The sequence below is a fragment of the Strigops habroptila genome, chromosome 2 (genome assembly GCF_004027225.2).
Source record: "Strigops habroptila isolate Jane chromosome 2, bStrHab1.2.pri, whole genome shotgun sequence".
In the NCBI taxonomy this organism is placed as follows: domain Eukaryota; kingdom Metazoa; phylum Chordata; class Aves; order Psittaciformes; family Psittacidae; genus Strigops; species Strigops habroptila.
The window spans coordinates 97,374,473-97,429,040 of NC_044278.2; the positions used below are offsets into that span (position 1 = coordinate 97,374,473).

At 39.5% G+C, this 54,568-nt stretch overlaps 1 protein-coding gene across 3 annotated transcripts; it reads right to left on the bottom strand.

The window, feature by feature from the left end:
- Positions 1 to 552: 552 nt before the first annotated feature.
- LOC115603618 (complement C4-like) lies at positions 553 to 54,118 on the bottom strand. Of its 3 annotated transcripts, XM_030475611.1 has the most exons (43): positions 53,977 to 54,118; positions 49,929 to 50,028; positions 45,298 to 45,377; positions 44,210 to 44,402; positions 42,975 to 43,158; positions 42,221 to 42,291; positions 41,835 to 41,920; positions 40,140 to 40,222; positions 38,908 to 38,995; positions 35,506 to 35,611; positions 35,199 to 35,322; positions 34,258 to 34,373; positions 33,324 to 33,491; positions 32,384 to 32,581; positions 29,834 to 30,025; positions 28,653 to 28,802; positions 28,114 to 28,240; positions 27,676 to 27,747; positions 26,565 to 26,768; positions 25,547 to 25,658; positions 25,259 to 25,329; positions 24,498 to 24,637; positions 23,158 to 23,370; positions 21,743 to 21,794; positions 21,168 to 21,248; positions 19,921 to 20,124; positions 18,280 to 18,355; positions 17,734 to 17,890; positions 17,025 to 17,120; positions 16,535 to 16,703; positions 15,392 to 15,558; positions 14,499 to 14,657; positions 13,853 to 13,912; positions 13,299 to 13,392; positions 12,390 to 12,558; positions 10,659 to 10,746; positions 9,954 to 10,028; positions 9,175 to 9,283; positions 8,078 to 8,167; positions 7,398 to 7,490; positions 6,539 to 6,622; positions 3,029 to 3,161; positions 553 to 1,869 (listed from the first exon to the last, which is right to left on the bottom strand). In XM_030475611.1, the coding sequence occupies exons 3-43, from the start codon at positions 45,360 to 45,362 to the stop codon at positions 1,731 to 1,733; spliced, it is 5,058 nt and encodes a 1,685-aa protein (XP_030331471.1). In that variant the 5' UTR covers positions 45,363 to 45,377; positions 49,929 to 50,028; positions 53,977 to 54,118; the 3' UTR covers positions 553 to 1,730. The 3 variants fall into 3 exon arrangements, with proteins under 3 accessions (XP_030331471.1, XP_030331472.1, XP_030331473.1); XM_030475612.1 differs by lacking the exon at positions 49,929 to 50,028; XM_030475613.1 differs by lacking the exons at positions 42,975 to 43,158; positions 44,210 to 44,402; positions 45,298 to 45,377; positions 49,929 to 50,028; positions 53,977 to 54,118 and adding an exon at positions 42,471 to 42,831.
- Positions 54,119 to 54,568: the final 450 nt, after the last annotated feature.

Sequence of the window (54,568 nt, forward strand, 5' to 3'; positions counted from 1 at the left end):
CTGGATTTTGCTGTATCACTGACACTTCTATGAGCTCTGTAATAAAAGGAAGGGAATATATGTCCAGGCATTGCAGTCACATTTCCTAAATCTGAAAGCTGGGGCAAACCTCGAGGAAAACAGGTTGCCCTAAGTTGATCTAAGTGTCTGTCTTGCACCTTCAGGAGGTTTCTTATCCTCCTTTGCAGGTGTCATGAAGAGGAGGTTCAGGTTTTCATAAAATGAGCCTTCCTCACCCTCCATCCGTGCAACGCCTGGCAGCACAGTGGAGGACATCACTGATATCTGAGTTCAGCTGTCATTATACTTGAGTTTACAGCCTTCAGCTGCGCAGTTCACAGTGCTCGCACACAGTGATGAGCTGTCTGCTGTGAATTGGAAGGCTCTCATGGTGTAGCTGTTCTGGTAGGTGCTGCTGCCATATAGTGTCTTGTCCATCCATGCAAGGCTCACTGCTGCTGCTCCTATCCAGTAGGGTCATTTGACTCCAAATTAACCAGATCAGCATGGACTTAGTAATTATCATATTGTTGATATAGGCCCTTCTTGTTTTCACCACAGTGTAACACAAGCTGTCCAGGTGGCAAATTTTTGTGCTCAGTAGCTGCTGGCAGGAAGACAGTGCTATGAGCATCTGAGGATGGTGACCTGTTCAGGAAACACAGCTTTTCATTGCAGCTCTGCTCTGCTTTAGACATGACTGCCAAATGGCATACTGCTGGCAAACTAAAGAACTAAAATCCTGTATTTGCAAACCATCCATTTATAAGTGTTATCAAAACACTTTCTACAGGCTTTTTCTTATCCTAAGAAAAGAGAGGTTTTGAGTTTTGGGGAGCTGTTTTTCATTGTCAACATAGTTTGCCATTTGTGAAAGCCTTTATAACTGTGGCAGCAAAACCCTTCCCTTTCCCTAGCAAACATTGCATCTCTACTACAGAGCTGTTTGCATGGCCACAGTAGCAGCAATGCTTTAGAAATTACAACCCCAGATTGAATCAGGTTTTTTTTTTAAGTAATGCAAATTAATTAAACTCCAGAAAAAAGAAAAGCTTGAAAGATGTGACTACAGGGTGCAATTAAAAGGCAGTTCTGTGCCCTCAGTGAGCTACCAGCACTAATTAGCCCATGCAGGACTGCTGAGTCAGGCACTGGACACATCCAATCCAGTTGCCCATCCTTGGTACTGGGCCAGTTCCAGCTTCAGATGTGTGTATGAGATTTCTGCTGTGGTATGAGTGGGGTTGTTCATTCCATCACATGAGGACTCACAATTAAAATCAGAAATTAACTAACTGATGTGCTGAAGCATGAGTGTCAGTATCTCTTTCAGTAGCAGTGTAACAGAGGCTGTACTTGGTAAGCCCATGAATGCCTAGTCGTCTTTCTGACCTGTGCAAATTTCTTGGCCTCTTTTTCTGTCCAGTGACAATGACTGCAGGAATCAATAAGCTCCCCAAGCACAATAATTTTTTGTTTGATCCGCTGCAGAATGATTGCACTGTTGTATAATGCATCAGGGAGACAGAAATTCCTGCTCTCTCTTCACCAGCGTCAAGGACAAAACCCACAATAACTGTTAGAGTAACTGCAATCTTTCTTTTATTACACACCTCCCCCCCTACATCTACAAGAAACAGCCCAATCAGCAAAACAGAATCATCAAGAAAAATTCTGGAAGGAGCCACATTGCAGTCACACGGACAGGATGTGAGGAGCAGAGCAATGGCTCAGAAGGAGCACAGATTGTCAGACGTGTCCATGAAGTCATGCAGGTCAGCACAGGCTTGCCGGTGCAGGGTGGTGCGGCACTCACTGTCTTCTGGAATTTTCTCTACCCAGGTTTGTGAATCAAGGAGGTACTGCATCCTGAGTGCAAGTGGGACAGGGAAAGGAGGTGAGTCATTACTGCTGATGTGGAGCAATGGGAAAGCGTAAACCCCGTAACGTTGTGTCCCTCCACTGAAGCATCTCTGAGAGCAGAAGGAGTTATACCAGCCAAGAAACTTGCCTGAAACCAAGTTTCAGCAGCAAGTTAACTGTGCTTTGAATAAAGTTAGGGAAGTGTCAGTGCCAAGCTGGGACTAACTAACTAAAAAACTACTGGTGTTTTGAGTGACACCAGCTAAGCTTGGACAAAGTTTCTATTAGTTTTCTGGAGCGCACAAAAAGCCCCAGTGCACACCAGTGAAACACAGTGAAGGAGGGTTTAGTTTCAACAGGCTATCCCAAGATGTTTCCTAATTTTCTGTGGTGAAAATCTATGTAGTTTCTGGCACTTTATGGCTGGAGGCTACACCTCTTTGCAAGACTTCAGTTTTTAGCAGGCTTCTGTTGAAGCAGAACCCTGACTTAAGCACTCACTTTGTTGTCATATAGAGGTGGGGAAAGAGGACTTTTTAAGGTTTTAGGAAGTGGCAGTCACAATTTGATTGAGAAGGTCTCCATCCTAGACATTTTCAGAGGCACTACTTTTCTCAGTTTCCACACAGGAAAATGAAACTTTTAAGATGTTTTCCTCACCGAATCTTTGATAGTGTCAGACTAAATTCCTCCTCAAATGAATTCTTTTTTTCATTAAAGTGTGACGATGAGAAATGAGAAGAATATGCTATTTGCATGGATGATTGATATAACAGAAACTGAGAGTTGCTCTTAGCCATGGTCCCACCCATCTCTTTTGCAAGCACAGGAGTCGTGTAAGGCATTTGCTGTAGATGGAACTGTGTAGAGTTTCCCATTCTACTTATCTAGCTGTGAGTTTTTAACCCAGTGGAGTCAGAGACAGATTTTGACTTTGAGATGTGTGAGAATGAGGCTCTGTACAGATCCGTAAGCCAATAGATTTGGGTGTCTCAGCTGTTCCCTACAGCTACCCTTTTGCCTCTCTGCATATTAGTAAAGCCAGCGGTATCAGTCCCTAAGAAATTTGGTCCTCCCTTTGCCTTTCTTGAGGTATTTTAAAAGGCTGAGTATCCTGTGGATTCAGGGTCCATGATAGCTGCTGCTCAGAAAGCATTGCACTTACTTGTTGTTCAAATCAACTGTTTGCCCATCTCTCCCCATGATGAGGTACCGTTTGCCAGTGATCATGTTTAAGTTGCATGCGGAGCGCGTTAGGAACTGCCGGTGGACACTCACTTGGATGTTTTCATCTCTAGCTGTGGCACAAGAAGAGAAAACCCCATCAACTTCTCTAATATAGAACCGTAGCCCGTAGGACACAGCCCCTTGCGATCACTTACTCCACTGCTACGCCATGGAAATATTTCTCTTGTGAGTTGTGGCTTGATATGGGAATAAATGGCCATGCTATGGTAGCATATACCTTCCCTTAACATTATCTGAGAAAAAGTAAACCGTTTCTATCTTGGCTGGCTGTCTGAGTCTCCTCAGTAATTACTGAAGGAGCAGTTTTGCTATAAAGAACTTTCAGGCCCTATGGAGTCTGTTTAAATTTCAGAGATGATTAAAGGAAAAGCTAAAGGAAACATGCTATCTTATATTTCACATTGCTCAGGCTCATAGTGGTCTTAAAAGCTAGCAGACTAAATTCAAGCATCTTGAGGCTCAACAATGCAGCAGACAGTATTAAAAACTCACTCTCCTTAGTGCATCTGACCTGAACTTCACCTTAAATATAACTTAGAAGATCCTGGTCTAGATTCTGGCCCAGAAGATTATTTATTCGAGAGCTGCCCTGCCCATTACAGAAATCAGCATCCAAGGCACAAGAGGTGGCTATTCAGGCACTGCAATGACATGAGAGCTGGAAAGATGCTTATTCATCATTCATCAGACTAACCACAGGTCATGAGGATACTTTGTTGTTTGGATAGAACAACAGTTTTCAAAGTCCAATTGAAACAAAAAATGCAAATAACAGCAATATTCTAATTGCTTACTTTCTTTCTAACTGTAATGTGAAGTGTCATGCACAACTGTGGTGACAAATTCAACATTAAACCATCTTAAATTACAGATAAGACACCACAGTCTTCCTATCATTTAACAGAAGCTTGTGCAGCTTCTGCTCTCTAATGCATTTTATTGCAAGTATGGACAGTCTAGTGTTCAAACTGAAACACTAAAAGTAAAATAAAACCTCAAATATAGAATATTTTAACACTAATAAGATTTCAAAGAATTTGATGTAGAGTGCTAATCTGTGAAACCTAGCACTAAGAACCTTATCTGTTTCATAGTTTAAACTTGCATTAATTTTACCTGTGGTACTTATAGACCAGAAAAAAGTCAGTCTTTGCTATTGTGTGCTGTTCTACATCTACATTTTTCCAAAGAATAATACAATACTGTAGGTTTTCTCATATAATCCAAGACTTTTCTGTTGTTCCTATGCTATATGGTGTTCTGAATTTTCATTTTGTTCAGGGAATGCAAAGATGGATCAGAACTACTTGAGAAAATGATGATGTTGTGGTTCGGGTTCGTTTTACTTAAATTACCATGGGGTTTCTCAGTTCATATGCTTCACAAATGACCTAATAAAGTACATCTTTGGGTATCATAGCATTTGAGTTAGTTACTACTTTAACAAGTTATTATGCAATTTCAATTTCTAAATCTCCAATTAAAAAGAAAATAATTATAATGTTCCAAAGTGTCCAAGCATAATTTAAGAGAAACAATTACTTCAAGTTTTAGAATCTAAAATGGAAAATAAAAAAAAAAAAAGGAGAGAGGGAGGGAGGGGAATTCTGTGCTATTTTGCATGGGCCATACTGTTCCCCTATAGGACACATAGGACAGCATAAATGTTAGCCATCCAAAACACATACACTAGTTCTGTTGATAATTAAAGTAGTCTGAGCAGTGCACATCTGCAAAATTGTCTTTTGCTGACTCCCAAACACAAGGAAGTATTTCCATCTGTCTTCTGAACCAACCTTTTATTTGCAAGGATTGATACTGAAGTAATGCCAGGGCTCCAGACAATGAGAATTTACCCTACCAATTCTCACCTACACCACCCTGGTGATGGCAGCAGAGACCAACCTCACCCAAAACAGCCACAGAAAAGAACAAAAGAAAACAACTCTAGTTAGTCATGAGCTTATTTGGATGAAATGCCTTGCTTTTTCTTCGTGCCTCATGGCTTCATGCCTCTTCCCAGCTTTTCCCAAGCCTGTTGAACGCCTCTTGATTCTCATAAGCTGCATCATACAGCACAAACCAAGGGGGGTTTTAAGGGATAAAAAAAAAAAGGAGGTAGGAATGGGAGAAGTCATCTCTTCCCTTTAACTTCACAATCAAAGGATGTTTCTGTCAGCTGCCAAGAAACAAAATGTTTCCTGTGCTTGCCTATGAGTTGAGAGTACAAATGCACAGGGGCCCAGAGCTCTAAATCCTTTAGATCTGGAAGGTTTTCTGGAGGGATTAATAAAACTTTCCATTATGTTACTGTAATCTCCTGTATCCAGTGTTTTGATCACTAGGTACATTATCATTTCCCTGCATATGGAACACCCCTTGTATGACAGATGCTGTCTCTGAACTCACGAGGTGTGGACCTCATTTTCTGATAGGAACCAAACATTGGGCATAGATCATGAGTTGTGTGCAGCAAAGTACTTGGTGACATTGCTAGTGCTCTAGGCAAAGATCAAGGGAGAGGGTTAATTATTCTGCTCCAGACAGGGAAAGTTTCAGAATCTTTGAAGCTACTTTTTAAAGGCAATCTCTGGCTACCAAACTCAAATGTGACAACCATGTGATACCACAGCAGCTGAAGTCTGAGATGACAGACTGTCCAGAAATTACTTTGAAGAGTATCAGTGTTCACTGATGCTGCTGGTAAAGTTCACATGGGGACAGCTGAGATGGCAGGCTTGCAAAAGGACATTGTCTGAGAGCAGTGCAAATCTTTACACTGCACCTAAAAAAATAAAGAGGCTTCTTTGCTGTTATCACAACTATTAAATTGAAGTTCTTGAAGTTTTCCTGTGTTTACTGACTTCAGGCAAGTCATTATGGACAATTCAGCCTGTTCTGCAAGGGTTGCAAGTGATTGATTAACAATTTATTGGGTAAGAAGCACTTCAAATCTTCATCTAGTATCAAAACAGAGGCCAGTGGGCATGTCTACAATAGAAAAAAATGTGAATCAAGAGCAGCAGCCTATAAAGTGAATTAAATTGATGTAGAAGACCTAATATCCACACTATGCATGTTTTGGAGGGTTTATCTTAGACTTGCTCCAGTTTGGAGCCATGGACTGGATGCAGAGGGAATGTCTTTTGGTTTAGTTTCGTCTGAAAAGATTGAAGCTCTTGTGCGCTGGGATTGATGCACAATGTGAACTGAAGCAACCTGCTCCTGAGCTGAATGGAACAGGGAGGTAGCTGCACCAAACAAACCTTGCAAGGAATCAGTCCTTCTTGTAAACCTACTATAGAAGTATATCTGATCCTATTTCCTACAGCAAAAGAAGGGATCTGCATGGCTCATACTGGCTAACATTGAATCAACCTAGTTTTCCTACAAGTAAATGAAAGGAGCCAAAAATTTTAATACTTACTGGCTTTAAGGATTCGGTGGATTTTGGCCTCATAGTAATTAAAAACATTCTTCTGTGTACTATTGAGGAGCTCCACCTCGTACACTGAAACAGACAACAAATGTGTGAGGCCAGATGGAAACATGAAATTGCATCCAAAACCTGAAAAATAGGTATGCTTTTACAGCATGTCTATGCAGACCCCGGTGTACCATCTATTCACAAATCATGGGGGTATGAAAGACAATAGGATAGTAATTGTGAATACCTAGTATGCTTTTAGAAAGTCAGGTCATCAGTCAAAAAATCATCAATCTCGATGTTTGTGTTGCTTTTGTGTTTATTATATTTTTAAAGAAGCTCCTATATGATTATGTTTTCACTTTTTTCCTGTCAGCATCTAACTTACTGAAGCTGATGAACCAGCTTTCCTTCAATAGCTCTTCCAACTTTCCAACCAAAGAAAAGGCCAGAAATGTAAATTAACAAAGGAGAAAATATTTGTCTGGCTCTCAGAAGGAGTCGCTGAACTGTGGCATGCCATGCAAAGCCTACTCTTTATCTCCATCCTGCAACATTAAGGATGTAGGGGATGGTGTTGCTCACACCACAGGTCTTTTCTAAACTATGCAATGTAATGTTGCCCATGCTTTGTTCCCCCCGCATCCCACTGCATCTTTCTGAGGCTTTTACTTTTCCCTTTCACCCCCCTGATAACTATGATAATACATGGCTTTGTTTCATCAACTCAGCTTCTAGGCCAAATACAGAAATCCCACTCGTTTCAGGAGATGAAAAAAATAAAAATAAAACTAGAAATTTATCCTTATTGAGAAGAACAATGTTTAAACTAAATTGACAGATGTCTTTCATGCCTTACCATAATCTGCAATAGGGTAGTAGCAGACAAAACTAGAGCGTGCCATTTGTGTTACAGCTTTACTGAAAGTTGATTTTTGTCTTGGACAGGGACCTAAAGTGAAGAAAATAAATCATAGAATGGTTAATGTTGGAAAAATGTTGGAAAGGACCATAAGATCATCTAGTTCCAACCACCCTGCCACGGGCAAGGACACCTTCCACTAGATTGCTCAATTCCACAGGTTGCTCAAGGCCCCATCCAACCTGGCCTTGAATACCACCAGGGATGGGGCATCCATAGCTGCTCTGGGCAACCTGTTCCACTGCCTCAGCACTCTCACAGTAAAGAATTTCTTCCTTATATCTAACCTTATATCTTCCTTATACATAAATAAATTATACATCTGTCTCTGTAAGCATGGATATTTAGATGGATACAGTTTACACATACTCATTCACTCAACATTATAACAAAGAATAAAATAAAATGGCAGAACAACTTTCTTAGAGGTGTATTGGAGGGTTTTTACACATGTATGCACATGTATGTATACATTGCATTCAACTATCAAATCAATCCTGGATATCTCAACAAAAATTTTTCTGTTTGGTACCAAAAATATTAGAGGATGCTTTGACTCCTGTATTATGTAGAAGTAACTATCTTATTTTAGACTAGTATGTTTATCCATTCCTTACCTTCTGCACACTGGCAAACATTGACGTGGCACACCTTTGAAAGCATGGCACTGTTCTTGGGAGCACTGTAGAACACGCTGCACTTTCTGTCTATGGAGAAGAAACAAAATGGCTTTTCTCAGAGAGCTCCAGTGGAAATGCCTATGAATTAGAAACTACATTTGCAGGCCAACTATTCCCTGGTCCAGATAAATCAGGGCACTAAGGGGTTAGATGCACATCAGCAGTCCACAAAGACCTATAGCTTAGACACCTAGAGTTCAGGGATCACCTTGCCTTTCAGCTGGGCAGCAACCTGGGTTTTTGCTTCTGGGGTTTCTGTTGTTGTTGCTTTTGTTTGGTTGGTGGGGTGGTTTTTTTTTGTTTGTTTGTTTGGGGTTTTATTATTTTGGTTTTTGTTTGGTTGTTCGTTGGTTTTTTTTTTTTAAGTTATACTCTTCCTTCCTCTTTTTTTTCTTTTTTCCCTGTGAAAAGCATCCATCTTAAAAAGCCTCTTTAGATCATAGACCATAGTGAGGACTGCACTGTTTCAGGAGGAGGAGGAGATAGGATCATCAAGAGTTAGTGGGTAAAACATAGTATAAACTGTCTTGGATCCCTTACCTTCAGGCAAAGTAGAGATTTGGCCTAATTTTCAAACATTGTTTACATAACTCTGCCAAATGGGGATGATTTGCATTTAACCTTTGAGTGGGGAATGAAAATGATTCCCACAGCAAGCACAGTACATAAGCCAAACTTTTAAGGTTGCCAATCTTAGGGGCATAGAAAGACAGCCTAACCAAAAAGAAATGTGAACAGAACACACTTAAAAGCACCATGAGAAACAGGAGCTCGGGAAACCTGATTTAAAAACCAATGAGTGTAAAAGTTTGTATTTTCAGTTCATTTTTAATAAAGACTCTTCCTGAGAGGATCTCTATTTACATGATCTTAAGCCATGGCAGTAGAAGACAGGATTTGGGGCAGGTTATTTTAACACTCAACAAAATCATGTGGTTTCACACGCTAGATCAAAACCACCTTGCTATAAACTGAAATTTGTTCTTGAGGGTGTCTCTTTCAATCAGTTATGCATGATTTTTTTGTGCCCTTACCAGGGTTGTAAAAATCATAAAGGATAGCATTTGCTGGCTGAACCAAGCCCATGGGATTGATTTGCTTTGCCCCAAATGATATACAATCTGGGTCTGGTCCGCTTGTGATCTGGAGGAAAAAGGAACAACAGTTATGACAAGTAAATTAACTCTTTCTGCCCAGTCAGTTCCTTATTCATTTCTGCCTGTACTAGCTACTGAAGGCTTGTTTCCAATGGGACAGGTGAGTTAATCCTGATAGCTGCAACCTCAACTTGAAGAAGGCACTTCTTTCCATGATTTTATTGGGAGAATTTGTGGATGAGTTAAGCCTGGTAAAGGTAGTTTTGTGAGATGTGTGCAGGTTGTCTCTGCCTGAAACTGTCTGTTCCAGGCTCACGATCACTACTCTGGGGTTTACTTTCCAGCTTTTGCCTAAAGCCGCCTTGCATAGGAGAAATGAGTGTAATGTATGTTCACAGCCTATCCAGTACTGTTAACACTTTTTTAATCTTGGACAAAAAGCATCTTTTCTGGGTAGAGAGGACTTGTCTTTTTTGGGCCAAAACCCAAATTTCAAATATGGACTACATCTCCTGGAATACGGAAAGGCGGAGGATAAAGGTACATGTTTCACTTGTCCTCCCCCACCCTCTTTCAACTGAGGTGTTCAATAGTAATATATTACAAAAATTACAAGAAGGTAATGGAGTGTGAAAACTAATGATGATTAGGTTTAGAAGAAATTTATATACACTATCTGAAATGGCAGAGATTGGAAAATCATTGGGTTTGCTTACCTCACCAAAGTAGAGCAAAACCTTTCCTTCCTTGTACTCATAGTGCTGAATGTACTGGTCTGAAGACATCACCAACTGCAGGAAAACAAAGAAAAACAGAACAAAACCCTAGCATAACAGGAACACCTTTGCTACTACTCTTCATATTCTGGTTTGCTTCATTCAGCTGCGTGCTTTATTCTGCCCTCTTTCTTTCTCCCTAAAGGAGACAGTGCCTGAGAGCATGAACCTGGGCAAACCTCCCCCAAAAGAGCAGGCTTCAGAACCCAAAACTCTGTAGCCACCTTTGCAGAACACTGTACCTCATCTCCCTGTCACTGTGCCCTGCCAGCAGCCACTTCTAAAAGATGTGCTTGCCTTCTCCCCTGCAAGCACAGGACAAACTGTCCTGGCATTTTGTGGGACAACAGTGCAAGAGGGGAAGCAATATGTATTAAGGACAGGCATATATTTAAGTAAGTGCCCTGCTGTGCCTTGCCCTAATTTCTGTTAGAAGGGACTAAGAAGGCTGAACTCTGTTCACCAGAAGTTTTTAGTTTCTTGTCTATATTTAGCAAATATTTTATTAGAACAAGAATAATGAAAATACATCTATCCAAAAATTTGTTTTCCCTTCATTATTCTATGGACTTTGGGAATATTTCAAAAGACAAATTTTCTATAGAAATGGCTATAGAAGATTGCACATAAAAGTGTGTTTCTAACCTGATCGAGATCCTTTGTGTCAGGCTCCAAGCCACTCAGTAGAGAGAGATCAACCAGGGACATCTTTGGTGGATTAGAACCTGTGGACCTTTATAAAGGAGACCATTAGCAGCGAACATCTTCACTAAACAGCCACCTTGCTTTGAAGAGTTTGGCTCTTCAGGCCTGCTAATGGTGAAATAAGATATTTTGCTCCATATAATTTTCCTAAATGAATTTTAATTTGAAAATTATCTGCCTGTCTCATTAAGAGTCATGAGGCAAAATTGTCAAATGGTCATCCAAAACCCAGGTGTCTTGCCTGAGCTTGTCATCTAGGCTTTCTTTGTAGTTAATAGCCAGAAATAATCACCTTCAAACAACAGTTTATCCCACCATAAAAGCACTGTTGAAGGCAGGGAAGGTAAACAGCACTTACAACGTATCTGTTCTCCATTATGCAGAGTGGAGACATGAAATGAGTTTATCTGAATTCTTCAAATTTACATCACCTTTGCTGTCCAAAGCAAAAATCCTCAATGCTGTAACTATCTATTAGGTAAATATATTGGATTTACAATCTTTTCTACTTCTACCTTCTTGAAAATCAGGTAGTTGTGTCGTTGCTAAAAAATTAAGTTGTTCTGCATTCACACAGGGTGCATTGCTGTTAGATATTCTACATACACTTAGCAGTACTTCACAAACGTTTTTTTTGGCACTCCTTTCACCATAAGACGTACTACGGTGCAGGGAAGAAGTATGGTTATGTAGTCAGTGCCTTCAGTTTTTCTCCTATCTTAACTACAACAAAGGGAGCTTCACATTATTGTTTAAGCCTCACCCTAGCACTCAGCAAAGTCCTGCAGAACAGTGGACCTGATAGCTGATGAATTTTACATAGCAATTAATGGGGAAAATGATGCTTCAGCCAGCACACAATTCACTGAATACATGTTTAACTAGGGAGAGTGAAACTGAGGAATTAGGGTAACTCCACTCCTCCCTTCATTGTTAATGGTGCTGTCTGGGAGTGGGGACAAAAACCACTGTCTCTCAAGCTTTGTCAAAACTCAGTGGAAAAGCTAAATTCTATTGGGAAGCAAAACCAGCTTCTGTCACCCTTCATCTCTCTAGAAGGGGAACTCAGAACAGCCACCACTTTGTGCTTCTGTGACCTTTGTCAGATTGTGAAGGGAGCAAACACAAATGTTTCAGGGTTACTCTGCATGGGAGGATTTCTTTCTCACTAGCTCTGCCCTTGCCCACTTCTTGGTTGCCACAACAGGATATCCCTTCTACTTCCTTGTCTCTCAAATAACAGTAGACATATTTTCTTTTTTTATGAGGCCAGAGCGTGACCATGAAGGAAGGTTCCATGAAGGAACAGCATCTCTCCAGAAAGCCATGAAACTCTGTAAATGTGTTATTACTGTATTCCAGTCATATTTACTTTATTTAATAAAAGACTTCTAATGATTAGCCAGCCAGGTGCTTTAGAGTTTCCGCAGAGTTTGATGGGGCAGAACCTGCAATGGACTTTTGAGGTCTATGTAAACTGTGTAAACCTAATACTCCATATGAAAGCCTTTTCTTCTGCCATGGGAAAGAGGACTCGCTCACCATGTATGCATACTCACAGAAGATCACCAGGTTGGATGCTGAGCTTGCAGATGTGACAAGGGTAACCAAGAAGAATTACAAACAAAAATGAATGCATTTTATAATGAAGAGCTGATCTTGCAGCCCTACCTGATACAGACTTTGTACTTCAGCAGTTCTGATTTACTGGGAAAGATCACATCCCTTTTTCTTCTGCTGTGGATATCAAACCACTCTATTTCAGACTGTGGTTCAAACGCACGGTTTTCTCCATCAAATGAGTCCTCATAATCATTGTTTTCATCGTAGTATGTATTTTCTGGAGGTGACAGACATGATCAGCCATGCACAAATTTGACTGAGAACCTGGTAACTTGGCTTCTTCTTGTATAATGATAAATATCACGGACAGCCATGCCATCTCTGTGGGTTTTGTAAGTTTGCCGTACACCATCTCAGCATTTTTAATTAATTCAGAATTAAAATTTTAGGGCTAAGAATAACCAACAGATCTAGCTAATAATGGTGTCTAGGCTATGCATAAATATGTAAAAGACAATCACTGCCTCCAAAAGCTAGCTATTCAAACAGAAAAAAAAAGACATAAGCAGAGAGGATGATGAATACACACTTCAGGGGACGGAAAACACAGGCTTGCTCATATGAAAAAATCTATGACAGGTCTGCCCAAAAGAAGTTTAAGGCCACATGGTGGGTCCCTTATTATCCAGGGAACTGAGCTGGGCACTCCCCTCATGGCAGCCAGGAGCGCCATGAAAGGAGTTTAACTTGCTCTTTTCCTAACAAAAAAGAAGAGTTACTAATAGTACTTAGTGTATTTGTTAGGTACCTGCTGCACCTATAGTCACTCAGATAATTATTAAACTATTCAAAAATATTAATAAGCTGAAAGAAACAATATATAGGCAAAGTTCAGAAGCCTTTTTCTTTCCTTGTTTCATTCCTCTGTTTGCACTTTCCAAATTTGGAAAGCCACTATCAGCAGCAGGTGGCTGAATGTGTCACCTTTGAGACCCAACCACTTCCCTTTTCACTCACCAGAGTACTTAATGTTCCCTTCCATTTCCACCGTCAAGATCAGATCATTACATGTGTTGTTCTTCAGCTCAGAAGACCAGTACACTTTTAATATCTAAGATAAACACACAAACAGAAACCCACTAAAAATATTATGCAAATGGCAAGGGGTTTACTCATCCAGGACTTCAGCAAATGTTGATGGAACATGGGAGTGTGGAGAGAAATGCCAGTCTCCCAGATGCACAGACTAGTTGCAGATGACTGTCATGGGTATAAACAGGAGAGGTCTCATGTGCAAATCGCAGAAGGTGTGGGACCTTCGAGATAACTCTCCATTCCCAGTCACAAAAGGGTCTTTCAAACTCCAGCCACCTCTATCAGCATTGACATTTCATGGACTTAAAAGCAGTTAAAATTGACTGCCCTGACGGACAGTCTGTAAGCCCTGAATTTTAGAAATTTGGAGGTAGGAACAGGAAGGATAAAGCCATGGCAAGTAATTTCTTCTGCTATTTTCAAAAAGGGATTAAAAGAAGTCCAGCTGGACTCTGAAATTCTGATTTACAGCTTACACTCATTGTTCCATTTCCTCTGCCATGTACAGATACTTCAAGTTTTCTCCCAAGTTCAAACTGCAGACCAAGGCAAAAAGAAAAAAAAAAAAAAGGTTTAGTCTGTGCTCAGCATTTAATCTATTTTTTCCTGCAGTCTTGGTGCTCTTTTATGCCCTTAACTCTCAGAACTGGGGTAGGGAAAGCCTTTAGCTATGGAAGGAGTTATGAAACCTCGTAAGTGTCATAAGATTTTTAATGTACTGCACTGCTGTTCTGGGTCCCAGGAGACATATTTTCCCAACTTCACTCCCTCCTCTGTGGCCTGGATTTGACCTTTTCACACGTCCCTACATGCTGAATATCAGAATATTCCACTTCTTCCTCATTCCCTAGCAAGACTTGGGCTCCTGGCTGCTCTTCACTGCTGGGGAAGATTCACATCACCAAAATCCTCTAAGAGGTCTGAGAGAGCCTCTGAAGCATGCTGCTAAGCTTCTGTTGATTTTCTTATTCTTTAAAAAGATTTTGTTTTACAGATTAAATTATTAAAAATATTATAAACCAGCTACATCATAATTGCTTAACATGAGAAAACCTGGGCCAGATTATCCAGTGTTTCTCCTGGTTAAGGAAAAAAAGCTTGAAGCAATGGATGGTTGTTTACCTCTAGCTCCTTCTGAATTGTTTCATCAGTATCAGTCAGAGTAATACTGTAGTCTTTTTGTCTTCCAGGTGTTCCCAATTTTACAGTCAGGTTGGTGGAACCAGTGTTCAATGTCTGTATGCTGTATGCTGACAGAGCTTCTAGGGCCACCACTGTGTCCTAAGTGAGAAGGAAATGCAAAACAACTAACAATTATGCCAGGTTATTTCAGCAGTATGTAAGATGACATGATCAGTAACGTGGAGCTATTCTTCAGTTTTATGGTTTTTGCTGCTTTGGAGGTTTCCTGTATCTCTCTATTTCTACGTGCGCAGACTATTCATCTCATTTTCCTGCTTCTTCTTTTATCATTTAAATTCTAAAACCACTGGAGTTCTGACCTTTGTTTATCATAAGTCTCCATAATGACAAAGAATCTTTGCTGGCTTATATCCATTTTATTTTGGCCCATTTTTATTAATGAGCAAAATTTTTAATGCTTCAGACACCAAAAAAGTTTGGGATTACAAGAAATCTGGAGAGGGACTTTTTACAAGGGCATGTAGGGATAGAACAAGGGGGAATGACTTTAAGCCGAAAGCGGGGAGATTTAGATTAGATATTAGGAAGAAATTCTTCACTATGAGAATGTGAGACACTGGAACAGGTTACCCAGAGAAGCTGTGGCTGCCACATCCCTGGAAGTGTTCAAGGCCAGGTTGGATGGGCCTTTGAGCAACCTGGAAGGCAGGGGGTTGGAACCAGATGATTTTTACTGTCCCTTCCAACACAACCCATTCTATGATTCTATTATTAACTGTTATGATGCTGTCAAATCTAAATGAAGAAGTCTTTATGAGGCTTCTGTTTAGTTCCCTCCCCCTGAAACCCCACCCAGACTGTTGGTCAGGCACCTGTGTGGAGCAGTATCCTCCACCATAGTTCCTTCTTTCTGTCAGCCACGTAGCGATAGGCTTTGCGTACTCAATGTCTTTCAGGAGCAATGTTTGAAGCAATGCATAGGCGGTGGTTTCCACTGAGACTGCATCATTGCCATTTCCCCAGTAACGTTGCTGCTTTGCTGCAAAAATAACTCAGTGCTGAATCCCCTTGGTAAAGACATTTGCCCAAAATAACTATTGTTCTACACATGAGATATTTCATATCATAATGCTGAGTAGCTGTCATAAGAGCAACAAACCATTTGGACAGTAGAGATAATGGAAAAGAAAACCCTCAATTTTCAATTTTGACTTGTCCAGCCACCATAGTCTAATGATGCCATTGTACAGTGATGTCCCTCTGACAGAGTGGTAGCACTGTGTCTGGTGGTCCCTGATAGATAATAGTATTACTTATGCCCAGAAATCCAGTCTTGATTAAAGAGAAGCATATTGCTTATCCTTGAACTATAGCTATTAAACCATAATGTATTACCAAATGAATCAGGAGAAATTAATAGTGTGGCAGTGCAGCCACATAACCAACTGACTCAGCATTGACCATAGCCACTGAGGGGAGAAAGAGGTGACAACCATGTGAAGCTAGAACAAAGCACTCGGAACTGCCGGGGGGCTGGAAAAGGCAGCTTGTCTCTTGATCACAAATCCAGTCTGGACTACTGTCATATGTAGCTGTTCATTCCTATTTACTAATCAAAAGTTTCTTCTTTCTCGTCTGGCTTGGACTTTTTTTTCTTTTTTTCGTGCACTTGAGGGGTGTGGAAACTTTTGTAGTCAGCAAGAGAAGAAGAAAAGTTAGATGACTATTTACCATGATTCTGTTCAATTCCAGCGTCAGATGAGATGACAATCCGAACTTCACAATCCTAAGTTGTTACTTTATAGTGATATTAATTATACAAATGACATATTACACTTTCAGCATTGATATATTCAATTATGTAACTTAAGTATATTACCCATGCACATACATGCCTCTATAAAACTAAACAGTCTTCATTTACTTGAATTTGGTTTGTTCATGTAAGAGTGCTCAAAGTTCTTTAATTAGGAAAAGTGCTTTCTAACTGAACTTTTAGGAATGGTTACCAGTACCTGCATCAAAAAAAGAACAGCCCCTTAATTTTTCTTTTGCAGACTGTGCTTCTTCACTATCAGACTGCACAAGTGTCAGAGCATAAGCAGTGATGGCTGTAGAATAGCAGTTAGTATTTCTTGAAAGTTTACTTTTCATGTAAGCCACTGCTCCTCTAATCGCTTGTACCTGTGAAAACAGAATGGATCCATTTAAAAAGGTCATTCAGACCTACTAACTGTTACTGCTGGCAAGTGTGTTAGGAAATTAGAATATTTCACTGTAGTAATCTTTGAGACAATTTTAATAATTTTATAAAAATATAGTGATTAAAGCTATTGATGATGGAGCATGTAGGTCAAACCACCTTGTACATTAGGCCACAGCATCTTTTCCTATTCACCACAGATGTAAACAGACTTTTATTTCTTTATTTGCAGTACTTAAAGATAGCAGGGTGGATATGTTGTTTTGCAATAGCCTTCAGACTTAAACAGTCAGGCTACCTACCACATCAGGTGACTTGAAGACCTGTAGAGTCTGTTGCAGTGCTATAGTTACAAAGGCTGTCAAAGCCAAATCCTCTTCTGCTGACCCAATGCCACCCTGAAAGATGAAACATGAAAAGGAAAAGTTAAACGTACATGTATACATTTTTACTAAGCACAAGGATCTCAGGATCAGACACTGGAAGCTGCTCTGAGGTCTCCATGCAGCTTCTCTTGTCCAGGTTGAACAGCCCCACTGTTCTCAGTCTGTCTCCATATGGGAGCTGCTCCAGCCCCTGCTCACCCTCGTGGCCTCTTCCGGACTTGCTCCAACAGCTCCATGTCTTTCTTATGTTGAGGACACCAGTAGCAGTGTGAGGCATGCCTGCCCATGGCAGGGGGGTTGGATCTAGATGATCTTCAGGTCCTTTCCAAACCAACCCATTCTATGATTCTATGATTAATTTTCTAAAAGTGCTCTAGAGGCATAGATCAGCTACAAAATTATCTAAGACTGCATCAGAAGATAAAGGTGGTGAAGTGCTAGCTGTGCATCTCTGACACAACAGACCTTTTAACAAGTTATTTTTACATTACAGATTTTGTACTTCTTACATTATAGATTTCTTTTCTTTAGATACATTTTTTGTTACTCAACAACTCACAATATTCCTTTAAATCCCTAACAGCCCTAAATGTGCAATAAATTCTTCTAAATATGGATGACCTACCTGCATAGTCCTGTCCAATACTGGGTGATGGTCATGGAATGAATCATCTGTCTGCTGTTGATCGGTCAAGTAGGAAATTGAGTTGCGTATGTGACTGTCTTGAACGCCAATGTATTCTCTGCTCCTTGTGAGTACTTTAACAATGAATGCAGTTAACCTGCACAAAAGAAAATTTTCCAAACCTGTGCTGGCACATATTTATAGAAGAGTATATTGACAGGAAAAGAAACATACTAACTTTGTACATAGACTCACATTCAATACAGTGCACTCATTGGAAGCCAGTGAGCTATCACTTGTCACCAGTGTGAACATTTCTGGTCTGTGGCAAATGCAAAACAATCGGTTGCTCAATATAAATCTCCTTCATTAAGGACTAAACATGCTCAGAGACTTACAGGGCTGATCATCTAAGACAAAGGTATACAGGCAGCACCATGCCCACCAGAATTTGAAAATCCATCCCCCTAGATCCAACTTCTGATGCATCAAATGATAATAGAGTTATTATGGGGGGAAAAAAATAAAAAAGAAAAGTACACTTACCATACACTACTGGGAGTTTTTTTAAATGCTCCATAGGATCCATCTGACTTCTGAAACTCAAGAATTCTAATATAACCTGCATGAACAGAACAGCACACAACTGTTCAGAGAATACACATATTTCTTGGGCATTTTGATACCTCACTTGTATTAACAGGGACATGTTCAGTATTGACTAGTGGAAGAGTACATGGAGGTCTTCACTGGTACATTAAAGAGGAAATGATTGTATCAGCAGGCCTTTGACAGAAAAAACACTAGGCTTAGAAGGTGCTCTGTCTTGTTTGACTTAATTGAGCCATGAGAATAGCCTGAAAACTGCAGGCATCTGTAGATACAAAGCATTTTCTGTGTAGTGAATCTTGGGAAACTTATTTCTTATTACTGAAAATTTTTCAAGCTGTTGACTTTATGGTGCATAGAAACATATACAAAATACATACAAACCATCATCTCTTGGGTCAGACATAGGCTTAGAAATCATGATTTGTGGACTCTGATCTTGACTGCTATTATCTTGTCTAAGTCTGTATCATACCTACACAACTCATTTTCTACTTTGGTGAACTTCAGTAAGAATCAATAAAAGCATAATATAGGGACTAAGTGCTCCTGACAATACCAAATACTCATCAGGAGGACCTTATGTCACTTTAGGCAATCTTAGATAAATAAGCAAAGATCTCCTTTCAGCTACTGTTAGCATGTTTTTGTCTCTGTTTATACCCTCATTTTTCACTGATGAAATGCGTCACATGTCCAAAGATCTTGAAGGCAGGTGCACTATATTGCTTTATGCCATGTACACACCACTCTAGTTAGAAAAAGCAGTTGTACCTGCTACGATACTGATAACTCTCGGGCTCTATGTTAGTACGTGTGAGCTGGAACACCTCTGCTTCCACATGCTGTGGTCCTGGCTTTGCTGTACATTTAACGCCAGTTTTGGATCATGACTTCAAGTGTGCTCGTTAAGAAGCAGCCTTGCAGCTGTCCTCTCCGTAAGGAAACTCCCTCCCTGGGTTGGTCTGAGGCTGTTGGAGTCATTCTAGCTCATGTGACAAATACATGAGTGTGGAAGAGAAAGTTTCAATATCATGATTACCAACCACTGGAAGTTTCCTTAGTGATACTTCTCTTGCCAACTAGAGACATCTCCAGTGGAGATATCTCCATCTCAAGTGGCCATCCTAAGCACTGTCTATGATCCATGGGGAGAAATAAGCACTTTTAGGACATGATTTGTCTTGATCTATTTTCCTCCTCTACATTAGGAGGAAATGAACAACTGGCCTTTGCTGTCCATTTACTCTGAAAAGAGCTGACATTGATCAGCTCAGATTTTACTTTCGACTTCTAAATTAGACAAGAGAGAGGGTGGACTGTAAATGTCAATACTGCACAATGTCAGATGCGTGCAATTAATTAGTCTTCTAAATCCTCCTCATCAGCTCTGTTCTCATGTCTGTCTTCAGATTATCAGAGGCATTTTTGTGTGTCTATGTTAACGCAGTGCTCACTCCTTTGGCAAGTATCAATGGTTAGTGTGCAATGAAAAAGGATAACAAAGATGCTGTAGGTTGCTCTCTGGTTTTGTTTTTGTTGAGTTTTTTTTGTTGTGTTTTGGGTGTTTTTTCATACCTTTTTCAATCATGCTAATGGCTTCCTCCTTCTGTTCAGGATTAAAGTTCGCCCACTGCTCACTGGCATTCAAGTACTCAATAGCATAGACTGCAGGGGCCATTTTCACCATTGTTTGCTCTGCGCAGCCTGTAGGCACTTGAATAAGTTTCTCAACTCCATTGAGACTAAGACAATTTCCAACAGACTCGTCCATAATATTTCCTGTTGTAAAAAATACAAGCCATAGTACATGTCACATGTAAAGCTGGCTGGTGCAACATGAAGAAAGGTAATACTAACTATAGGTTGGCACTCCAGCATGGCCAGATACTTCTCATTGTTAAATACTCTTTTCAGCTACCCAAGACTTTGTAAAGATGGAGGAGAAAAAGGTGCCAGGCCCTTAGAAAGCTGGAGAAAGGAAACTAGAGTAGTGAAGGAGCATGGGGGAGAAAGAGTCCTGAGACTAGTGGAGACAGGAAAGCAAGGAAAAGGGGAAAGACTGGTGCTACAGGTTGGGGCTGAAAAAGTCTTGTCAAATCAGACCTGATCCTCCTACAGAGGGCAAAATGATTGTGCCTTAATCACCCCAAACATTTCACAGAGTTTAATTTGTTTTCCCTCTCTGCAATTTTCTCATTCAGTGAATTCAAGCATCCCCATACCTTAGAACAGCGATTTGAAATGTAAGCCAATAGCCATTGTGTCTAGAATGCACTATCTTTCATTTTCTGGGAAAAAATATTTTTATCATTAATAAGAGTACTTGCTAGTAGATGTTTTTAAAATACATACGCATGAACATATATATATATATATAAAATTATTTGATTAAATGAATATATGATTGTAGATATCTTCCCTTTAGAAAAACAGAACTTCTACATCAGAGTCTGGCATCCATATTTCTAAAGACTAAAGCAGTTTTCTACAGACCTATATGCAGTGTGAGGTTATTATAGAAGGAGAACCCTTCCCTTCTCCTCTGGCCTTCCCATAAAGTCAGGCTGGGCACAGTGAGGCAGGAAAGGACTGCATAAAGCTTTTTATCCAGTACAAGTGAGAAGGAGTAATTAGAAAGAGTAAAGGTACTGGATCAGCCTTGGGGCTGTTTTGTTTTGTGACCTGGTCATGTAGCACAGCCCATTTGAGTCATAGCAGAAAAAGTAGCAAGGAACGGGGACTTGACACTCAGGAATGAGCAGCACAAAGTGGCATGTTTCTTGTCACTTATGGAGAGGTTATTGACAAAAAATTACATTTACCTTTCAGGCTAACAAACACGTGACTATCAGAATCTGGTACCATATCAGATGGTCTGTTCAAGTCCAGCGTATGGGACTTTGCTGTAAACAAATAGTAAATAGAGATCTACATCTAGGCTTTTTAAACCTAAAAACATAAAGTGCAATTTTAGAACATGCTTTTCATTAAACATCTCACAACTGATGGCAATTACAACAAAAATGTCATCAGAAATGTTAAATGGAAATTTATGAAAAGAAATATACTTATCTTTTTTAAGCTGATTTAATTTTCAGTCATTAGCAATATTTTCTGGCTTTAAATGAGGCTTGACTTTAATAACTTATAAGAACCATTAGTAAATTAAATAGATGCCTACTTAATATTTAAAAAATGCTACCTTGAAACACAGAAGTAATACAAATCAATTATAAACATTTAGAATTAAATTATTTTTCTTTCTTGAGTCTTTTGCTGTGTATTGGATGAAGAGATTTGTGACAAGTTCTAGTCAACCAAAGCAACACTCGTACGTAAAGTATTTAACTGCACCCATTTGATATTTACACCAGGCTTTACATCACCTGTAACTTACAGTCACTGTTAATGCAAATGGTCTTTTCTTCTCTCTGTAAAACACCTTCAGCCTGTACAATTGAGGAAAGAAAGGTCAAAACTTTTGCAAGCACTCACAACTGAAAGGTGCTGCATGAAAGCTGCAATCTCTGCCCTTCGCTAGACCAGCAGGTGGCAGAAATAAGTAATTTTGGAGTGAGATTTCTCACCAGATAAATGTAAAACTAAAGCTTCAAAACAGAATTTCGTTTCTCCTAGCTGAACTGCTAATAAAATCTGACTTTTTTTTTTTTTTTATTATTGGTATATTTCCCTGGATGAAATTCCTTTAACCAAAACTAACCCAGAAAAATTAAACTTCAAAGTTTATTCTCAGCTTTGTGAGCTGTGCAAGTCAAGTTCATAGTTGGACTCATTTTTATAAACCTATCATCTATGAAATCCACCAAGTTCTGAGTTAATCTTGTTGATAAAACTCAAACTTTTTTCCTTCTGATTTCCATACATCCCTCTTCCTACAGTTTCTATTTTAATGAAGTTGTTTTTACAGATACCTTTAGTGTTTTGATGTAGCATTGAACTCTGAGACTGTGCTTATCTTTAGAAAAGTTATGGCATGTAACAACAGCAGGTTCCTGGCATCCCATGCCTCATCTTTACCTACACTACCCTGACATTAATGGTGCAAGGATTCATGTTTTGCATTTTTTGTGTGGATTGAAAATAGGCCTCAGTGGGCGACTTGGGTACTGTAGTGAGTCTGCCAGTCAGCGCTGACTCTTGAAAAGTCATCATTACATTTTTGTTTGCCTGTATGTATTTTACCCATGCAATTCTTAAGATTGAAGATACATTAACTAGAAGGAATAAAACAGGGTTTAACTTTATGGCTACCAGAGAGCATACCCTTCTCAAAATATCGCTAGAGGGACATATTCAATCTTGGCTTCATAAAGGACAGAAAATTTTTACAAATGTTGGTGAAGTAGGTGGAAGTTAAAGATTATGAGATGGGCACTGACTTCATGAAGGAAGTTTTTGCTGTGTCATGGGTAGAAGGGTGGCTTTTTTGCTGTAGAGAACAATTCTTTCCATATACGCTACACGCAAGCCCACCACAGGGTTAAATTTCTTCCCCAAGCTATAGCTCAATCCTTGCTGAGATACAGGTTTCCTGAGATTGCTTCTAGCCTTATGTTTCTACGATTTCACTCCCTGCACAAGAGCTCCATACATAGTGAATGTTATATTTGAGGAGAAACACGTATTCCCAGGAAAGTGTTCAAAAACCAAGTAGAAAAGACCCTTGGTGACATGGTTTAGTGGTGGACTTGGCAGTCTTGGAGTAAAGGTTGGACTTCATCTCAAAGGTCTTTTCTAACCTGGTTGATTCTTTGATTCATGAAGTGCCTGCCCTCAACAAGTTATACCTACCACAACTTTGAGTTTTTTCCTAATGCTATCACTGTGTCCAGAAGACGTCTCAAAAGTAACAATAGTAATTGGAATTTCTCCCACAGTCAGAGGGACAACCGAGAAGTAGGCTGGTGTTGCAGAGTTCCCTTTAGCCACCAGAATCTGCTGCACAGCCTTGTCCATAGCCTCTGTGGTGCACAGCCCCTTCGCTGCTTCCATTGTCACTACAACCTGCAGAGACAAAGCAATGCCTGTGATCAGCCTAGTGCACCACCACACAGGAAAAATAATCCAGTTCCACCATGTCTGTCTTGATAAGAACGGAAAATGAGAAACAGTTATAACAGGAAACTAGCTTTTGCTTAAAAAGCAAAATAAACAATGCAGACATTTTGCAAGACAGAAAGCGTTTTTCACTTCACTCTCCTGAATTTACTATTCTCCATTTATAAAACTGGAAAACTTTTTCACCAAGAAGTGATCAAATAACTTGTCCAAGGAGTTCCTGGAGTCTCCCTCTTTGGAGATATCATTATCTGACTGGACAAGGCCCTTGAACAACCTGATCTAACTGGACCTGCTCTGAACAAAAGGTTGGACTAAGACCACTGGAGGTCCCTTCCAACCTAAATCGTTCTATGATCCTATGGTCTGCTAATATTCTACATTGACTACTGCTGTGAAGGTAAATCAGACAGTATTTCTTCATTACACTGAATTTTCAATATAGTTTTGGCCTATCCCTGAGCCACAGGGAAGTGAGAAGGATAGTACGTTTTTATACATCCCAGCTCTACACCATTCAACACAGTTCAGAAGATGATGGTCAAGCAGAGCTGGCTGAGATAGGAAGAGATGAAAAAATAAGCATCAGCCTGAGGATCATGGAGGCCCTAAGCCCAGTGACAACTGTAGCCATATGCAGGGCTGGATAGGTGTCACATGCAGACAAAATGTGGCTTTGCATTACATGCACAATGAATTTTGAGGTTAACATAGGATTATATGCTCATAATTTACCTCTGTACCTTGTGTACCTGCTTTATCAACAGCTGTGTGTTGCCTGGATTGACAGGGAGCAAAAAAGTAGCTGGTTGCTTCAATGAAGGGGGAGAAGACACACCCAAACACGAGGAATTTGGCTGTGTAATATGGTAAATAAAATCCGTTTTATACAATAAGATTGATTAGCAGCTAGAACTGGGTCCTGTCCTTGGGCAGACTTTCAAAATGAGAGCATCATGTCTGCACTGTAGAAGGGCACTGAAAGGTGCTTGGATCATTTACATTAAATTATTACATAGCCGTACATCTAGCTAGCTAGATGTTTATAGCAAAACAGTTGGTGATAATACTACCTGGACATCATTGGGCAGGTAGTTATAAATCACTGCTTTTATTTCTAATTGTTCATGTCGTCTGACTGAGTATGGTAATCTCAGGGATACAAAAAAGGCCTTGAAAACTGCAAAGGTGTGGCGTTCAGCTATGCAAAATCCTGCATGAAAAAAAAAAGAGAGTTAAGAATTACACACTTAACATCAGCTGATAAAAACTTGAATGTTTAATCAAAACTCATTGTCTGGGCATCCCTGAGGTCAAGAGCAGGAGAGGGAGACAGGCATATCCAGAAAGCATTTCAACTCACCTGCTCTAGAGACCTATCTCAGGGATAGATGATTTCCCCTCTGCAGTCACTGCCATGGTTTTTGACTGGTAAAATTTAGCAGGAATGTTTGTAGGTTTTGTGGGTGAAATGTGGTATTATTACCATTACCTTTCTTGTGGCTTCCTGGCCATGTGGAATTTAAAATGAGATGGTTTATAGAATGGAAAGAATAAGCAACAGTTTTGATTATATAAATCATCCTCCTTCAAAGTCCACTTCTTGTTGTTTTTTTCTAAATACTAATAATTAAAAAATATCTGTCCCTCAATTTCTGGCTGGGCTTTAATATGGCATAAAAGAGAGGAGTAAATATCATGACCAAAACACTTTTGTGCTTTCCGGTACAGACTGTCTCACTCTGTCAACATAACATTTTACCTCTGTTTTAAAAAATATATGTTCTCTATTCATCTGTACAAAGAAACCCAATAAAATACCCAATACTTATACCTTTTTGTGGAGATATGCTTATTGCCTGAACTTCCCAGGTAGTTATAGAGTCAGGAGCAAAATTTTCTATACTAAGAAACACAAAATAAAATGTATTAGGAAGATTGGATAAAATGTAAACGTTATTTGCTGAAGTTTGAGTATTGTAAGGGAAAAAAGTAGTCCCTCAGTTGTGGAGAGAAAGTACTTGCAAATATTCTGAAGTCATCTGTATCAGATAAAGCTGATATTTATATACATTTTACTGTACAAATATAGACATATTCACCTGGTCATGTAATACAGTACCTATGATTTCCAGGGTTTTTCACTTCTTCAATATTCCACCACCAGCTCTCAGGAAAATAACTGCGCAAGTTGGGAGAGGTTTCATAAAACTCTTCTTCTTGGTCATCATAGTCTGTGAAAAAAGAGCCCGGGTTCTGTTTAAAGTCTTTGACTGCTGACCTTACTCTGTCTTGCAGGGAGTCAGTTTGTCAGAGAGAAAGCAGCATGAAAAATACTCTGAATGAAAAGACTTCACCTGGGTTTCATCTTGTGCATTAAAAATAAACAAATTTAAAAAAAGAGAAGCAATGACTAAATTGAACAAAAGGCTAATTCTTCTTTCCAAGAACAATAACTATACACTACCAAACATGAAAACATTCTGCTTTAGCAATGTGTAGCAAAGATGTTCCCACCATGCCATATTCGTGACAGACAGAGCATGAAAATTTTCTGAGAAAAATGGTAGGAGAAATTACACTTGGAATGTGGTCATTGTCAACACAATTTTTTTGGTTGGTTGGTTGGTTTTGGGTTGTTTTTTTTTTTTTTTTTGTTATATGAACTCCTGTTTGACCAGAGGAACTCTGTGGAGCAGAAAGGAGGAAAGGCAAAATTGTGCCTGGCTGAAGTGACCCCTTCTCATGAGGTAGTGTTTTGGAGGTACTGGGGTGTTATAACAGTAGTACCACTAATAAAATAGTCATGATTCTGAGATCACTCAGAGCCCTGAACACAGGGCTCTGTGCTCCTCTACAAACCCCTTCTTTGCAGCCTCCCAGGATGCAGGCAGGGGCCAACAGCTCTTCCATAAGGCTGTTCTGGTGGCTAGATGATTCCTGCCTTTTCTCACCCCAAGAAGTTATTTATCCCAGTCTGTACACACAACAGCGTACAGTTGTGACGATGCAGTAGCAGCACTGAAATACTGATGTGAAAACTTCCTCCTCGGCCCAGAGCATTAAATGCCCCTTAACCCTCCATTACCACCATAGGAAAGGTATTTTTCTGTAAACAGGTGCATGCCACTGTTCCTTACGTCGTGCCAAGCCCACTCTGGTCCTAGTCCACTTTTCCTTCCTTCTGAGGGCTGTGGCTTTCTCACAGCAGTCCTGGAAGGCTCTTCTGCATTCAGGGGAGCCAGCCACCTTTGATAGCCTTTTTGCACAAGAAAACCCCATGGGATTTAATTTCATTCCATCTTGACAGCACTTTTTTAGATCAATGTTTTGATATTTTCTGGCTGCAACATAATAAAAGCCCAAAATTAGTGCTGTAGAAGAAGCATAAAGGTGTTCACCATGCTCATTCCTGTCATTCTCTGCAGTTAGTTGTTATTGCAACAGTCCACCTTCAGCTGGGGACCTGTTCTCCATTCTGAAACCAGTCCACAAACACAGGAGGAAAGCATGGGCCCTATGGCATTCTAGATATTCTATTCTAAGCTTTCTCTTCAAATTCAGACTATGAATTATAAATGCCTCCTTGGCAGACCGGAATTAGATATCTTGATAGAAATAGCCATGGCAGTGTTCTCCTTGAATAAAGAGACCAATTCCAGAAGTAGGAAAGATTCTAGCTTTAAGGCTTCATGTCTCCTGCAAGGCAATATAGATATGTGTACACTGTGGTTTTTTGGGGGTTATTTGATTTTTTTTGTCATTTTGTTTTGGTTTTTAGACCAAATATTATACTAGCTCTTCTCTCAATTGCAGAACAAAATACCAAAGCCAGCACAACTTCAAAGCAGAATGTAAAGAAAAAAAAAATACAATCTATAAAACATTTTCTGGCCACACAAATAGTTTTGAAAAACTTTGAAACCATGACTGATTCCATGATGTTATCTAGTAGAGATACTTCACATTTAGGATTATAAACTGATGAATTAGTTTTCTTCTCCAGCTGGGCCACTCTTTGGTTTTTTTGGTTTTTTGGGGCTTTTTTGCATTATTATGATAAATGATGCATCGGGTCTCACGACACAGTATACACACTTGTGCTAGATTATGTCACTTAATGCAAGAAGCAGGACCGTGAATATCTTAGTATCCTTTACTATCTCATCACTTCTTGCGCCCTAGATCCCAGCCAGATCACTTTGACTCCCCCTGCTAAGACTTTCAGGCCACCCAGGTGAACAGACATACCGAGTCCTGACATTTTCTTCTGAAAATCCAAAGATCTCTTCTGCTTTTTGGTAACTTGGAGGCATTTATAGCCTGGGAAAGCAGAACAGAAGAGCTTGTTCATGATACTATGACAGTAACAGCCTGATCATTCAGTTCATTCATGGAAGACCAATCTTAGGACTTATTCATAGAAGACCCATATTTTGACAAGTTGCCTTACAGCCCTAGCCAACTGCTGCCTGCCCCAGCTAAGCTGGGCACCAAAGTACCAGCAGCCATGATCTGGGCTAACTGAGCTGCCAGCACTTAGTGGAAGAACAGAAGTAGAAAAAATCCACAGGCAAGGAAGATTTTGCAACATCACGATAAAACGTTTCTGGTGTTTGAGCAGTCAGTCTCTCCAGATCTATAATGATCTTGTACAAACATGTAAAGTAAAGGGCAGGTTGCACTTACCTTCCCGAATTTTGGATTGAATTGTATCTGATAAAAATGCCAGACCAACATCAGTAAAAACTTGAGCACTATCTGCACCACCACCTGCAGAGCATCCAAGATCATACGAATTCATAGCATTAAATACCTGCCAAATAAAATAGCATAGGTGGACTGTACACACTTGAAAAATTTTTGGTTATTTTTATATATATTAGAAAAATTCTTGTAGTCTTTGACGTGCAGAAGCAAGACAAATTGGTGATACAAGCTGTGATTGGAAACTGAGATTAAAGCTGAGAGATATTTTAGACAGGCAATGCTTTCAAGTAATACTTTTTTAATTTAAAAGCTTGGCTGGTGTAGCACAGAAATCCCTATCTTAAATGTATCATTCATCTTAAATAGATTCTAAATTGCAAAAGCAAAAACAGTTTCAAGTTTAGCAAAACTGTGATTTAGCAATTAATAGCCATTAATTAAATTTTTGATTCTCTCATTAGTCATGGAAATTTTTGCTTGACTAGTAGATATGATATTTCTTCTTACAGGTATCTTACTTTTTTAGCTGTAAGCTTATTTTTCTTGTTCAGAATAAACACTGCTTTATCAACCACAGCTAGGGCAACTGCTCCTGCATGGTCTGTTTCAATCTGCAAGTTGACTTTTTCTGTTGGTTCATATACCTCTTGTTCTGTTCTCACTTTGATCTAAATAGAAAAGATTGAAACAAAAATTCCATATTTGTTAATAAAAAGAGAAGAGTCTTTGGGCTGGGAATACTGTCAACAGGGATGTTCCTGTCTTAGGATGATTCTGTCTGGGATCCTGTGTTTTGGAAGATGTAGATGCACTTATCTCCTACTGGAGGACAATGTGGGGAGGTTAAAAGATGTGTCTGTGCAGGATAATTCATGCTATCTTTCAATGACACTTAAGCACCAATGGGAATTAAAAGTATGTGTAAAGGGTTTGCTGAACTAGGGCCTTCGCAATTTTGTTATTTTCCAGTGGAAACAAAATCACCATGAAATACAGCAAAAGACTAATTAATGTACAAAATTAGCTGTTTTAAACCAAGTAATAGTACCTCTTTTCTATCTCACACTTGAATTTTTCAACATGACTGCATTCAGATCTGGTTCATATCTGATGTAGACGCTTCTGTGGTTTAGGAGGACGTAGCCATGGTGATTATGAATAAATAGGGAATTGTTAATGGAAATGCCAACTTGAACATAACTGGGTTTTGTTATTGTACAAATGAAGAATTGGCTTGTATGTTAGAGATGGATAATTTTTGTCGAAAGCTTTTTTTTTTTTCCCCAATGGACTATCACATTCTTTTTCCAAATCCACCTTTTTCTTTTTTTTAAAAATAATTTCAGACAGCTGACACTATTCAGCAGTTGTGTTTCACACTATTGGGAATAATTGTTGTGTCTTTTTTGATTTTTTTCATCTTGCATTATGGTACCAACATGAGAAGTAGGAAGGTGAAAGAAAGGCTTAGAGGGACTCCTACTTTGTCCACACTTCATTTTCTAATGTAATTTTTTTTTTTTTTAAGTGCTTTAGTCCCAGCTAGATCTTCTAGCCAGAATCCTGACAACTCCTTTTTTCAGTAAAAATTGAATGTCTTTCACTTTTTAAGTCCAGTCCTGCACTTGCTCTGCTGATACCCCATGTTTTTGTTTTTATTTTGGAATACAATAACGAAAACTACTTGCTTTGAAAGTACCTTTCCTTCACAGACATCCGTAACATCCACCCATACAGAATCAGCAACAATCTCTCGATGGCCCTCATTTCCAACGAAGTAGTAAGCTAAAAAGCGAAAGGCGGGCACCATTTTCTTGGTGATTTTAAGGTTTATTATTTTGCTGGAGGAGGGGATCCTTCCCAAAAGCTCAACTTGTCCCTTTGTCACAACCTGCAGGGCAGAAACAAACAGAAATCAAATATAGTGAATACACAGTAAACTGGGCATTATATTGCATAATTTTCTATGCATATATAGAATTTTCCAAGGCCATTTCTGCTTAAAATTTATTTTCTCCCAATGACACTTAATAGTTTTAGTTCCCAACCTGCACACCAATAGCCTGGAGGAGATCAGCATACGGTGCTTCTAGCATAGGAGCGTGGTGATAAGGCCTCTGCTGCTCCGATCCTGAAGCCCAGGTTTGAACGCAAATCTGCCACTCTCCACTCAGTCTTACAGCTCGAAAGGGGGCCCCAGATGGCAGTCTTATTTTTGCCTTCTACAATAACAGGTCATCACCTCCAAAGGATATCATCTTTGTTAAATCTGTAATCAGTACTGAATCTTTCAGGTGGTGTGGAAGGGTTGAAGCAGGAGATTTCACCCAAAAGTATTATTCAGGATAAAGTACTATAGACTGGCCCACAACTGATTTCAGCCCATTTCTCACTATTCCTTTCTCCCTGTGTTATATTAATTATATTCATGGATGGTCAGAGTGGTAGAAAACAGACACAGTGGCACTACTGATAGTGCTCCTCCCTGAACAATATACATACAGCTTTCCTAAACACACAACGAATGGCCTTGAGAAAGAAACAAAAACATGCTGCAGCCTGGTCTGAAATCCTCACTGCCTTTGTGTAGATGACCAAAGTTTGGGAGAGAGCCTCACCATTGAGCTCTAGCAGTGCCTTCCACCACCCCTTCCACATACCTTGTCTGCCCAGCACTGCACCTTCCCAGAGCTCGGCAGCAGCAATTCCAACCCTATGCTAAGTCATCCAACGAAACCCCTGAACCTAAATTTAACTCCTAGGGATACAACTATTCCTATATATCAGAGCCCTATTAAAAATAAATGGGAACTGGTGCCTGTGGTGCTTATCATCCTGGGAAATTTAAGCTGCCAAGGAAAATTAGGACAAAGAGAGGAAGAAGGGGATTAAACAAATTTGATGTTCAACAGATTCACTCCTGGAATGTATCCACGAACACATTTGTCTCCTTCAGCAAAATAAATACTTTTCATTCTTTGTCCTGGCTGAGCAGAATTGTTTCCTCGCTTTTCCACCTATAGAACTGGTTTTCAGGCCCAAATTCAGGATGCTATTTAGGGCCGTAACAACCAGTGCCTTCGGTGGTCCTTCATGACGTTATCTGTTGGAGATAACACTGACCTGCCTGTTAACTAAGATCAGGTGCAGGTAATACAGAGCCATGGTAATATAAGAATTATGCGTATTCATTAAATAAACTGTAGTTAACTATAAAAGATATTTTCTGAGATAGTCAAAGTCCCCTAGAATACAACTAGGTTTTCTAATTGCAGGGACAGAATCTTTCGTATATGTATGATCTACCCACAACAAGGTGGGCAGTTCTGTAATAGCTGAAAAAAAGTATTTATGGGAATCAGACCAGTAAAAATGATATCTAGTATTGGCTTATTATGAGGAAAGAATACAGATTGGAAGGAGTGGGAAAGAATGAGATCTGGATTAAGCGAAATCAAATTGCCATAGATATAGAAGTTATCTGTCCAGGATTTCAGCTTTCAAGCTGCCAATTTAGTATCTTTCAAAAATATTCACATAATTATGCATACAAAAATTACCCTATATGGACTTATTTGCTCTAGACTGTATTAGAAACTACTGACTAAAATTCGTACTAACGTGTCTTTCTTCAGAAGAAGAAAATTACAAAGATTTGTGTATTACGTGTCCAAAATATATGCAGATATAAAAAAATAACAGAATCATAAAAATAGTTTCTGGAAGGGTCTGATGGAGATCTCTAGTTCACCTGCCTGCTCTGAGATGAGCCATCACCTGCATAAGATTAGGTCAGATGTCGTTTTCTCTAGTTGAGTGTTGACCGCTTCTGAGGATGGCAGTTCTCTAAACTCTCTGGGGAACCTCTTCCAGTACTGGGTTCATCATTAATGAAAAGATTTTTCAAAAATGAGCCTTCCAGGCCATGATTTGTAGCCTTTGTCCCTTGTTACATTACATATATGCCATATATGCGTGGTGGTGTATATACACTACCTAGGAAAGTTTGTCCCTTTTATGTCTATAATTCCTTTTCAAGTAATTTTAGGTTGCTACTAACTCTTAGCCTTTTCACCAAACTGAGCAAGCCCATTTCCCTCAGCCTGACTTGGTAGGTCAGGTGTGCTGGGACACTCTGATCCTCCTGGTTGTCCTTTGATCCTCCCTGATTTCCCACGTACTAGTAAATAGATGTTCTAGGTTGCATAATTTCTAAAAGAAATTACTGATGTAATTCTGTTCTGTTTACCATATAATAGAAATAGTCAAAGCTTCCACTGCCAGGCTGACGAATATCATTCAAGGTGATGTGTAAAGTATCTCCAGGTGCCATAACAGTATGTGGGATGCTGATGCTGAGGTAGTTCAGGGAAGCAGACTGGTATCTTTCAGCTCTGATACTGGTTTCTGGTGATTCTAATTTTTCTTTCCCCTCTTCGGCCTTTACCTGTCAGGGAAGAAAAGGACAGAGTAAGTAAAGTGTCATTCAGGAGGCAATATAGTGCCACCTTTAATTCATATCTTGCCAGGTTATTCAGAAACAGCTGGGAAATGAGATGAATCACTGCTGAGAACTCATTAGCAGAACTTGGCATCAAAAACCAGGATTTTGGTTACTTTATTCTCTTTCCCTGTTTTGTCTCTTGCTGTTATTTGCACTTGATATTTTTCAGCCTTTCCTCTTTCTGAATGAGAATGAATGGCTCAAAATCATGCAGTGATTTTGTACTTAGACAGCTTTTATCTATTTTTATATTGTGCACATACTTCAACTCTCTTGAGTGTGCAGATGTAGCCTATTGTCAGCATTGCTCAGGACCTTTCCCTTCACTTTTTTATCATTTCCTGTCACTTCTCATGGTGATACTCCTTACAGTCCCATTTCCGTCCTTCCTGCCAGGAAAATACATATCTGAACCACAAAAAACCCCACCACTACCACTGATGCATGCACTCCCAAAACTCTGATGTACAAGAGTGTCCACTTCAGTGAGACATCCCTCAGGCGCCAGGTCTCTCCAACATATCTTACACAATCTGGACAAAGCTGTGCAGATAATGTAAGAAATCACGCTCCACTCTCTGTGCTAATTTAATGAAAATAGATCATGTTCACAGTCATTTATGATTGTTTTATGAGCTCTTCTCAGTGGCATATTTTTAAATCTGGATATTTGGGTTTTCTTTACCATTATTTCAAGCATCTGAGCATTTCCAGGGATGTTAAATGTAAAGGGGATTAGACCCTTGTCATTAGAAAGTGCAGTCTTCTTCATTGGGGCGTGTCCAGGCAAGGTAACAGTAGCAGTGACAGGTAGAGAGGCAGCAGGAGACCCATCAACTGAAGTGACAGATGCCTATTGGAAAAAAATGGTTTTTTGTTACTTCAAGGAAATGACTGGGTTTAAAAACTGCCCACAAACCAGAATCAAATACTTTTATAAACTGAGAAGATACAAAACTGTACACATTGGTGTTTGAAAATTTGGGCTTTGAGAGAATGGGTAGCAACAGACTCAGTCTGGACTCAAGCTAATGGTAGAAATTTGGGAACACAGCCTAACAGCTGCCCAGATTTTCACTTAGCATCTATTAGATCTCAGCTGATCCCAGAGATATTTGACTTTACCTTATAATAAGGTAAATTTCTAACTTGAAGTCATTGTAGAAAACTTTGTAGATGAACTTGAAGGTCTGAAGTTTGAAAACTAAAAAAATTGAATACTTTTTGGGAAAAAAAGAAAGACAGTACCCTGTTTTAGTTTTCAGAATTTGAATTTGATATGGGATTAATTTGATATGTTATTATTTTAATCTTTTGGTATGGAAGTAAGTGAGGAAGAGACTGCTACACATTTTATAAAGCCTTGTAGTGCAGCACTGTGCAGATGACTTCCAGAACAGAAAAACAGCATTTTCTGGCTTCAGTTTCCATGCTCAGGCTCTGTGTGTGTGGAAATGAGAAACACTAGGCACACAAACAGTAGCTCTGTGTTGGACATATTCCTGAAGGTCTGTGTTCTACAGAGCTCCCACAGGATCAGATAAGGAGTTAATAAACAGGTCAGATAAAAATCCCTTGCTATGGAGGAAAATAGACAGAGTCAGCTCAATAATACATACCACAACAGAGAAGGGGGCTCCAGGCACAAAATACTTTTTGGTGTTAGACAGATCAACAGCATAAGGAGATTTCACAAACTTCACATTGCTGAGTTCCTCTTCACTCATCTCACCACCTGTTAGTATCAAAAGGTATATGTTGCTATGGGAGCAATAACTATGTGCTCACATATTACCATAGCATCCATCATTTCTGTTTTCAAGATTGATAGCTACTGAAAAACTTCTGGATAGGTATGCTCCAGGCTCATGTCTCAGACGAACAGCAAGACAAAGCTATTTGAAGTCTATTGTACTTGTGCATATACAAAGTATCATGGTCGGATAAAACTGTGAGAAGGCGTAAAAGCACAAGCAGGACTCACAAGGGCTAGATCCTCTGCATTGCATGGTAGAGGCAATACATATTCCTTACCTTTAGACTGATAGCTCAGTCAGCTGAGGTACAAAGCAAGCAAAGATACCAAGCTCAACTAATAACTTTCTTTGTATGGAAGGAATAGATGTGGCTGTAGCAGGTGCTCAAAGAAGATCTCAAGGGGAGCAATTTATCTCTGTTCATACACGTGTCTGGTATCACTTCAGATGGACTAGGGTATCTTAGATATCTTCACAGGGATGTTTAACATGTGACAGACCCTACCAGAGAGTACTTGCAGTAGACCTGAGCACTTCTGTAGCAGCAGTGGAATACCACATAAGACTACATAGGACATTTCAAGTAGTACTGGACATTTGTGTTCAGATAAATGAATCCCACCCAAGATTAAGTTTTGTCCAAAGAAGGGGTCAGATGAAAGAAACTGTCATGCACTATGGCATGAGCAAGCTTTGCAGTGAAGATTGGTCCAGTGCACAAAATTTGACAAGCAAACGATTATACTACAGAAAAATCAATGTAAATATTCCACACTGTATCAGTTAAGGCATAGTGTACTCACTTGCAGTTTCTACAGTGGTAACAGCAACATATAAATGAAGTCCTTCCAGAGCAGAAATACTTTTTTCTAATTTCGCTTCCAAAAGTGGAGTATTTAAAGTAACTCTTCCTTTTCCATTTTGAATCTAAAATTAAAGTGGAGAACAAAAAAAGCGACAACCCTCTACTGGTTTGTTGCCATTAGAATGAAAAAACTGTTGCTTATAGCATGACTACGGTATTACAGGGACCTATGTTTTGATAATTTCTGACAGTATTCAGGTCACTTGGGATAAATCAGAATAGTTCCACTGAACTCCAGTACTTACTGATAGCTGTTGCTCCAGGCCTGGAAGAAAGACTTTTCTCTCATTTTCATCCATTATGCCAAATCGCACATATGCCACACCTTGAATACCTTTCCCATAAGTGTGTCTTTGGAAGGAAGAAAAGCGAGGAGATGAATCATTACATTAATAAAAAGCAAGCATAAATCAAACTAATTATTTTATGCTGAAACAAAACTGGGATATCTGTAGGTATCCCATCTGTAACTAATAACTTGGAAACGAAAATTAGTCACACTTACTGATAATTCAGACATGAAGACTTTTACTGGTCTGTGTGCAGAGAAATATATACAGTAAATCCCATTGGCAGAATCACATGTGGAGGCACTGTCTGACAGAATTTACACCAGAGTAATTTAAATATGGTTTTTTTTTACAAATTGATGAGAACTTTAGTTGCACAGTGAGGTCTCACACAATTCATCCCTTTCACAGGGAGCAAGGGAGGTATCCAGTGTATTTAGATTGGATGAACAGCTAATTCCTTTGTATAAGACACCTCATGAACAGGCCATTTAAAATAAGGGACCAGAGAATCATCTCAGGGACCTACATAAAGTATTTGGTAACTCTGAAGACCTCTAGAGACAGATAGTACCTGCTGATATTTTAATACCTCCATTAGGCGGAGTAGACACCCTCTGCTCCATGACTCTCTTATGGATTTATGCAGAATAGCATAGGGACCTCTGTCCAGAAAACCTCAGAATTCTCCATATAGGTCATGGAGACACAGGATAGGGCATGTTTTAGCACCTGGCAGGCTTCTTACTCAAGAAAACCCTGGCAGATGGCATCCTCCCTCAGCACAGCATGTAATGTGCTATGTGAGATCTGTCACAACCATGGTGGTGTCTTTTACTTGTGGAAATACTGCTTCACCTCAGTTCTATAATGGCTTCTTTTTGTTTAAACAAAGGCTCCTTTAACTTGGCCTGATCAGCACTGATCTATACCAATGAAACTAACTGAGAGGCAGTTCTTATGAAAACTGCTTAAAATGCCAGAACTAATAACTGTGAGAAACAACAGTCAATATACCAAAAAAGTGTTCATTTCATGCATGGCCAGTTCAGAGAAAAATGTTCAATTATCAGGAATTCCATATGCTGATTTTGTTGAAAGTCAGGCAGGCCGGTGTAACACCACTAGGACCTTGTCCAATAGACAAAAGAGCATTATCCAGTTATTCAATTCCAATTTTTCCTCCTAAGTAATTATGATGTTAATGAGTAGTGAAGTATATATGAAAGAGTTGTACAGTCCATAAACTCAAAATTGAGTGCTGCAATAACATACAGAGAAAACCTTAGAAAGGATTAAAATATTAAAACCAGTTATCTGATATCACTTCACATTACAATATCAAGTAATCATGAATAAAGCTAGTAATTATTCAATAGAACCAAATAAAGAAGTGAAGGTGATCAAAAGGGCATTAGAAGAGTTGAGTTTGTTCAGCCAAGCAAAAGGAGGTGGATACAGGGTTCTGCCAGCACTCTGAAGGCGTGCTGGCCAAAAGAAGGGCCAGCACTACCAAGGCAAAGAGCTCAAGGACAGCAGGCAGAAGACCAGGAGGGTATAAGCCACCCAAGGATGAATTTAGACCAGGAATAAAACCCACTAGAACTGGAGGATCAGTCTTCCACTTGGTTACATTGCCAGTGCCAGTAGTACGTCTAGCCACTGCAACCAGTTTGGACCAGGTTAATTAAATTAAATTGAATGCAGTGCTGTGCAGCTGCAGCTGGCTGGCACAACACAGCCCATGCAGGCTCTACTAAACGCCCTGTCTTCCACAGCAGGGTGGCCGCATGGAGACCTGGGGTGAGTCTTGGTCCGTGCTTCCTCCCAAAATATTTCCAGGAAATCTCTGGGGAGAGCTGTATAGCTGAGGCCGAGCCTGTGCCATGTACCAGGCGAGCCACCAGCAGCCTAACTCTGGGGTCAGGAACCTTTCCTGGAACTGTCTAATTTACTACCCAGGTGACTCAAATACCTTATCTGGTATCACATTCAAATGCAGACAAAAGTTCCTACCATACGAGAATAATTTGTCATACAAGGAAAACATCTAAGAAATAATATCTCAAAAGAGCATAGAATTATAGAATGGTTTGGGTTGAAAGACACCTTAAAGACCACCTGGTTCCAACCCCCCTGCCATGGACAGGGACACCTTCCACTAGATCAGGTTGCTCAAAGTCCCATCCACCCTGGCCTTGAATACTTCCAGGGATGGGGCAGACACAACTTCTCTGGACAACCTGTTCCAGTGTCTCATCACCTTCACAGTAAAGAACTTACTTCTAATACCTAATCTAAATCTACCATCTTTGGGTTTATTTCTCTCTCCATCTTCCTAATGTGCAAGGTGGCCAAGGTATTTCAAGTCATTTTGGGGTGCAGCTGAGCGGCAAATAAAGGAAGAACATTCTCCTAAGCTGCAATGATTAGTATTTCCACTCGTAAGAAACTTGAAAATTCGATAGCCAAGAAGGCTTGATGTATGTTTATGAGCCACTGTTAGATCATACAACAAATTTAGATCTCTCAGTGTGAGATCAAAAATACCTGGGCCACACAGCACAAAATACTTATCCAGTCAAGGTTCAATCTGATTCTTCCAAAGTACTCAAAATATTTTGTTGAGTTAAATTTTCTTTGTCTGACTTTCTGAGTTAATAGATGTTTGATGCCATTCTAACTTTCTAATTTGACATGGGATCAGGTGTAATTTAGTCTCCATGGAGCCCTGTCTCATTGTCTGGCCAGTTTGAGAGCTGAGCTCTGTAGCCATGTCTCATCCAGATCAGTGTTACCATACTCTGCAGTACTGCACGTGTCTGTGACGATGGACATGGAAAGTCCTCTGTTTATTCACCTGGAAGCATCTCAGCATAAAATCATTACTCTCAAATAAGCACTAGCTTACTACTTACAAACTTCACCGGGCTTTGAGAAAATTTCATACCTGAACTTGAATCCATTTCTACTTGAATCACATTAAATAGCAACATCTGAGGCTTTAGAATGTTTCTAAATGTTTAAAGCAAAAAGAATAAAGAAAAGCAGGTTATTGTTTTGCCTGGAACCTTATCTAGCAACAGAGAGCAGAATTCTAAATAGTCACCTTTTTACTAGCAAACTAAAGTATTCAGAAAATCTTGTTTCATTGTGATCACCTCCACTTGGGTCCAGATAGTATTTTACACTAATATCTCAAGTTAGTAGTGGAAACAGAGAGTATATAGGATTAAAGTCAGATTCAAGTAAAGCCAGAAGCTGGTTAACTGTTAATGAAGAGAAAAAGGAGGAAGTTGTAAAGTTCATTATCTACTTCTCTGCCTTGTAAAACAGCCTTGCTGTAAGCACACCTACTTTGCCTCGATATCAAACACAAAGCTGTCATTCCAGATGTGGTAGTATGGCTGAAGTGGGATGAGTTTGACTTCAAAAGATGGAAGTTCTGCGTGGAAAAAAAGAAGAGAAAAGGTCATGACATGCGAGTTACTTATCTTAAACTCCTGGCATGTGGTAACACTCTCTGAGAGGAAGCAGCTTCACTGAGAAGATGTTTTAGTTTGAATCAGCAATGCACTTCTGAAGCAAATCTCCTGATCATCTTCTCTTATACTGCTTTACTTCACATAGTGGAATAGTTTTCAAGCACACAAAATTGATTTACATTTTCATTTACAGTGAAAAAAATTCAAACAAAATTTTCATTTACAATGAAAACAAGCCAGAAGATAAGCCTTAACTGGTAGCTAATAGGCATTAAGTGCCCTGGGCTAGAAGTAGTCTGAGGTAAACCTACCCTGAAATGTAATGAGTGTGGACGAGGTCCTTAGCATCAGCTGTGTCACTCTGCAATTTGCTCCTATTAAGTCTAACTATCTGTTACTGTAGATATAACTAGAGAAATTTGCTCCTGTATTTAGGTGTTTGCAGATGGTGCTGTAGCCTATACTGTTATGTTATACCCACCAGATAAGGCAATCCCAGTTTTGTTAAACTGAGATTTTAATATAATCCTGAGAATTTCTTTTATCTTTAAGAAAAAATAAAACAACAAACAACCCCACACTAAATTTCACTGCAAAAAAATCAAGCCATTTCTTACCCTAAATTGTTAAATTTCTACATTTTTACTTCTTTTGCAGTGCCCTTACTTTTCTTTAAAAAAGCTTTTCTCAGCATAGGTACAACTCTAAGCAACTTCCAAACTGAATTCTGCTGAGAGAAAATAGGTAGCTTGCGTTTTCATTCTAGTCTTCACTGAAACCTATAGTCAGAATTACAATGATTTTAAAATGAAGCTCAAGTCCATTTTTTTTTCTGCAGTAGGAGACCCCTTCCAAAAAAGGATGTTTTGTGAAAAATGTTGAAGTTACTTTGTATAAAAATAAAGGGTTTTTTTTGAACTATAAGTGAAAGGCGCACAAAGCCAGAGTTCTCCTTCTGTGCATCAGAGATAACAATGAGGCACTGAAACACTGTAAATTTTGTTCTTAGTACCTAATTACAGCCAAGTTTAATCACTACAGGCTATCTTTTAACACACAGTGATGAATTCATATATTTATAATGCAAATTAAATATTCTCTTACCATAAATTTTAACTTCAAATTCAGCAGAAACATTAGACATTTCATATTGATGAAACCAGGCTTTGATTTTCCAAGTTCCAGGCCTAAAGATCAGATTCAGCAGAAAAAAGTTGATTAGAATTCCTCAGATATTTTATGATGCTAATATATTTAAATTATCACAAAATGCAAATGTTTTCCTTGCTTTGATCTCATCCCGAACTAATTTATCAATGGATTTCTCTTTGCTAGGAGCCAGAAACATATTTCCAAATGTTCTAGGAAACACTCAAAAAGACTTTATGCAGAACTGCAAGATAACATATTTGCAAGCCACGTGTAGCATGCACTGCCTTTGAAAAGCCCTCAGAAATAGATAACTCACCATGTATTTCCTATAGCTGATCTTCACTGTGATGTCAAAATCAATCTAGCATGCAATAACACACTGAATATTAAGTAAGAGCTTGACTGCTTGAAATCAGAGGTAATTAATTACACTTTGCAAGCATAGCCCTTACAGAAGTGCTCTCCTGAATGTAGTCATATGGTTGACCAGATAGGTAAGCAGTCTGCTAAATTGTTCCTTACCAGGAGGAATGTTGCTAATTGCAGCATATTAACATAAAATTCGGGACTCATGTCTATAAGATGAGGTGCTTAAAGGTAAAAAGATATTAACCAGAGGTTCAATGTCTGCTTCACGGTGGGAGAAGGTAAATTTTGAAAGGTAATTCAAGCAAAATCAGCAGTTAAAAATCTGAAGTACTTCAACAGGTAAGGGGGATGAATCTGAATGGTTTGATCCTGCTAACAGGAGGTGGAGTGAGTTCTCCTCACTTGAGACATTATAACTGAGGTCTCTAATCTGCATAGGTCCTCTTGGGCTCCTTGACAGACAATGGGGTGAAACAGACAGTGATGAGATATGGTTCATCTCATCCTGACATAGGCATCTAAAACAGCTCAGATGAATCACAGCCTAAATATCACAGAGTCATAGAATCATAAAATGGTTTGGGTTGAAAAGGACTTTAAAGATCATCTAGAGAAAAACCCAACCCCTCTGCCATGGGCAGGGCCACCTTCACTAGATGAGGTTGCTCAAAACCCCATCCGACCTGGCCTTGAACACTTCCAGGGATGGGGCAGCCACAACTTTTCTAGGCAACCTGTGCCAGTGTCTCACCACCCTCACAGTAAAGAATTTCTTCCTAATAACTAATCTAAATCTACCCTCTTCCAGTTTAAAGCCATTCCCCCTTGTTCTATCCCTACATGCCCTTGTAAAAAGTCCCTCTCTAGATTTGTTGCAGGCCCACTTTAGGTACTGGAAGGCTGCTCTAAGGTCTCTCCGAAGTCTCTCCCATGTCAGAGAAGGGATTGTGGGGTGACACACTCAGGTATAGACCCCTGCATGACAGGAGGCACCAGAGCAACCACACTTGGTTTACTGCTGTCACATGCTGCTAGTGTGCCATGGTGCTTCCCAGGTGTAATCAGATCACAACTGTCTTCTTTAGTGCACCTCCTGTTCTGAAGAAATGGTAAAGCAGACAACACACAATCAGAAAAAGAAGAGAGGAAAACAGGAGAGCAGAGCAGAAAGAAGGGAAGTGAAAGACAAGACTTGTTTTTATCTTGAAGATAGTTCTGCTGCAAGAGACATTTTGACATGTGAACTGCCTTAATGCACAAGGCACAGCAGTAACGTACTCGGCAATGTCAGGTATTTCAAAGTTTTCACTGAACACTGTTTTTATTTTCCGGTCTGACTTTTTAACCACCATTCCTTTTGAATTCTGTTGAGAGAGAGAAAACAAACAAAATTATGCACCAGGTGTCAAATGTCTACATCCAAAAGCTCAGGCTCATATACCAGTCCTAAGGAAGAGAAAATGCTCTGCTTGCTTTCCTGCTTTAATATTCACATTATGTTTCCCTCCATGCTCCTGATATTGGCCAAAAATGGCTAGACATTTCCCAAAATGTGTAAATACTGATTTCTGGAGAGAAGGCATAGCTATAATTTTACTTTTAGATCTTATTCCTAGTTCCTGTGCCAAAGGAGCACTCATTAACAGTGTTTTTTGTATACTTACTAGCACAGCTACTGTAACTGTGTCATCTGCTGGTCTCATAGCATTGTCCAGAATGAAGATCCTGTATTTTACTGTTTAACAGAAGAACAAATGTGTTCACATATTTATTTCTGGCCTTTCTAGGTAGTTATTACTACAAGCTCTGAACTGAATTCCTAAATTTAGGATAAAACACTTTCTTTTAATGAAAAGAAATCTGAGAAAATTAAAAAGAAGAAGTGCTTTGCATGTTACATGACCAAACAGGTACCCTTTTGAAGCAAATTCCAAAAAATATTCAAGGAGCTTCATTCGATATTGTATTCCTTTTGCAGTCAAGGCTTGCAACGAAATTCACGAACTTTTTTGACTTGTCTCTTTTGTTAATTAAATTTTTAAGTAACAAAACAGTTGTGGTCTTAAAGTGCAAAGGATACTGGTGTTGAAAGCAGAAGTAATAGAAGATTTTTTTGCAGGTTTCTGACAATTTTGCTTTCCAAAGGAAAGTCATTGTTAGGCTTTTTGACCAAAAAGGAGCAGATTTTGTCTGGCTCTTATTAGAGGAGAGAATGACTTTGTAACTCCGGTGGCATTTCCACATGAGTTGCTACAATGCGTAGAGCAGACCCCATAGATGCCCTGGCTGCAGAAGGTGAGTTTAAGGGTTAAATGAGAAGGATTTACACTAGGAAGAATCAAGTCATAATTACTTTTTCTAATCCTGCCCTTGTAACATTTATATTCGACATCTGAAATGCAGCATTTGCATTTTAACCTTTGGAATTTGGTGTGTATATAGGCTTATCTGTCTGAATAAAAATGTAGCCTTTCTTGGAAGACAGAAGGATGCGAGTGCTTTGAACGGTCTGCTTGTAAAGGTCTCTGCTTTCAGTGACTAGCAGAACATATGGCTGATGACTCTTCTTGAAAAGATCCTGTTGTGGAGTTCCTGGCTTGACCTGAAGAGGATGAAAGGAAAAAGCCCCCCAAGTCAGATATGAACCTGGTAATTTTGGAACCTCACAGCTAAGGTCCAAAAGAGCTGAAGTGTTTAAATAATTTTGTTAGCACTATTCAACAGAAGATACTCAATTATATCTTTCTCACTGGGTGTTGTATCTTTCTTACTGGGCGAACATTTGTTTTTAAGTAGAAATACTATCTAATCCCCCATTTTCCAATATAGAAATACATATTCTTCTGTACAATGGCAATAACTCAAGACCAGTGACTTTTCTTCAGTCTACGTGCATGTTAATTTCTAGTTACCATGTCATTTATTAGCTGTAGCAGCATCCTTTAATCCTTCACTTGATAAAATTTTGGCTATAGGATTAGAGCTTTACCTCATGGAGGTTAATACAATGTTTCTAAACATCATGCTCAAGAGGAACCTAATTTGAAAGCTCAGCTTTTAGCTTTGGGAGTAATCGATCAGAGCTAAACCGAGTCTTGCTCTGTGCTGTCTTCCAACCAAATAGCCCAAACAAATACTCCTGAACTAAATGCTTCCAAACTTCAAAGAAACGTGTCAGAAGCAAATGGTGCAAAGCAGGATGTAAAGAATTAATCAATTTACAGGTTTGCAGAAACACTACAGGCTTTGGTCTGAGAGACAGCACATGTTTAAAGATTCCTCCTGGTTTATAAAAATCGGCAGTATGCCAGAGGCAGAAATGGTACAGAAAACTAAATGGTGATAAAACAATAGAACGTTTTTAAATTTAGTTTCATCACGGATCTACAGTGATGAAAAGCTCTTTACCATGTGGTAAAATCCTGAGCATGCTAGTTGGGCACAAAAGAGCACTCAAAATCATTGTTGAAATTATAGTAGGGATTGTTTTATTAGATGTTTGGGTGAATAGGGTGCTGCTGACACTAGAATTGGTGTTTTGTCATCTGTCTCTAAGGATCAGTGCTGTCTCTGTTCCAACATATTCCTAGTACAGATTATGCTTTTTTCATCACCAGAGTAAAACATTTAAGTCACTATGATGGTAGACTCACCATTAATTTTTTCATGTCTTGGTAGTTGTTATTTTGGTTAAGGTTAAAGATGACCCTCTCTGATAGGAGCTGATTTTTTGTCTCATCTTTGAAGTATGCAGTAACTTGCACAGGACGTTGTGCTCCATGGACTTGAACTGTTATTGTCTCATGTGTACCCAAATGTACCACATTTGGGGCAGTAATAAGAAATCTAAACCAACAGAAAAACAGATTGTCCAGTATGAAGGATGATTTTTGCATAATTCAAAAATGTCCAACCAATATGAATTTTAAAGAAAAAAACAGACTCTCACGGAAGAGTTGAACTTGGGACTTGTGGAAATCATGTAGTCCGTCCCTTTGTGAGTCAGAGTAAATACTCTGGACACTGGAGGTCAGCACCAGACTGCAGGCAGAGAAATAAGTATTTGGGGCTGGACACATCCTCAAAGGTGTGCTGACTTGGAAGGGGAGGAGGGTTTGATCTCTCTGGACAAATATCTCATCAAAGGTCTTGTCTGGCTATGACAAGCACCTAAATACACTTGATCCTGATGGTAACAAAACAAGAGTCTCCTCTTCAAAGTCAATTTGAAGGACCTTGTTAATGCTTTATTGATTTTCTCAGTTACATCTATTTCCCAAACCCAGGAATTTGTCCAAATAGGAGAACCAGCATCAACATACGTAAATCTCCACTCAAATAGAGGTTAAGTACAGAAAAATTCTGAAGCTCTCCCAGAAGCGAGACCTTTGCTTCCTGCAATGTAGAAACCAATTACTAAAAGCAGAGTTATTCTTTCCCAAGATTTTCCAATCCAGTAAATGTCATAAACTAAAGATGAGCAAGCAGCAATAACAGTATGAACATCATGCTTCAGTAGGACATTTAAAGTTGTTTGTAACGGACTGGAAATCTCTCCCCCTACAAGTGCCTTGAAAGGGCAGTTTTAAGCTTTTTACTTTTTACCTGTTTAAGGTAATACAATTTTTCAGTGGTCAAAGAAACAGGCTTTGTTGGTTGTCTATCAAAACCTTTAGCATTTCCTACTTTCTCTTTCAAACAATTTTTTAGGAGTGAAGACTTATTAATAAAATGTACTTACGATGGTTCTTGCTGTGCACTGGACAACAGCAAACAAAAGGTCATCAAAAATACCAGCCTTTCCATTGGAAAACTCTACATCTGCAAAACAGAAATACCAAACAGCCACTATCAATCTCCTCTTAAGCTGCAGGTTGTAAGAAATGACCTGATGGCATACTGCAGCAAAGAACATTGCCTATCCTGGTTATTTATTAATAACTAGCAAAACTGTGCAAGCAATAATGATGGACATGCTAGTGATGCACAGATTAAATAGCCTGGGGAGAGACAATCTGGCCTAAGCCATAGTTTTACATTTGATTATTCATTCATTCTCTTCCCAGCTTCAATATTTTCACGATAGCAACTAGAAGTCATGTGCAGAGAGTTTTCACAAATATGGCAAAGGCAATCCCCAAATCAAACAAGACACCATGGCTAAAAAGCATTTGTCAAGCACTTCTAAATGGAGACAAATGTGACAGGTCCCTTCTCCATTAACTTCCCTACTTCTTCAGGTCTTCTCTACTTAGCCCTAGGCATTTCTGTGGTCCAGCAAAGTTGAGCGAAAGCTCCTGGTTTAGATAGCACCAAAGGAGTTGTGCTGGAAATCTGCCTGTACGACTCAGTCCCAATCTGTAGTGCTTGAAGGCATTCATGCTTTTAACTTGAGTGGAATTAAAATAGATGTCTTCGTCTGAGCCACTCAGCTCAGTTTTGCTTTATGGTCAAGACAGAGGGCTTTTTCAGAGTGTAATTAGTCTCATCTTAGCATGAGCACATAAGCTCATCAGCTGAAGGCATTTCAGACTGCAGGAAAGACAGAGTCTCTTAAAAGGCAGGATACTCAAAAAAGGGGACAAAAAAATGCATCTGAGGGATAACTGTTTGTGCAGGAGCCAGTTTTGATCGAAGGCAAATGAAATAACAAATCAAAACTTACCAGGTTTCATTTTTGCAAGACTTTACTGGATTGTTGTCTCACAAACATTATTTTGTTGACTAATGAGAATGGAAAATTGCCCATCTGATTAACAGGCAGGTCAAATCCCAGAAATGATCACATGGCTGCCCAAAAGTTCTGGTGATAAACTGCCCTTTAATACACCACGTTTAAATGTGTGTCTATAATTATTAGCAATGGATGCCTTAAATCACACCTCCATTATTTGTAAGGTGAATTCACGCTCACAGCAAGGGCTACTTGCACTGTGAGGGTGAAGGGACCTCCACCTCACCCCACTCCTTGCCTAAGAGACATCCCTTTCCTTGCTCTCCAGACAAACTGCTTTAAGACAAGAGGTAGGGGAATAGAAGAAGGTGTAAGGTGTCAACAAACCAGTTCTCTATTTTACACTGTGTGTCACAAGTGTGGTATCTCCCTCTGAGACAAAAACAGGTAGATGGCAAGTAGTTTCTGTCAACTGGTGGTCACAAGAAGTACCAGCAGCAGTAGCAAAAAGAATGTTTCTGGCTTCAAACTCATGTCAGCAAAGGCTAAGTTTTGCCTGCTCTAGGCATAGTTTTTTTAGAGACAGTTGCCTTCACCCTTCCTCTTCTGGTTTCTACTCTCCCTTCAGCTGTTGACAGGGGTGAGCAGGTGAGAAAAGGTACCTCACCTTCCTAAGGGTCCAAATACATGCTTTTTGGGAGATGCTTGCAGGAGATCAGAAGTGGGAACTGTTAAAATCAGAGTTATTTTCACTCTGTCCTCCTTCCCCACCCTCTCAATTCCTCTGCAGTTATGCCCTGAAAAAAATGACTTATTTGCATGCCAAAATCACATAATTTTCCTCAGGGCCTCTGGCCTCCAAGACCCAAGCTAGTTGGTGAGCAGCAGCAGAGATTTTCGTAACCAATATGGTCTATGCTCGGGACAAAGACAGAGATTTTGTGAAAGAAGTTTTGTTGAGAACAGGGCTCATGCTCTCCCCAGGGAGCAGAAGAGGCTTGTTAAACTTGCAGCTGGTAAAATCAGAAATTCTCACTCTTGCATGAACAAAGAGAATGAGGGAAGCTAATTAAGAGCAGCAGAAACTGTGGAGCATGCTGAGGCTCTGGCCATTTTCAGAAACAGTTCCATTGCTAGGTCTACATGGCTACTGTCCAAGGTCAGGGCTGATGCAATCACTGAGTGATTTCAGTGACTAAAACAGAAAAAGAAACTAAAATTAATGGATCCTTTATATTTTAATCCAGAGAAATAAAAAATAATAATAAAAAATAATTAATATCCACAAGGTCAATACCCTTTTATTGACAAACACATACAGAGATCTCCCAGCTGAAAAGTCGACACAACCAGCATGGGTTTCCTACTCCTGAAGTCACTAGAAAGGCAACTTTGCACTGTGGAGTCACACCAAAATCTCACTGTTGTGCCGGTCTTTATCAGAGAGCAGGAGAAGTGCTTTCCATTGTCCAGGCTGGCTTGTTTGTCAGGGCACTGAGGTCTGTTTGTACAGCTATACAAATAGCCGACTATGAACTCACAGTGAGACATTTTCACAGATTGCTTTTTAAAGGGGACTTTGCAAAAACCGTTTTTTGCTTTCAACTGTTTTTAATTGGATTTGCACACTTTTGCTTCCTTGTGAAGTATGAGTATGTATACGTGTGTACATAATGGCAATCCATAGCAATGTGTTGCATAACCATTTTATACTTGAATTTAAGGAGATGTTCTGACTCTTAATAAAGGCATTTGTTCTCCAAGATATAAACCAATAATTGTAATTAAATATGGATTTTTCTCTCTGTCTCTCACAAACACAAAAGAGCAAGAGAATACATAACCTTTTAGACTTAAAAATCCTTATGCTTTATCTGTCTCTGGGTTTGTATAAAATGATCATTGCACTGGTTCTCTAGTATTACAGATTTTTCAGATTGGCTGGGATTGTGATTCCTAATGTAATGCAAAATATTCCAGTCTAAAGCCACATTAAAATATAACAAAATGAAATTAAATGAAATGATAAAATAAAATAAAATAAAATAAAATAAAATAAAATAAAATAAAATAAAATTCCCTCGGTTGAAGGTCTCCAGCATATGAATGAAAGAGAGAACACAGAAAACTCACCATCAAATAACTTCTGCACCCACTCTTTTTCTAAAGGCAAAGTCCTCTCCTATTTACCCACCAGCTACTTTTCACCTATTGATCCTTCAGCTGACCCACAGTCCAGTCCAGTATGTGGAAAGATGGTCTGGCATTAATGTATAACATATAAGAAGGAAATAGTAAACCCTGAATGCAGGGAGACAGACTTGCTTTATTTTGAATATATACTATCTCTCCTTTTAGTAGCTTCATTTGAACTTTGTAGGCTTTCACAGTCTTTTGGGCACGAGCAGTAGTTTTTGTTCTTTGGCTTGAAGTGCTTCCAAAAGGCTTTTTCCCCTCAATCTGACTAAGTACTAACAAGACCAAACTCTTCTTTCACTTTCTCAATGCACTCTTTCACCTTTTCCTGGCAGAAAGGTACAAAGGACAGCTTCACAAAGCACGTTTTACAAATAAGCACTGTGGTGATATCCTCTTTGCCGAGTTACAGGGAATTGTGATAAACACAAAAGGCAATAATTCACTTCTGGCATTTCAGAAAATTAGATTTTGAAATCTGTTTTCACAAGCAAGCCATGAACTGTGGGTCTAATTTGAATGGTTCCTCTTAGCAGCAGGGTAATTTCTCTTTAGCATCAACGTAAATTGAAGATGTAAATTTAGACTATACATTTTTCCCTTTACCATAATTGTTCTTTTTGTCCATATTTTCTTTAAATATTCTGCATTTAGTGCTCCTAAGAGTATCTGCTGGGGAAAAAAAAAAAAAGAAATCTATTTAAATGAGGAAAACTGATATATTCATGGGTTTTTCTGCTCTCATTTAGGAGCCTGGGTTTTTTGGGGATTAAGCAACCAGCCTTAGTTTTTTCTCATGGGTTCCTCCTTCATTTTTCCAGTAAGTAGGCTTAATTCTATGATTTTCTTAACACAGTGCCAAAAAAAAAAAAAAAAAGAAGAAAAAAGAAAGAAAGAAATTTAGGATTTGTGAAAAATATACAAAACCTGCACTACTTCTGGGAATGTAATAGGTTGCAAAAGTGACCTATATAAAAGAGTATGTGGTTTTTTAGGTCAAGCAATAATTGTGTTATACTACTGACACAATATTTCACCCTACTGTAATAATGCATCCTGGGGTTTGGGTCAACTACGTTTTTAAGAATCACAGAGCTTTTGGCTCCTCTAAGAAATGTAGGTCAAATCTAATAAATATAACAACTAGAGCCTTGCTGAGAGGAAAATCCATTGGACAGGACATGGCCAGGAGAGGAGATGTCTGAACATGCAGATGGAGCTATCACCCCAGCTGAAAGCAAAAAGCTGCTGTAAAAGGGGAATAAAACAACTTGGCCTTAATCATAGAGGGTGTTTGGGGTGCTGCCATTATACCCAAACATCTTGAGACTGTCCACAGTCTTATTCTCAAAACCATCCTTTGTTATGGTGTTTTTTTTTGTTTGGTTTTGGGTTTTTTTTGGTTTTTTTTTAGTTTTTTATTTTCTTTCAATTTCACTATGAAACCCAAAGACAACCCATTTTTTCCTTGCTGCCAACTGTAACAAATATTCATTACTTACAAAATTTAATGTATTTCAAGTATTTTGATCCTTCCCATCTTGTCAATTTTTCTGGACTGTAATGAACATAACTGTCTCTTTAGGGCATTCTTTTCTTCTCCTTTTCATGGGAGAAAAAGATAAGAAGTTAAAAAAGCAAAAGGCATCTTGATCATATCAATGGCAAAAGATAAAATTTTAACTAGCTGAGAAGAATAAGAATAAAGTTTACACATCCATGTCTGTGAATTTGTAAGCATATAATCAAATCAAACTAGTCTTTTATATTGGCAGATTTAAAAAAGTAATTTATAACTATTACTGACCCTTACCCCTTGCATTTCCTGACTTGTTAAATGGAGATACTCTAATGTTCCAGACAATTGCACAATTATTCTAAAAAACGTTTCGCAAACGAAAATGAGGAAAAAAAATGACATGCCATGTACAACCACAGCTAGCCATGTGCTTCTCTGCCACTGGCAGCTTTCCTTGTTCTGATCTGCAAATTATACCTAAAATCTTCATTTCACCCACTAACTCAGAGGAACATGAGACACCAGAAAGCAAAACACCACTTAGCCTAACGATGGGACAGAGCCAGGGACTTTGAAGGGAAGCATGTGGGCCTGCTGTAGTACTGTACACACAGAGCCCTTGTACTGTCCAGTGGGCAGCTCCACCACGGCAGCAAGCTTTAATGAAGAACTGTGAAATTGCCAGTCCTACTTTATGAGACCCCCTTCTACCTTCCAGATGGGAACTAGGAGCAATGGGGAGCACAGGCTGCTTGTATGTGAGCTGCGTACCTTAGCTCCGCCAAGTCAATACAGCCAGTGGGTTTTGAAAAATGATTTGGGTTATCCTATTGGAGGAACCTATCCCAGTGTGCTCTGAATGCCCAAACATGTGTAAAAAAAGAAGAGAAAAGGAGTAATACCAGGTGACCCACTGGCAATTCAGATTCAAACAAGCATTATCTTCTGAGATACCTCTTGTGGGATTCATTGTGGGATACTGAGAGCCACTCACCTGCTGACATCACAGCCTTTGCTCAGCTGTCTCCAAAACCAACTTGTCTTGATAGAATTCCATGTTTCTATCTGGCTTTTTAACCTACTGCCTAGTCTATCATCTCTCAAGAAAGCATACCAGCAAAAGCAGTGCTTGCTGTTCAAGCCATATTTTAAGGGTAAGCTTTTAGAAAGTCAGTGGTGTTCTCAGCTGGCAGTTCAGAGCTAGTCATGAACACCTTGCTCTACCCAGCTACATCAGCTTCATGGCATTAGACTCTGGAAGGCAAAGTGAAATGTTTTGTGCTGACCAGCACCGTTTATTGCCAAGAACAAGCCTTATCTCACTTGCATCCTTTCTGAAGTGATTTTTGCAGTCAGAAGCCTGACCCCTCTCCACGCCTTATGGACTTTCTGATTTACTGCTACACACTCTTCTTTCCCACTCCCTGCAAGTCAAAAGCTTATCTGGGAAAACATGGGGCCCCTATTCTGTGTTCCAGCTAAATTCCACTTATGACTAGAAGGGAGGGGGAAAGATTATTTTAAATCGTTTTTAAGCTCCCCATATTTCATGGTAAGCAGAGGCCTAGCTTCACTTCTAAGGAATTAAAGCACCTTAAGGTTTTGTGATATAGGGCCAGCTATTTAGGAATGCTAACACTTCTCTGGCACACAGAAATAGGTGGAGAGGGTCTTTGTCTTCTCTGTCATAACATGAATCTCTGAGGTTAAAAGAACACAGAGACAAAATACACCTTCTAAGGATATTTATTTTACTCTTTTTACCTATTCCTCTTTACGGTCTGCAGATAGCCCTTCTGCCAGGCGGGTTATAGTAGAAATAAGGGCTGGCTTAATTGTATTTACAGTGCTCTTAATGAAAAAATAACCCTATCTGCAACTCAGATATCTGAAAGTGCCCTCTCTAAGGACTCAGACAGGCAGGATCCCCTATGCAGAGCAGTCCAACACCATATAAAAGCAAGATAATGTGTATAAGGTACAGAAGAATGCAGCTGTGAGCTTAGGAAAACACCCCTCATGCAAACACAGATAAAGAAAAAGACATTCCTCCCTTTTCTGCAGCCCAGAGAGATGTACCTTGACCATCTCCATATCTGCCTGCAAATGTGACCCATAAACACCAGTTCTGTGGCTACGTACATCCCCCTGCCCTCACTCCTGGCTGCTGCTCTTCACCTCTGTCACCTAACACAGAACTATCTCCTGCCTACATGGTCTTCACTGCAAAGTCCTCAATGAAAAGAAGCTAAGACCCAAGAACACAGCCCTAGCTTCTTGGAAAGGAGCACGCCACTTGTTAGTGGTTAAAGAACAGAAAATAAAGTATTTCTCATACCTTGGAGCTTGGAGAGCCAGCCAGGCCTTGCCAAAGTCCAAGTTATAGTTATGGATACTCCTTAAATGGCATTAGATGAAAAATGGGTAGGAAAATCTATGCAGAGGAAGCTGCTCATACCCATAATGTTGTGCTTTATTTGGGATAACGGAAGACTAAGATCCTGGGATAAACTTGGGGCAGGGGGAGGTAGTGACATAAGAAACACCCCTTGTGTTTGTTTTTTGGAGGGGAATAGCGATCATCAGCAATACAAAAACTCAGGTTAAAATTCAATTAAACACAAAAGCAAAACTTTGGGGCTGGAACTCTGTTGTGATCTCCCCATCCCACTGGTTTTTTGTGTTAGTGTGCAAGTGGGGATGCCCAGGGTGCCCTGGCAGAAGCTTTTCAGCATCCTTGCATCAGTGAAAGGAGAGGAGGGAGATTCATCCAGAGCATCTCTGAAGGGAAGTGTATATGTGCGGGTGTATGTGTGGAGGTGAAGGAGCTGAGGATAAGAAGGTAAAAGAACAGATATAGATCTTTGTCCAGTGGAGTCCTTACAGAGAGACTGGATGAAGCATCACCTTCCTCCTCCCCCTTTACTTTTCCAGTAACAGTGGTCAGAATTAACCTAGTTTCTGGTTTCCTTTGAAACCCTTTAGTGAACATGTTTATTGTAACAGCCAGAGTGCAAACACTAAAGAAAAGTCTGTGAATAGAGATTTTGGTGGTTCAGAGGGATTTAAGAGATGTTTGCATGTGTAGGTTTACCTGCATGTGTGTGTGCCTACACACATCTGTGTGCAGGCGTGCACTCATTTTATAGAGGTTTCCAGTGGTTAGTGGGACTGTGCTATAGCCGAAAAGAACAGAAGGTGGCAGGTTTTCAACATTTTCACGCAGCAAAAAAGCACACTAAATGAAATGCAGGAAGGAGCTACAGTAAAAGGAAAATGAGAAGGTAATAAAAGAAAAGGATACAGAAGGAAAAAGACAGCTGAGCCTAGACCATGTCCGATTTGATATCTCTCTGCTGTTAATGATTGTATTAACACTGAAGGCGATTTATTTTCCCCATTTTTGCAATGTAATTCACTAATTCCATAAGGGCTGATTTTACTAAACTCTGAAAAAAAGCCTGGTCAGTTCTGATGCATTTAATTTTCAGTACTTCTACATTTTATGAAAATTGTGAAATGCAGGTGTGTAGTTTTTCCTCAAAAGTATTGTTCGTTTGTTTGTTTGTTTGTAGGGTTTTTTTTGTTTGTTTTTCTTAGTGATAGAATTCACACAGTGTGGCTAGTTTATCAAGATCTAGATCAGGAAGATAAATGTGGCTCTGACAGTTTCCCTTTAAAGTGCAAGTACATGAGAGAGAGCATCAGGCAAAAAGGAGAATGAATTTACATTTGCCAGAAAATTATGAAGCAAAACCCCAAAAGAAATAAATCAGAGAAGATGACAGAACTATTTGTTCTCACATCACTAAATTAAGATCTTTCTGAATATTCAAACAGGCTTTGTGAAACTGTTCCCACAAACAGGTGCCTTTTATCCTGAAGGCACTCCCTTGGCCTGCCTACTTTTCTTTTAAGCACACATTTATCTATTTTTCCAACCCACCGATCTCTTTTAAGCAACAGGTTCGCCTCACACTGTGTGATAGCAGCACAAAAAGACCCGTGTGCAGCCAGTGTTGGTGACTTACCAGGTGGAATGCTCCTTGTGTCCTTGTGTCTTGAGCTCTGCTTTTCACTTGATTCTGCAACTAATTGCTGCAGCTCGTTTAATGAGAAGAGGACTGAATATTAGGTTTGAGTGCTCCAAAGGGACAGCAAGGGCTGGTCTGAGCTGGAGCAAAGCAACATCTCCTGCACTGGCCAGGGGTGCCAGGAGCCACCATGGAGTTAAGGTCCCATCCAAAGGCATTCACGTGGGAATAAAGCGGCACCTCTGTTGCCCCCTAGAGAAATTCTGGGCTGTGTCTGACAGAAAATGGTTCTTTGTTTAGCAGCCAAATTCCCTCACTCCCTGGGCAGCAGACTAGGTTTTAACTTCATACCTTCACAAAATGAAAAAGACTCTCTTAAAATGTCTGGGGACCAAGAAGAGAGGACTCACGTGGCCCAGACACTGGCAGCATCCCTGTCACTGGCCCTCAGCCTGCTGCCTTCCTCCTAGTTGGCATCATTTCCAGGCCATTCTGCTAGTAAGTGACCAAAACCAGCTCACAGCAGTCACAGAAGGGGAGCTGGAAGACCAGCAGCCCAGGAGAGGGGCATAAGGAGAAGCTGTTGCCA

Excerpts from the sequence above, each read along its gene's own strand:
- LOC115603618 (XM_030475612.1), bottom strand. The coding sequence starts at position 45,362 with ATGGAAAGGCTGGTATTTTTGATGACCTTTTGTTTGCTGTTGTCCAGT. Across the intron at positions 44,403-45,297 it reads AGTGCACAGCAAGAACCATC|ATTTCTTATTACTGCCCCAA; the intron begins GTAAGTACATTT and ends CTGTTGGTTTAG. Across the intron at positions 27,748-28,113 it reads TCAATCCAAAATTCGGGAAG|GCTATAAATGCCTCCAAGTT; the intron begins GTAAGTGCAACC and ends CTGCTTTCCCAG.